Genomic DNA, 60,948 nt, shown 5'->3' with positions numbered 1-60,948 from the left:
ACAGACTAAGACAATGCGTAACTTACCTGTTTATCCTGCGATCTTTGCCCATTGAAGTCATCTACTTTTGGTAACTCAGCTCACTTTCTGTTTAAACGCTCAGCATCTTTCAGGTCAATCCCCTCGTCTTCCTGCTCCCTCCACGTTCTTCAACCAGACTAGGAATTTGCTCCCACTCAGGCAGGGCCCCATTAGACCCCCTGTCTCTCAGTTCCTATGTCTCAGAAAAACTCAGATATGGAAGCCACACCTCATATTGGCTCAAAATATGCAACACAGTCAGGGAGTGGGATCAGAGTCCTCTCCACAGGATTTTCCTCAGCTTCTCTAACTGCTGCTCTCTTGGACTTGAAACTTTCCTCGTGGCCTCCCCCTCTTTTTGCCATCCTCACAGCTGGAATGGTTGGGCTCTCTGTTGCCCACTTTCTTCCCACATGAAAGCCCTATGGTCTGGCTTACTGGGAAATGGGGAAAATTTAGCAAATCATCCCTCTCTAAAATACCTTTTCTCAAACCTATTGCCTTGAAACAAGGTCCTAGCTTGAGAATCAGAACCTGAACACTACCAGTTTCTCTCTGCTGTCATTCTTCTAATTTTTTCAGGCAAATGAGTTGTGTTGGCTGGCTGGTAAAAAGTATATTCTGACAAGCAAACAAAAAAAACACATCAACTCCTCCACCCCACCAAATATTATGTCATTATAGAAAAATGAGACCTGGCAGAGAGAACTGGTAGAGAGAACTCTTCACTGGGGTTCTTTTTCACACAACAAATTTTTCAAAGACTGATTTTCCACTTCCTACTTCTCCTTTTTATTCATTAATAAAATTCAAACTACTTTGGCCTTTTTATGTCTGGCCTACTTTTTCTCTCATAATTTCTTTCACTTCTTGAAATTGTGACTTGCCCAGGTCACACTGTCAGGTCACCCTGGACCTCTTCTTTAGAGGCTCCATGAGAGGAAAGGCTGCAGGTTCATTCTGGAGAAGGAGAGGAGACGTCGAAGAGGTCGGACAGTGAAGGAGCCCAGCCCATCTTCTAGTCCCTGCAGGCTCACGCCTGAATCAAGTGTGGCCATGTCCTCACAAAAGAACCTGATTGAAGATGAGAGAAGGCTTAGAGTAAAATTAATGGGAGTCTTCTCAAGCCCCTCCCCCAAAAATCAAGGAAAACCTTGACATAGGAAAGAGACCACCATTTACCACTCAATTCCTTCCCAAATGGGAAACAGAGACCAGTATAGCAATAACATCTCTCTCTGATTTCCTCTTGGGCAGGAAGAAATCAACCAGAGTGGAAAGGACTTCACTGTTCACCTGCCTCAAACTCTCAGACCCCACAAAGACTGCCTTGTTCCCACCTGACCCGACTGTAAGCTCCTGAGACCACGGGTGGCCCCAGGTGTTTAGGCCTGGGCACTGGCTTTGTGGCCAGAAGCTACAGATCCAAATCAGACCCCTCCTCTTATGCACTATGCATTCTAGAATAACTTCACTTCTCTAAACCTAGAGTCAACTTTTCTGGGGAAACAAAATTAGAATCAAAGAGTTTTCTGGAGATTTAATTAGGTCCTGTTTAGCCCGTGTCCAGCACAAACACACGCTCAATAAACTATGACTATGCCAAGGTTAAAATTTAGCTGAAAATCAAGGAACTGGCACAACCACAAAGGCTATTTACCACGTCACTTCTGATTGGTCCTTAGTTGTAAAGGCTTCTTACTGTCACCTCTGGCTATTGTTATTAGGAGTGTCATTATTAACTTTTGTTAATACAGTTTGTCTCCTGTGGCTGTAGCTGGAGTGGGAGAGATCTGGCCACAGGATGGCAGCAAATCACCTCCAAATTTCATCAGTCTCTTGAAATTAACTTCTTAGTAGGAATCAAGTCCATCCAAAAAGGGTTCAGTTGTAATACAGGCCAGTTGCCAGAGCCAGAAGGAGCATGGCTACCAGCAACTTCCCATCTGCTAGTGTATCTTTTAAAGAGTCTGGGGCTCTCTCTGTTCCTGAGTCTCAGGGTATTCTAAGCCCCTGGCTTCTGCTCATTCTCCTTAATCCCCCATCTCTTGCATGAAGTCCCCCTACACACTTCTCCCCGCACTCCAGCATCCTCTAAAGCATCATCTCTCGTGTTAACGCTCCCCTGCCTCCGTTCTCTGAAGCAAAGCCTCCACAGGTCAGGCCCACAATCCTGGAACACTTACTTCCTACACGGACCCAGCTATTGAGGCTCCTACTTGTCTGTAGGGAATCAGACCACAGAGTCCTGGCTCTATCAACCAAATGATCAACACATATTTACTGAGTGCTGCGAACATGTGCAGTCCTGAGTTAGCAGCTATGTGAGGACAAGAAGGGAAGTAGGCTGTGCGTGTGTGAGTAAAGCAAACCCACTCTGGCCTCAGAGGAGTAAGTTTCAGTCCTGACTCACCTCTTCAGTAATGTGTGGCTTTGGAGAAGTGTTATACCCTCTTCAAGCCTCAGTCCCCTCATCTGTAAAATGGGTATAACTACTATATATACCTTACCATAATGACGGTGAGGGTTGATGACCATGTATACATAGAGCAGGGAATCACATAAGACAGTTTCAGAGAATTTACACTCTAGTGAGGAATATTATGTATAAATACATCATGAGAAAGCAATGACAACAACAGTATAGATTATCATGCTAGAGGGTCAGAGAAGCTAGAGTGCAAGAAAACGGCTCTCTTTCTCAAGGAACTATGAGGGCTCTTCACAGACTGTGAGACGAAAAGCTTACATAACCCCACTGTAAAATGAATCCCAGTTCTCCAGTATTTGTTACTTTGGAAATTAGGCAGCCAGTCCTCCCAGCACCTCCCAGGCCTCCTTGGACATAATCCTCCAGCTAGGATGTCTAGTCCACCAGTGCCAGGCTTATTCATAATTGTGCTTTAATTCACCAATATTCAGGGCACTTACTGTTTACCAGCCAAGCACAGATCCTATAAAAAAAATTAAACAAGTAATAATATTCATGTGATGAGTTTGAGGAGAAGGCCAGAGGGGGCATCTCAGTGAAGCAACACTGGGTCTACCTACCTCTTCCCAAACTTCCTCAAGGCAGTAAATCCAAGTGAGTACCATCATGCCTGAACTACAAGCAGGATGCCTCCATGTTTAGGGGTTTCAGGACTCTGGTTTTAGGACTTAATCTCACTTCCACACTAGAAATGCCTTCATTTAGTTAAACTATAAAGTTCTCTTGGCACATATAACACAGAAAAAAATTTTTAAGTACAGAAGGGAAAAACACATACCGAAAGCCTGTGATGCCCCAGGTACCTCACAACAGCCCTGCAATTGGGCAATAATAATCATATCCCTTCACGGCAAGAAAGTTGAGGCTCAGAGAACAAGAAATGTACTCAAGGTCATGGCTACATCCGAAACAGGTGGTTCCCCTTTAGTCTGCTCTAATCCTGAAAATTAACTCTGGTCAAACATTTCACACCCAGGACCTTACATACAATATACTGTGTAATAATCACCACGATCAGTGTTTTCCAAGCAGTAGATTAGCAGGTTAGTAGGTCCCAACCAGCACTTTTTAACAAAAGAATAGAATACTTTCTTAGAAAGTAATGCTGTGGAATTTTAAAGAGTCAAGTGGTCTTCCACCACGCATTTTCCAAATTCAGTCTGGGTTCTGCTAACATGATCCTGACCCAGTGACCTACAATTGCTCTGTACTCTGGTGAATTTGAAGTCTGGCACTATGCCCAGGGTAAACTTCTGGTAGATAGCCACTTCTGCCCACACAGTTTGCCAAATAGATATAAGTGGCCCTGGCACTAGCTCCAGGACAGAACCCAGCAGAGAAATTCCTCGTCAGCACTGACATCTGGTGGTCATTGCAAGCCCAGCACCCCAGCAACTTGAACTCATGGAAATCAGGCATCAGCCCAACTCCAGCCCAGTGGATTCCCCACTTTCTTTCTCCATGCAGCTGGACTGTTAGACTTGGAGGGAAACAAACCAAAACTTAAAAGTCACACAGTGCCAGGGTCCACCACTTGCCATGTGAAGCTGGGCAAGCTACTTACACTGTCAGACTCACCTTCTAAACTGGAAAAAAGAAAACTACAGTGGGAATTGGAGTACCTCATTTTATTTACCCTCAGAACAACTCCATTTTTTTTTAATTTTTATTTTTTTATTATTTATATGTGCATACAATGTTTGGGTCATTTCTCCCCCCTGCCTCCACCCCCTCCCTTACCACCCACTTCGCCCCCTCCCTCTCCCCCCCACCCCCTTGCTACCCGGCAGAAACTATTTTGCCCTTATCTCTAATTTTGTTGTAGAGAGAGTATAAGCAATAATAGGAAGGAACAAGGGTTTTTGCTGGTTGAGATAAGGATAGCTATACAGGGCATTGACTCACATTGATTTCCTGTGCGTGGGTGTTACCTTCTAGGTTAATTCTTTTTGATCTAACTTTTTCTCTAGTTCCTGGTCCCCTTTTCCTATTGGCCTCAGTTGCTTTTAAGGTATCTGCTTTAGTTTCTCTGCGTCCCCTCAGAACAACTCCTTCATTAAAGATGTTTATGAAGCATTCAAAGGATATTGATTTCCTTCTCCCTTCTGTCATTTTGTTTAAAGCACTCATGCTTCAAAGTCTAGAGTCCTCCTTACTGCTTACCGGGCTTCCTTCACTGAAATTAAAAGCTAATATTTATGGTGCACTCACTATGACCCAGCTGTTGTTCTGAGATTTTCATGGTTAAAGTCAAGTCATGTGAGCCCTCTGAAGTAGACTATTGTCTTCCCCAAATTGTATTGATGAGGAAAATGAGAGTAAGCTGGATGCTGAAGGCCACAAGTCTTGATACTAACTTTCTAAACCCATGGGGTTCCACAGAGCGCCATGTCAGCCTTTGCACTATATCTGACTCTGACTCCAGTTAAAATAGCAGCTGATATTTATTGAGCGTTTAGTAAGTTCTTGGATCTTCATATGTATTTTCTCATCTAATTTTATAAAAGCTATGAGAAGGTTATCATCATCCTCACTCTACAGGTGAGAAAATGGAGCTTAAATAACTTGATGGGGTGATAGAACAAGTGGTAGATCTGGAATTCCAACCAAGAAAGTCTGATTTTAATCTTTGGTCTTAACAGTCTTCTCCTTCAGTCCATGTGATTCCATCTCTAGGTGTCCATGTGCTCTAGAAAGCAGAGCAGTCTCTGCCCAAGGAAGGCACTTGATGACAGTGGCAATAATCAGGCCACACTGGCAAGGGAGGCCTGCCCAGACTTTGTGACTGTACCATAGTGCAATGACAAGGAGAGATAAAGAAGGGTCCCAGTCAAGTCAAGGGAGTGACAAGCACCCATGACAATTCATCACATAGGACTACTCTTGAGAACTGCAGGCTTTGTCAGCCCCAGCCCCTGGACACCAAATGCTAGTAGGTCCCTAACCCTCCTTATTTCTCACCTTCTCATCCCTAACCATCTCTTATGATGGCTAATCTTCATTGTTAAATTGATTAGATTGAGAAACACCCAGGAGATTTGTAAAGCACACCTCTTGGTGTGACTGAGGGATTTTCCAGACAGGTTCAGATCATAAGGCCTCTGACTTAATCTATGGATTACCCACTGATGCACTCAAAATTTGAATAGATAACTGGGAGGTGGTGGAACTGTGGATGATGGGGCCTGGTTGGAGGGATTCAGTCACTGGAGGCAGATCTTTGGGGGCTATGTCTTGCCCTGGCTCGCTCTGCTTCCTGTCTGTCATGAGGTAAAGAACCTCTTCCACCACACACTGCCACCACATGAAGTTCTGCCTCATTTCAGGCCCAGAAATGTGGAGCCAAGCGATCATTCACAGAACCCTTTGAAACCTTCTTCCTTTAAGTTGTTTGTGTCAAGTATTTGGTCACAGCAAAGCAAAATCTAACACACTGTGACAACCAAGAATATCTTTTAAGATGTCCTCAGGTCAAGAACCACTGTAGCTAAAATGTGGTTCTGATTCTGATAGAATATGCTTTCCTTGAATTCAGTATTCACAATGTTTATGGAGTTTTATATTCCATCTTTGAAACCATTGCCTTCTCAGTTAACCGGTGATGTGTAAGCACCAAGAGACCTTGAACTTGACCTTGAACTTGAACTGCCCAGCAATAGCATTATTAGGATGAGTCTGTTCATGAGAGGGATGGAGTAAGAAGAGTCTAGAGCAAGGGACATGACCTATTCGCCCTTTTCCTCATGACTAACTTTGAGAAGACAATTAAAAATATTTTTCTGGTTCTCATTTTTCATTGTTAACATCAAATACATAAGACATAGACATCAGGTCTGTGTCAGGAACAAATGGCTAGCTAGAATCTGAAGAGATTCTTATGTGCTGAAATTTGAAAGTCTTACAAGTTGTGTTGAATATTCAACATTGCTATACACAGTCATTTTGGGAAAGTAAAAAATCCTTAAATGATTTGGTGGTCTCCATTTTCTCCTCTGCAAATGGAGATCTTTTTTAATACCTATTTTTTCCGAGGAGATCAAGAAATTTCTTTAAGGAATATGTCATTCATCTTTCTATTTTGAAAAATAGTCTTTGCTTATATCAGGTCTCATATTTCATTAACATGTCAGCCCAGGAAAGAGTGACATCTGGGACTCTGTCGGGAAACAAAGACTTGTGAAATTCTGCCACCTTTCCTTTTATACTCATAGGCACTGGTCACGTTAATATAAAATAAAGCACCTAGCTCAAAACAATTAGCTTTGACAATATATGTATAAGCAGAACACTAAATTGTAAATGTGCTCATTTTCTTCTTCCTACTACACATATTAGATAACAGAGACAAGAATAGTAGGCAGGAAGATGACTCCCAGTAATTTCGAGGTATTATTACAAAGTGATGCTGGTGAAGCTTTTGTCTTTTTGACAAATTGAAGGAAGCCAGCAGAACAAATCTTGTTTCAGAAGTGCATTTTCACTTAGCTGCCCTCTAAGTGTAAAGAGGCATTACTCCTAGAAAGAAAATCAAAGTTCTTCAACTGCCGAAGATAAAATGACAAATTTGGCTTCCAGCAATACATTCTTGACAGCTACTAGAATTTCAGGAAAAGAAAATAAGAAAATTAAATTTGACAGAAATGAAGGGAAAGAAAAGAGAAGAAATTTTTTCCCAGTGAGTATCTCAATGTCTTTGAAGGGATTTTAGGGCAATTCAATAGCAGAGCACTTAAGTGTCTCCCTGTTCCCTTGTAGACACAAATGTTATTTTAATGGAGCTGCCACCCTGTAGACAATAGGTGACCCCCACAGTTAGTCCACAGATTGATTGCATGATGTCCTGCTCAAGACAACTTGAGAACAAACCTGAGTCACAACCTGCCTGGAAATGAATTGTACAGCTTTCCATTAGACTTCCCATCTGTAAACTCAACAATACACAGCACACTTCTGTGGATTTTCTTTTTTCTTAAGCAAAAGTCTATCTCCAGTTTGGGCTTCAGATTGAGGAACTTGTTTGTTCCATATTGGATAGCCGTACTATCCAATGTGGTGGTAGCCATTTAAATTTAGGTTTGTGACTAAGTACACTATTTACATTATTAGTTGATGTGACTTAAAATGAAATGAAATTTAAAAGTTGATTCTTCAGTCACACTAGCAAAATTCAAAGTGCTCAATAGCAACACGTGGCCAGTAGCTGCCATGTTGGTCAGCACAGACGCTGTAGCGTGCATTCCGGCATGACAGAAAGTCTTACTCACTGGTTCTCGTAGCTCAGGACATGGTACATTGAGAGAGAAGGGTTGGAACTGGGGTAAGGTGGCCCAAAAGGAATACAGCTGGGGCGGAGAGGTTACCGTGGACTTCTATGAGCAACTAAAGGGTAATTCAAGTGAAGAGGTAATTTCTGATCACCTACATTGAATGGATATATGAAACATGGCTCTTGTCCTCAGGAAATTCAGAGTAGGATGAAAGAAATAAAAACTCATTACAAAATCACTTTAATACAAGTCACCAAGGCAAAAGGGACATATCAGGAGAGAGCTATGGAGGCCTCATGGAGTTATTAATGAGATTGCTAAACTGAAGGTTGAAAGGAAAAGGAGACCGAGGGGTAGAAGGGAACCCCAGGAAAGAAGTGTCAGGGACTAAAGGGAAATGAGGTAGTGGCACAAGCCCGACGTGGCCCCAGGCAGGCAGAGATGGTACAGTTCCAATCACCAAGCACCATTTTTTTCCATTTTCTATTAGCATATACTAGTTGTATGTGGAGGTTTTACTGTGATGTTTCCATATACGTATACAATATATCCCAATCAAATCTATCCCCTCTGTCTCTCCCTGTCGTCCCTCCTCCGCACCTCTTGGAACAATTTTAACAGGTTTCATTGTTCTGTTTTCATACATGTGTATAGAATACTTCAAACATATTCACCCACCCTACCCCAAACTTTCTCCTTTTGCCCTTCCACCTCCTGCTGTTACTTACCCCCAAACAGAACCTGTTTTACATTCCTGTCAGTTTTTAAGGCTAGATTCCACATATAACAGAGAACATGCGATATTTGACTTTCTCAGTGTGGCTTATTTCACTTAGCATGATGATTCCATCCATTTTCATGCAAATAACATAATCTCATTCTTCTTAGTGGCTTAATAATCCTCCATTGTGCGTGTGTGCATGCATGTGTGCATGTGTTTGTGTGTGTGTGTGATTTTTTTTTTAATTAATGGATAAGATGGGACCTAGGCTGATTGATTCCATATCTGGGCTATTGGTTATTGCAAAGAGTGCTGTTATAATCATGGGGATGATCCTGGTATCTTGATTGTATGTTTACTCACATTCCCTCAGATGTACATCCAGGAGTGGTATAGCAGGATCATACAGCAGCTCTAATTTAGTTTTAAAGAAACTCTATATTGTATTTCTATGTACATATAAATCTGTATTTATATTCCATAAAGGCTACACTAATTTACATTCCCACCAGCAGTGTATAAGGGTTTCTTCCCTGCCCCCGCATCCCAACCAGCATTTGTTGTTTTCTTAATGATAGTCATTCTCACTGTGGTGACATGGAATCTCAGTGTCGTTTTGATTTGCATTTCTTTATGGTCAAGGATTCAAGGATGTTGAACATTTCTTCATGTATATCTTAGTCATTTGTACTTCTTCTTTTGAAAACTGTCTGTTTAAGCCATTTGCCCACTTGTCAATTGGATTATTTATTCTGTTGATGTTTATTTTTGGGGCTTTTTCTATGTTCTGGATATTAATTCTTTATTTGATGAATAAATGGCAAACATTTTCTCCTATTCTGCAGGTTTTCTTTTGATTCTGGAAATTGTTTCCTTACCAAGCACTATTTTTTATTCATTTCTTACCACTATGTTTTAAAAGACATCTGACCTCATTACCTGAAGGAATGAACCTCAGTACCTTCCTCATTATGAAGCAGATAAAAACTTTGGACTCAGAAAAACTTTGGAGTCCTAGCTCTACTGCTACGTACCAATTATGTGATCTTAAGCAACTTACCCTCCATTCTCTTCCTACCTACACGACTTGGGATTGTGATAGCCGTTTCTAAGTATTGTCTTGAGGAGTAAATGAAGTATTCTGAGTGAAAGTGCTGCCTGGAAGACCAGCAGAGTGACTCAAGTGGCAGAGCACCTGCCTAACAAACATGAGGCCCTGAGTTCAAACCCCAATACTGCAAAAAAAAAAAAAAAACAGTGCTTCCCAGGGTATAGAGGCAGATAGTAGATACTCAACAGGTGCTAGCTCTCCCCTCTTTCCCAAAGGCAGTGGCTAAACCTGCAGGGCTTCAGCTCCTCACTGCCTCTCACTGACCACATGATGTCGGGCACATTGCATTCCCAAGTGGCAGGTGAGTGTGACATGTTACAACCCAAGCTGAGTACATCGGTGTTTGTAGCAGAAATGGGAATAAAAACTTTGCACTGGCAAAATCATTTGGTAGAATTCCATTCACACTTCTGATGTTGATGATAAATGCTTCCAAGTTAATCTCACAGTAGCAATTGGAAAACAGTGGTAGTAAGCAGCATGGGAGCAACCACTCAGAACACTGGGGCAGGGGTTGGTAAGTAGGATTGTTTCACTTACACTTGCATGGTCAGTTCTGTTATAAGCTGCATGAGGAGAGGCACTTCATGACACTTCCTGTGCTTGACACAATAGAACTGAATCATAGCCATGCTGGGCTTTTGGCGTTATCTCATTCATCTTACCTCCCAAGCCAACATGTGGAAAGCAAGACTTGAGCAAATGTAAATAAAAATGTTCCTTATATTCCACATGGTATGTAGCACAGGTTTGTGCTAATTATAGGAGAAAGGGAGGAAATGAGAGAAGTGTGTGTGTGTGTGTGTGTGTGTGTGTGTGTGTGTGTGTTAGAAATCTGAAATGAATAGGTATTTGCCAGTAAAATAACCATACCAGGTAATACTCACATTGTCCATTATGGTCTAACATTTGGTATCTGAGGATGGCATTTTGGCATTTAGCACCATGTTGTGGAAGAGTCTGGTCCTTCTTCATATCAATCTCAAATAATCTACATTGCATCCTGGAAACATACTAGAAAAATCTCTTAAGTTTCTGCAGCCATTGCTTATTCTAAATTATTTTAAAGAGACATGTTAAATTATTTTTCTCATATTTTAAATAGTATATGAGTTCCTCTGTGGTAAAAAAATAAAAAATTTTGAATGATAGGGAAACATGAAGAGTAAGCCATAGAAGTTTCTTTCACCCTTATCTTACTTCCCAACCCACTGAAAAGGCCTATTAACTATTTGCTGCTTCCTCATTAGGTTCAAGTGATTCATTTCCTGTAGCTGCTATAACAAACTACCACACACTTAGTGCTCAAAACAACAGAAGCCAGAGTCTGAAATCAGTATCCCCAGGTCAAAATCAAGGTGCCAGCAGAGCTATGCCCTCTACAGACACACAGGCTCCAGGAGAGAATGTGTCCTTGCCAATTCCAGCTTCTGGTGGCTGCTGGCATTCCTTGGCTTTTGGCCACATTACTCAGATCTCTGCATCTGAGGTCTCATTGCCTTCTCTTCTACATGTGTCACAACTGTGATTACATTTCGGGTCCACTGGCTAATGCAGGATAACTGCTCCATCTCCCATCGGCAAAGATACTCTTTTAATATATATTAACACTTACACATTCTTAGAACCTTGCTTCTTTGGGGGCTATTAATTCAGTCCACTACAATAAGCTATTTTTTTAAACATTGAAGCTTTCATTTATAAATTAATGACAATAACACCACAAAGCTTCTGTCCAGACCTTACTCAAGTTAATAACACCAAGAAAGACTAACACACTGATGAATCTCTGTCATCTAATATTCCCCATTACATTTCCTGTAATTGACTTAATTATGTTCCCTTTAAGGTCACCTTTAAAGATGTGGGATAGTCTCAGATAACATGCAGCTGGTAATTTAAATTCAGTGCCTCAAGATACTGCATTTAACCTTCCCTTCTATTCTCCCTTGAGCAAGGTAACCTACCACCCAGGGCCGCCAGCCCCTTCTGTCCTGTTGCATCAGTTTCTGACAGCAGTTCCAGCCTCCTTTTCAGAGCAGCGTGATGAAAGATCTTCAGCATCTGATGCAAGTCTCCGCTCCCTCAGGGCCCTGGTGCCTGAGCAAGTTGGCTCTGTGCCCCTGTGTGACAAATGAGCTGCCTGACTGTGGAACATTCGCCAGTCCCTGGAGCTCCTGAGATTCTGATTTTGAAAGCAACCTCAGGGCTTTACCTGGGAAGCGGAAGGGCTCTCGTGGGCTCTGCACACAGGTGGACTCACTAGGCCTTTGAGCAAGGAGGAGGTAATATGCAGTCCAGGGGAAGAAAATAACAACAACAACAACAAAATCCCAGCTTCTGCTGGCCTGCCATCCTCTGTGGATTCATTTGTCCCAATTCAAGAGACAGGATCTTCTAGAGACAGCCAGAAAGGTCTCACCTGGAGAATACACAGCAGAGAAACTTGGTGCTTTGGTTTTCTCATGTGACTAAGCACTGAAAATGATGACTAATATAGAGCTACCAGGAGACATTGAGTTCAAAACTTAGCACCTTCCTACATCCCACGCTCTTACTCAATCTCTCACACCATCCTACCAGTATCTGTTTCACTCCAAGGAAGGAAGCAGTTTAATTTCACTATGAAACGACTTCCAGATCTTTCATTGACCACCAGTAATGGCTGGGAGGAATGAGTGAGGTAACGGAGCCAGGGTTCTCCGCCCAGTGCCTGGCAAATGGTAAAGACTTGATAAATAGCAGTGATTACTATTATTAGCACAGCAGTGGGGCCCACAAGGAAACACCATCCAGTGTTAGGAAAGGGAGAAGAAAGGAGGAGGAATGTACAGTAAGAGGTGGGGAAAGAGAAAAGAGGAGAGAGAAAGAGAGACCAACAATCAGATGAGCTTACAAGCACCCTCAGGATAAACTTATGCCCTAGACACATCCAAAATGACCATTTTTATCTGATTGTTAATTGCTGCCAATTAAGCTAAAATTGTCATCATTTTCATTTATGACAGAAAACATATTCCATGGTTGGAAACACAGTTAGCTCTATTTTCTTTTCTTTATAAAAATGCAAGACCCAGGGGCTGATTTTTTGGTGTTTTTGAACCTCACTTCTCAGCTCAATCCTGATGTTATGGGTGCATGAGCCATTTACATGTCTAGAATATTTGGAAAGTGTGCCTGATTAGGTAAGACTTTCCTTGATTGTCATATGAAATGGGTGAGAGTTGTGCCACCCTCCTGCTCTTTGATGTGTTAAACTAAAATAAATAGCTAGCGTTTATCACCAATCTTTGCCTGGGGAGAAAAGTTTCAACCATTAACACTCTATTACTTATTTGTGTCCTGTATTGATCCATGGAGGATTTGAAGAGCTTTTCAACAACAACACATACGATATTATGATATAATATAAGTTGGAATAAAGAAGCAATAGTGACAGGCACCATATAAATAAAAATAGAAAGGAAAGACTGAGGAAAGCCCACAACTGCTATGGGTGCTATAAATGTCCCTGAAATTTAGCTAAAGAGAGAAATTTCTAGGCAGCCAGAGCAGCAACCTAGGAGCCAGGCCCAGGAGGCCAACCTCAGACTGGAGAGAAAGAAATGGCAGGAGCCGCTGGCATCAACAAAGAGGTGAGACAGGAAGGCCTGAGAGTCTAGACAGGGACAGCCAGTGAGCCAGAGATACCAGTTTTGTTCCTGTCATTGCAGCCTAACCCCACCCCTTTCCTCCTTCAGTGTGGCCCCAGGGACACGCAGAGAAGTAGTTTGCAGCCAAGGACTCAGTATACAGATAAGTCAGAGGTGCTGTTTATGGATGGGTCCTGATGCTCTTGAAATCAGGTGAGCAAATGGGAAAATGAACATATGCAGGCCACCTGTGGACAAAGCCAGGGATTTCCTAGAGAAACTGTACGCTTCTAGCATGCCAAAAATTAAGTGTTAAGCTTGTAACCTTCCACACCATAGGTCATGACTCTTAGTTTCCTGACATGGAAAATGCCTTAACCAGGTATTACTGGTCATTCAGCAAGGTTAAAAAACAACAAAAAAAAACAGATACAAAAAAAAAAAAATCTCAGAAATATCCTCATAAGCCACAGCTTCCCAATGAATCTGTCTGGATGAATTAGCTGCACGATGTGCTCCCAGAGGAACTAAACAGTTAGCTTGCAGCAGGTGATTGCTAGATAGAAAGCAACACATTTGGAGGACATGTGCCCAGAAAATAATACTCATTTATAAATGGTTAATATTGAATAGCTCTTTTTAAAAAGAAAAACAATTAGTCTGCCAGATTACCTATTTATGGTAGGGCCCTCCTGGTTCCTAACGAGATGCCAACAAAAGGTTTGCATATTTCCATGCTCCCTCATGTGTAGCCAGGTATCCAGTTGGCTGCAAAGAAGCTTCAAATCATTGAGAAACACTAGAAGATGGAAAGACCTCCCATGTTCATGGATCAGCAGGATCAATATTTTGCAAATAACTATACTACTGAAAGCTATCTGTGGTTTCAATGCAATCTCCATCAAAATCCCAATGTTGTCCTTCACATAAATACATAAATCAATCCTAAAATTTGTATGGAAGCATAAAGAAGCCTGAATAATCAAAGCAATCCTGAGCAAAAAGAGCAATTCTGTAGGTATCACAATATCTGACTTCAAACTGTCCTACAGAGCCAAAGTAACAAAAACAGCATAAAAACTGACATGTAGAGTAATGGCATAGAATATCCAAGAATAAACCCACACAGCTACAGCCATCTGATTTTTGACAAAGGTGCCAAAAACATATATTGGAAAAAAGACAGCATCTTCAACAAATGTTGCTGGGAAAACTAGATATCTACATGCAGATATCTACATGCAGAAGACTGAAATTAGATCCCTCTCACCCTGTACAAAAATTCAATTCAAAATGAACTAAAGATTTTAATGTAAGACCCAAAACTCTGAAACTAATAGAGGAACCACTTGAAGGTAATGATTTATCTGAACAGGACTCCAATTACTCAGGAAATAAAACTAAGAATTGACAATGGAATTGCATCAAATTAAAAAGTTTCTGCACCTCAAAGAAACAATTAACAGAATTAAGAGACAACCTGCAGAATGGGAGAAGATCTTTGCAAGCTATTCATTGGGCAAAGAATTAACATCCAGAGTTTATAAAAAGCTACAAAAATTAAACAAAAGAACAAATAATCCAATTCATAAATGGATAAATGAATGGACAGTTCTCAGAAGTACAAACAGCCAAAAAAAACACGAAGAAATGTTCAACGCCCTTAGCCATAAAGGAAATGCAAATCAAAATGACACTGAGACAAAGGACTGATAATTAAACTCTCCCAAAATCAATGAACCAATAAAGAAATGGACAACTAAACTAAACAGAACTTTCTCAAAAGAAGAAATTCAAATGGCCAAAAAACACATGAAAAAATGCTCACCATCTCTAGCCATAAAGGAAATGGAAATTAAAACCACACTAAGATTCCACCTCACCCCTGTTAGAACAGCCATTATCAAAAACACCACCAACAACAGGTGTTGGCGAGGATGTGGGGAAAAAGGAACCCTCATACACTGCTGGTGGGAATACAAACTAGTTCAACCACTCTGGAAAAAAATATGGAGGCTTCTTAAAAATCTAAACATAGATCTGCCATATGATCCAGCAATCCCACTCCTGGGGATATACTCCAAGGAATGTGACTCAGGTTACTGCAGAGGAACCTGCATGTTTCTCACAGTGCTATTCACAATAGCCAAGTTATGGAAACAGCCAAGATGCCCCACTACTGACAAATGGATTTAAAACGTGGTATTTATACACAATGGAGTTTTACTCAGCCATGAAGAAGATGAAATCTTATCATTCTCAGGTAAATGGATAGAACTGGAGAACATCATTCTAAGCAAGGTTAGCCAGGCTCAGAAGACCAAAAATCATATGTTCTCCCTCATATGAGGTCTTTAGATCTAGGGCAAATACAGCAATGTTGGACTTGGGTCACACGCTAAGGGGAGAGCACATACGGGAGGCATGGGGATAGGTAGGAAACCCAAAACGTGAAAGTGTTTGATGTCCCCACTGCAGAGGAGCTAATACAGTAACCTTAAAGTGACAGAGGTCAATATGGGAAGATGATCAGGAACTAGTAAAAAGGTCAGGTAGAGAAGAATCAATTTGGGTTGTAACACACTTGTGCATGGAAGCAATGCTAGGAATCTCTGTATAGCTTTCCTTATCTCAACTAGCAAAAACGCTTTGTCCTTCTTAGTATTGCTTATGTCTTCTCTTCAAAAAATTGGAGAAAAGGGCAGAACAGGTTCTGCCTGGAAGCGAGGGGGGGTGGGGGGAAAGGGAGGGGGCGGGAGGCAGGGGGGAGAAATGGCCCAAACAATGTATGCACATATGAATAAATGAATAAAAAATAACTTTTAAAAAATGACACTGAGATTCCATTTTATCAGAATGACAATCATCAAGAAAACAACAACAAATGCTGGTGAGGATGTGGGGAAGAAAAGGAACATTTATACACTGTTGGCGGGAATGTAAATTAGCATAGCCACTATGGAAATCAGTATGGCACTTCCTTAAAAAACTAAAAATAGAACTGCCATATGATCCTGCTGAAACATTCTTGGGCATATAGCCAAAGGAATATAAGTGTGCATACCATAAAGATACCTGCACACCCTTGTACTTCTCCTTCTGGGGTGTGTTGAGGATTGACTGTAGTTACAGGTCTAGAATGCTGAGTAGTGGGAAATGGGTGAGGGATCCCTTTACAAGGAGACTGCCTGCCTCCACAAGATCCTCACAGTCTCGAAGCAACTGATGGACCAGCCTCATCGGACAGGAGAGAAACTCCCAGCAAAAGAGGTTCCATGGAGCTTGGGGAATTTATGCACTCAAGTTCAACTGAAGCCACTCAAATGATCCCTTTTCAGTTCTCAAGATTCCACTCTTTCCCAGTCAATTCCCAAACTTTCACATGAGACCTAATGATACTGTGAGTTCAGATTATTTTTTAATTATCAACCCACGGTATCAAACTGCAGTTGATATCAGAAGGCATCAGTCCTGCGGCTACATGAATGAATGAACCCTCTAGGAAATTAGAGATGCCTTCTGCTCTTCTTATTATACCTCATAACAATAAATGTGGGCTGGAGGTATGGCTCAAGCAGTAGAGCACCTGCATATCAAGCATAAAACCCTGAGTTCAAATCCCAGTACTGAAAATAAATAAATATAAATTTACAATCCTTAGCACAATGTTTTGTTTCTTAAGTTTTCCAGTGTAAGTAGAAACAGACTTCCAATGCAACAGTTCTTATATTCCTTGTTCTCACCATCGTGGTCAGCAGGCACTCAGGCCACCAAAGCCTTACCTTCACTGGGCATTTTACTCCTAGTGACCAATGTCACATACTGCCACTATTCCACACTCTTAATACTAATGTTCCCTTCAACCCAATCAAATCAGAAAAAACAAATCCAGATTACCAGGTTGGTAACCCTCCTGGTATCAACAAGTCATAGTCAGGGTTCAACTGAAGAGAAAATAAGCCATTCTAGCAAATTTGAGCATTAAGTAGTTTATTGTAAAGCTCACTGAACCACTGGGAAAGCCAAGGAAACAGACTAAGTTTCAGATTTCAGAAATGGCTTCCAAACTCAAATAGTAGAACTGGGTCACCAAAGGAGCGCTTGGCCCACTCAAGATTAGGAAACTGCCACCTCCTAAATCACAATATGGCTGCAAAGTCAGGAATCCACCACAGTGTGGAAGCTCAAGTAGACAGGGAGCTGGCTGCACACCAGACCAGACATGCTTATTTCTCATCTGCAGAACAAGATCCCTAAGGCCTACCTCTTGACAACCACACTTTGCCAACACTGCAGCAGGAACACAAATGCTCTATGATTGATTTAAAAAAAAGAATGGGTTCTACCACATTTCTTCCTTCCCAAACTTGCACCCATGCAACATCATGGTCGTATTTAAATCACATACAGAACCATAAGGGTAAAGGGGTCTGGCAGATGTGTTTAACTCTCCAGCTTCTGCAGTGCACATATTAGAAAGCAAATGGGGTGGACGCTGCAGGCAGAGCTACTAAACTCATCATAAGCCTCAAGTACTGAGTTCTAGTCTTCAGCTCTGACAAAGGACCTATGTAGATGTAACTCTGCTTGCAACCAAGCAGTCCACAACTTACACTTCTCACAGACTTCCTACTTTTTTCTTTTTTGACAGTTACAGGTAAACTATAGGTCTCCACTGGTTGAATGGTTGGTTTAGAATATTAGAATATGTTATTACAGAGAAAGACATTTTTTCTGACTCTTTGCTAGAAGTCACAAAGAAATGGCTCCTCCACCCTGTTGCAGCACAAAATATTTGCTGTTTCTTTTGATGGAATCCTAAAGGCACTTCTGACTCATCCAAATAACAGTCAGTGATACTCAGGAGCATTATAGTTTGAAGCATGTTGTACGATATAGTCATTTCTAGAAAGCGATATAGAGAACCAAAACACTTCTTTTTTCACTCACTTCCAAAAACAGAGATTACTGTCTTAGGAAAAAGCATTTTCATGGCTTCTTGCCTTGAAGACAATACAGGAGTCTCAGTAGGAATGACCAGTCTATCGATATCCCCTTTCTTATCTTCATTCAGTTGTCTTGAAACTCCTAAGGTCTCTGGAGTAATCATTTTGCCTGAAACAGAAAACATCTTTGTGTCACTCAGAGGAATGGGTAGCCCAGACCACTACAGCCCCTCCTTCAAAATCTGCTCTCAGCACCAAGACCTATCAATAAAAATTCAATTGATACCAAGTGTGAAGTATTAGGCAGAACCCATCCATTGCACAACCCACGTGTCAGCTCAGAATTTAGGAAATTGAAGGTCGTCTCATCCGTCCCCCTGCCTTCAGTCAAGATGCAAAATCACTCCAAATCTACAAGAAACTGATTGTGACTTGCAAATGATGTGAGACACTAAATAGCCATTTTCTTTTCAAATCAAGTCTCCCCTGTTACTTCCCAAGACATTGATTGAAAGAGAAATGTAGCTAATGAGGGTGAAAAGGTTCAGTTTCAGGAGTAGAGAGATCTTGCCAAGGCCCATATGGGCCCAGAAAAATGAAACTTACTCAAAAAGTTAAGAATTTAAGAGGCAGCCTCAGCCCAGCAACGTAACACACATTGATGACATGAGCACATCAGATCTCTCTCTCTCTCTCTCTCTCTCTCTCTCTCTCTCCCCTCCCTCAACAAAAAAGCAAAGAAAAGGAATGGAGATGATTATTCTAGTAATTCAATAGCTCCCTCTCCTCCTGAATGGAGACCAGATTACAGGCTTAGTAGCTGACTCGAACTTGGATCCTGAGAGTAGTCGTCAGGGAACAGTAGTCTTCTCTCCATTCTCCTGAAAACTTCTTGTCCACAACAATGTGTGCTTTCCTTAAACACACTCAGATCCCAGCTTTCCTGTTTAATCCTAAATCCTCCAGCCTTGTCTATCAAGTAGAGCCAGGCTCCGGAAGATATTAGTTGTCATGGAGGTTTATGGCTCTGAAAAGTGTTTAATATGGCATTATTTTAAAAAGCAACCACGGTCAATCATACACCATTTCTACTGCTTTATAAGACGTCAAGGAAGGAATGAGAGAAACCCCCTCCCCCACAGGACTTCGTGTTAGAATCCTGCCTGCCTTGCTGATTTGTGACATCTGTCATTGCCTTCCAACTCCTTCCTCCAACACACACCAGTGGGGCTTTCTGCACATTCCTGCCTTTCTGACCTAATTTGAGTCATCTATTCTCCCTCTTATCATTGTCCTACACCAACACAGAGAAAGACAGAGAGAGAGAGAGAGAGAGAGAGATCTTCTGTCATGACTCTAGCAGTCATAAACAACAACAGTTTAGCTTTGGAGCTAAACTATGTAGCTATCTGAGTTCCAATTGTGGAGGCATTTAAGAACTGCTGTGCAAATTCTATGTCTCAATTTTTGTAATCTGTAAAATGACAATAGTAAAACATCTGTCACAAATAGTTGTTTGGGGGGATTAAATATACAAATGCTAATGAAGTACTTAGAAAAAATGTCGGGCACAAGGTACTATCTAATACGTATTAACTCTTACTACAATGGGACATGCTTCTGGATGGTGTATTACAGCCTTTCCCTTCCTAACATAGAATAAAGCACTAAGTACTGGCTACAGCTCTTGCATAAGTCATTTTTCATCACTGTAACAAAATACCTAAGAAAAACAACTTAAAAGAAGGACAGATTGATTTTGGCTCATGGTTTCAGAAGTTTCAGTTCATGGTCAGCTGGCTCCATTGCTCTCAGACCTGTAGCAAGGCAGAAACATCGTCACAGAAGGGCATAGAGGACAAAAACTGCTCACCTCATGGTTGCCAGGAAACAGAGAGAGAGGAAGAAACTAAAGAAGGGTCCAGGGACCTACCTTCTCCAACCAGCCTTTACCTCCAAATAGTTCATTCAGCTATGAATTCAGCAATGGATTAATCTATTGATGAAATTAGGGCCTTCATGATCCAATCACATGTCAAAAACCCATCAGGTTAGCAACCAAGCCTTACCATACAGCTCCCTTTAGAGGAAAATGGACCTCTTCTTCCTTTTGATACCAGAGCCAACATCATTGAACCAAAAATGAGTACCTGGACAAAAGGCCATTTATAAATAAACAGAATAGGAGTCTTGCCAAGGAGATAACTTGCTGGAGATGCTCCCCAATTGGGGAACTTTGTATTGGGTGGAGATACCCAGCCTGATCAGAACTTCTGTCTTGGAAAATATGAATGTAAATGCACACAGAAAAGAAGGCCAGAGAGAGCTGTTTAGAAGGAGACAAAAACATGAGCAACTCACTAATGGAGCCAAATGTTCTGTCTGACAGTGATTCACTGAGTTATCCATGAAGCCTGGGAAGCAGAGGACCCAGGCATGGCATAGATGTTGAGATATTTCTCACATTTCTTCTCTTAAAACCTATCTCCGAAGCAGCGATTTCCAAGCTATTAATAGGAACCTGTGAAACTTCTTAAAATGGAGATTCTTGAACTCTGCCCAGAGAATCTGACTCTGCAGAACTGGGGTAAGCTCTCATATGGGGACACTATTTATGGCCACACCCATTATTCACTGCATCCTTCAGGGGGCATGTTCATATTGACGCTGACATGAATCCTTGCTCCGAGTTGTGCATTGTGCAAGCTGTCCCACTGAATGAGGCAGCCATGAGTAATTCTCATATAAGTGGCTTCAGGTTCACACTAAGAAATACAATGTTACTTGGGTATGCTGTCATCTAAAAAGGAATCCCAGCAAATGCTAGTCCCCTAGTGACCTACTTTGTGTCCTCGTCAGTGCTCATATCTTACAGTACCTACAGCTGGCAAAGGCTGCAAAAGAGGGAAAAGGTGAGACAGAGAAAGGACGAACACATTTGTGTTTCATTATACATGGGAAGCTTCAATAAAAGGCTTGGAGTTTAGTCTAAATATATGAGCCTTCTGAGTTTTGCTGGCTGTGAAGCAATCAGAATGAAACCAAAACAAAGAATGCAGAATGAATTGCTGAGGGAAACCTTACAACACCCTGAAGTACTGACATTGTGCTCTCAGCTCCTTTCCCTCATTAAAAATGCTGCTTTCCAAGCTCCATTAATTGGTGAGGGTCTCAATATAGTTAGGGAGTCACAGAAGACTCCTCAAGCCCCTGAAAACATAATTATGCTTATCAAGAAAGGATTTATCATCTACCAATTGAGCTCAAGTTTTTGCTAAGCACAGTTAGGTTCTGATAGGATAAAAAGGAATTAGAAGACTCAATCCAAGATACTCCAAGAGATTGGTCCCTCATGAGAAAGAAGACACAATCAAGACACATAAAGAAAAGACATTAAAAGACAAGGAAGAGAGTGTGGCATCAAGTGCTAAGTTGGTGAAACTGTACCTGCAGTCAGAGTTCAGAAATCCAAGAAAATAGTGAGGCAGCTCAATGCCACTAAAAGGCAACTGAAGAATGTTTCAGGACTACTTTTGTAAAAAGTTTGATGGGAGAAGCAGAACTTGAATATTTTATGCTCAATTTGCAGTGAACTCTGACACAGGGCTTCTTCCCAAGCAACTTGCCATCCCAGGAAAGTACAAACCAAAATGTACTATCTGCTTGATTTGAGGGTTGCCAAAAATGATATTATATACCACAAAGGCCCAGAACATGAAAACAAGAAGCATAAGCAAGCATTTTATATTTCCCAAGCCTCTACGATAGGCCAGTACAGGTCTATATGTGTTTGAATGTTATTAATTATTACATTAACCTAATGAGGTAGGTAAAATTGTCCCTCTTTTACAGGTGAGAAACTTCGACTTAGAGAAAGCAAGAAGGGACAGAAACAGGATTTGAAATCAGAATTAAGGACCCCACAGCCCATATCTTGCCAATTGTGATGGTTTAATCTTGATTGTCAACTTGATTGGCTTCAGAGACACCTATGAAACTAGTAAAGCACACCTCTGGGTATGTCTACAGGGCATTTCTAAAGAGGATTAAATCATGAGGGCTCTAACCTAAGAAATGGTTGAATCCATTGATGGATATGAAATTTGAATAAACTGTTAGGAGGTAGTAGAACTGTGGAAGGTGGGGCCCGGCTGGAGGAATGGGGGGCCACATTTCCTTGATGGTTGTATCTTGCCCTGGATCTTCCTATTACAACTCCACTCTGCTTCCTGTACACACTGCTCTTGCCATGCTCTCCTGCCATAATGAACTAAAACCTCTGACCCTGTGAGCTGAAATAAATTTTCCTCCCTTACCTTGTTTCTGTTAGGTGTTTGGTCACAGCAATGATAAAACTAACCAACACTCATGGACTTGACACCATCTTCCATACACTCTTTAACTCATGGGGTTAGGTGCCTCTATCAAGTAAGCCAATGGTCTTTATTAATTATTTTTTCAGGTTTTGAACTACAAATCAATGATCAACAGCAATTTGTTGGCATTTTAATCTCTCCAGGTTGAGAGATCTAGTTGGCCCCTTAAAGAAGAGTTAGAGAGGCTTGGGGGCATGGCTCAAATGGTAGAGTGCCTGCCTAGCAAGTGTGAAGCCCTAAATTCAAGCTCCAGTACCAAAAAAAAAGTTAGGACACTAGAAAGCTGCTTTTCTTTGTCTGCTACACCCGGAAGTTGAAAGCCAGCTTCAGTTTCACCCTGAGAAATGCAAGGCAGCTATCTGGCTGGTAATCAACACAGAACATGAGTCAGACCCATTGTGATGGGTCTGCTGAGCACTCAGTAGATACATAAGAAACAGTCGCCAAATTATCTAGAAGCTCTGGAAGCTAAGCTCCATTTTCCTTGAAGTGCTCACATAACACATGTCTAAGCCGTCTATGCTGTGCACACTTAAACCTATTGCGTATGAACCTCCCCAAAATAAGAATCTTAATACAATTATTAAAGCCATACAATTGCATTTTGAGACAGATAATCCCTGTGCTCATACAGCTCTTGAAGCATAACTCACAGCTCTTTGAGTTGTCACTCTTTATCTTGCTCCTAGATCCCTGCCGCTTTATGTCCTCATCCTCTGTACTTTTTCTGATTTTATGTTTATCTACTAATTGGCTGGCTCTAGCTGCTTCTCATTGATTTACAAGTCAATGCAGAAAGTGTGACTCAAGTGCAAGCTATTGAAGGCTTGGGTCTACATTGCACTGCTTTCTTTGGTCACTGTGACCATGACACATCTCAGAATATCTACACTCACCTGGCAATACCCACCTTGATGAAGAAGGAATCAGAAGTATTAAATTCTCAGAGAGAAGACATGCCACCTTCATTCATTCATTTGTACTTAGTGAGACAGAACACTATTTCTTCTTACAGGGAAAGTAGTTATTTTAATAACTTGGTCACTACGATGCCACGGAGTTAGGAATCTCTAAGGCAGATTTCTCAAACTGTGGTCCTTCAATGGGATACATGAGAATTCTCTGGAATAACTGTTAAGAATATACATTCCTGAGCCCCAATCCTAGATTGCTAGATCAGAATCTCTGTGTGCGTGTGTGTATGTTTGCACTTGTCCTTGTTTGCAGGTTTGTTTGTTTGCACAAGGTGATTGCTAACTAGGATTTTCTCATCACACTAAAGTTTACGTGTCATAGGCCTGTGGAGACCTGCATGGTTCTAAATGACCACACAGTGATTTCATTGGTGCATGCCACCCCTACCGTGTTCAGTTTAGGGCTCTTAGTCTAGTTCTGGCACTGTATCACCTAATCTTCCTTCACTCTATATATTTGAGTTAATGTATTGGTAGAGGTGAAAAGAAATCAAGAAATTACAGCCCAAGAAGTTCAGTGATGTACTACGAGAAAATTGACCCATGTACACACCGAAAACAGTATGCCTTTCAGCTATTTCCTACATCCAGGTATAGCCTCAGAAACTTCCCTATATATACTCCCATTTTGGTTCCAAAACCATACTTATCAAATTTAACTCTGAAAGCAAGGAAGGATTAGCCTCGTTGGCTAATTTCCATTACGAACATAGAATTTAGCTGTACATTGTAATAGTAACGACACTCACTTGCATTTGCAAAGTGATTTATGGTTTCAAACATTCTTTAGGGGCAACTTCCCATTTAAATTTGCATTGTTAGAGATGCAAACATTACAGTCTTTAAACTAATAAGGTAAACAGCAAGCCAAGATTGAGTTATCTCCCCAAAATAATTGCTTTCAAATACACCGAAGTTTCAAAAAATAGATCAGACAACATTCTTCAGCTAGGATATGAGAAACATGCAAACTCTGACTCACAGACTGAGTTTTCCAAGACAATCCTAATCTTCACAGATATACGCAATGGCCAAAAAAAGAAAAAACTCAGGATTTGCCAGAATGAAAATGAGTTGCTCTGAGTCACTGTGTTTGAGGGTATAAATTTTGTTAATAAAAGTACCTGCCATAGACTAGGTTCTAGGAGGCATGTCATGTCTTAAATCACTTCCTGAATTTATTCAAATGTGCCTGCCAAAAAAAGGTTCACTCTCAGACATAATGCCTTTGACCACAAATAAAGTTTCTACCATCTGTTTTCACACTAGGAAAACGCTATTTGGATTCAGTGATGAAATAAAAAATCCTATTCACATAAATCCAGGTCTTGTTCTCTTACCCTGAGATACCTCCTGCTGAAATTACAAGAAAAAGAACTTTGTTAATTAAAGTGATGAAGTGTGAACATATGTTATTCAAGAATATTGATACCTCTGCCGATATCTCCAAACTATTTATTTATTGGCAATGAGAGCTTTCTATAATCAGGGTTTCAGATGTCATCATTTTATCAGGTACTGAAGTACTTGGGAGGGTGGGAAACGGTGCCTTTATTCCTATATCTCCTTTTAGCTCTTTGTACCAAATACTTCAAGAGTACTTACCACTAAGTATCTTATTGAAATGAGAAAACATAGGCATATAGAACAGTAACAAACTGGAGAGAGGAATTACAATCTGGGTAGATTAAAAAAAAAAATCATGGTCATGGCTGATAGGGTTGATTCCAAATTCTTAAATCCTACTCCACTGACAATTTCTGCTCTGGGTACAGAGGAGGACACTGCTCCAGGGAAAATAGATAGTCTTCAATATTGACTGGAGTTTCAGTACCACAATCCTAGCCCACCCTGGGGAGCTGAGCTCTGAAGTCCCCTTTTGCACCTTAGCACCAAACCTGGAGTAAAAGCAGATGGAATGTCCTGTTACTTGCCTCACTTCTCCTTAGGTCCCTCTGTGTTTTTCACACCCATTTTACCATTTTCCCTCCAGAGGAGGAAGTATGTGGATGTGGGAAAATATAAGCACATCCTTCCCCTAAACTGCCCTTCCCTGCTTCTTTTGCTGGATTTTCAAGAGAGCTGGGGGATTCATGTCCAAGGGACCCTGGGCCAGACTTTCCATCAAGAGCACACAGAGTGCAGACCCGGAGAGAAGCGCACCTAGGAAGACAAGGGATGCAAAGTGGTTCTCTCTGCAACCTCTTCACCTCTCTCAGCAAGAGCCCACCTCTAGCATGCCAGTCCACTCAGTGCAACATCTCCTTCTGGATTCAGCATTTCATAGATGCACCCATGCATCTATGAAATCTAATCAGCCTAGTATCTCAGGGCCACACACAAGTCAGAGGGGCTTTCTGCCACTCCTACTTCTGACAATGGCCCCACCATTCTCTCAGGCCAAACAGGTCAGGATCTCAAATTATTTCAAACATGTGCTTCCCACCATCTCTCACATCCATAGGTCTCCAAATCTCCATTTCCACTCTAACTCACACTTCAATACTCACACACCAGGATTATTACATGATATGCTATTATTGGATTCCTTGACTTATCCATCAACCTTTGTTTCCAAATGCATCCTCCTAAGCATCACTGTCTTCCTGTCCTGTTCTTTACCAGACTTCTGAGCTCACCATGACTGCAGCCTAAGGTACTGGGAAGCAGTAAGAGCACAGATACTAGAACCAGTCTTCCCACACTCCAACCTGATCCTACCACATAATAACTCTACTAGTTTAGGCACTTGCCTCCATGTCCTCTCCAATCAGATAGTACAGAACATACCCCATAGGATTGATCTGAGAGTTAAATGAATTAATATGGAGAAACCGGACACCAGTAAGTGGTAGCTATTATTATTATTGTTACTGACTATGTCCAAATGTCTCAGCCCAGCATCCATTGGCTATACAGCCTATTCCCTGGAACTGTACCCTTGAGATGTAGATGATGTCCTGGGGCTCCATTGTAACTTCCAAAACAAATTAGACCCCCACCTAAAGCGACAGGCATGGTGCCCAATGGGTCATTCCCTGCTCGAACAGAATATAGATTTAATTTGAGCCAAGAGCCTAGAAGAAACGGAGAACATTGGGAGGAGAGGTGGTTTTCTCCCCTCTGTGGTTCCCAGGGACACATGTTATGCTCTGAAAAGCCAGAAAGAAAGATCTGAGCTGATGATAATCTAATGAGGCTGCCAAATCGGTTTGACTTTCCAATATAACATAATGACTGGTGAGTCTTGGGGGCCTGAAGTCAGGATTACTGTAACTGTTAACATTATCTGGGTCAGACTGGTCAGCCTCTGCGGGAAAAACTCTGGGAGCTGTCATCTTCCAAGCCAGAGTGGAAGCTGCCTTTGCTACTGAATAGATGGTGAAACACACGATATTTGGAAGGCAAATTCAAATCACGTGCCATAGAAGGTGACTGCAGAATAGGAAAAAATGAAAGGGAGAAGAGAAGAAGGAAGGGCAAAAGGAGCAGGATAATATAGGAAAAATGGAACAATACAGGTAGAATAGGAATTAAGGGGAAACTAAGATTTAAAAAAAGAACAAAGAGTAGAAATAAAAGGAACTGGGGGCTGAGGACAGAGGCACGTCTAGGAGAAATAACTAGAATCGCCAAGGGGCCTGAGTGCTAGATAGACTTAAATACACAAGACAAACAAGGAAAAATTACACAAGCCTGGAGCCAATGGCTCACACCTGTAATCCTAGCTACTCAGGAGGCAGAGATCAGCCCCTTGAAAATACCTAACACAAAAAGGGCTGGTGGAGTGGCTCAAGGTGTAGGCCCTGAGTTCAAGCCCTGGTACCGCAAAAAAAGAAGGAAGGAAGGAAGAAAGAAAGAAAAAAATTACACAAGACCACAAGCACAACCCTTCATGTTCTAATAAATGTCAATGTCGTTTATAAATATTTGGTAATAGGGTTAGTGAAGAATAGGCTAAAGGGAAGAATGCTCTGACAGATTAGGGCAATATACACAAGCCAGTTGGATTCTTGATGTGCAAGAGACCTCTTCTTCACTCACACCAGGTGGCTGGGGGCTAGAGTTACCTGGGACTTCCCCTAATGCTCTAGTTCCTTCTGCTACTTGGAAACAAGGCTGGTTCAATATGCTTGGCAGCCCTGGACAAACCCATCAGGTTGTCTAGAGCAAGTGCAGATCAGTGCTGGCTGGTCCCAAGGCTAGCAGCAAGGGGTGGAAGGGGCCCCCAGCCAACTCCTACACCTTCTGCTTGTTTGAATGGAGGCCTTGCAGCATTGGTACTCTTTGGAGTAATGATACAGTCACCTCAAATTACTGTGCCTCCACAAAATAATCACTTGGGGTCATACTACATTGTGGACAGACAGTGAAAGAGCTATTTTGGGGGGCGATCTTTCCCTTAATATGTGAAAAAATTCATGAAAAAGCTGCATGAAAACATCTTCGCTTTCTCATCTACAGAGTCAGGAACAGGTATGAGGGTCACAGGTCAAATTATTCTTTACTTCCCACCTCCCCCATAAAAAGGAATAAACATAACAGAAATAGGGAAAACACCAGAGTGAACATTTATTTTAGACAATATTAAAAGCTGACCAAGAAACTCAAGAAAGTTTGGAACTTTTAAATAGACATTGATTTAAAATGGATAGATGGATTTTAAAACAGAGATGGGCTTAAAATGGATGGATGGTGATGGATGGGAGCATTTGCTGAAAATCAGGAAGAGGGAAGGAGAGGTTAGTGAATTCAGGACAGATCTTTAGACCAAAGGGCACCACTCAAAGTTACCCCATGTGGAATGCAATTGCAAGGGTGCTTTGTTTTCTGGGTTTGTTAAGCCCGGGACAGTGACAGGAACGTGGCACTGATAGCTCCACATGCAGCAGGAACAAGTTCGGTCCTTTGAGGGCTCTGGACTTTTTTGCTTCTCTCCAACTCCAAAGCCACCACGCCAATCAAGCCACTCATCTCTGCCCAGCTCCCCTGCTGTGGTTCTCCCTCTCCCTCTCTTTACCACCTGCTATCCATACAACAGCCCAACAAGCATGGCACTTCCTCTTCCAGGCCCCCTCCCACTTGTTGCATCCGGTGCCTTTCCTTTATACCACTTTCCGGCTTGTAAACATCTGTGTGGAATTATTTGACTAACGGCTCTCCTCTCACCCAGGAGGGCAGGAACAGTGCTCACCATAGCACCCTTAATGCCTAGTACTATGCTTGTCTCATAAGGCAGGAGCTGCCTGGCTGCCTCATTACAAGTTCAAGGGTGAATGGGAGGGAGTAAAATATGAAGCAATAGCTGCCAATCAAAGGCCAGTTGGGCATGTGACCCCCTTCTGGGCTGTTGAGGTCCAGTTATTGCAACAGGAGGGCTGGTAGGATAGCCCCAAAGTCCCTTCTCCTATTAGCTTATTTCACCTGAGTCCAAAGGGTATCAACAAAAACGTGCAGTAGTCAGTCACCTGCTTGGACTTCAGTTCTGGCCCACTTTCCATTTGCCTTCTCAGACTTTCTGCCTTGGCTTCCCTCAGCTGAACCCACAGAATTTGCATTTTGCTCTTTTCCATCTGCATTGGGTAACCTGGCTCCAGATGTAGGGACAGAAATTCCAGTACATACAAACCGCAGAAACTCCCTGCTTGACTCCATCTCAGGCAAAAGTGCCTCCTGGGTATCACACACACTCCATGGAGGAAGATCCAAGGCTCAAAGACATTGCCCAGACCTCAAATCTACAATCCTGTGCTTGTTTGGGCTTTTTGTTTAATAACTCAACTCATTGGAAGAAAAATAAGGAAGTTACCTCCTGATTTTTTTTTTTGTAACTAACTCAAAATTGTGGAGCTTTTTCTCCCTCAATATGTTCATCCCACACAGCCTAAATGACTACCAGGGAAAAGGTGGCTTTTTAGAAATTTATCACTGCATTTCTTTCCTCCACCTCCATCAGTGATCACGTGAGCCACCACTTATTAATGGCTAATATGGGTCAGGCTTGAGGCATTCCCACCTCAATTTCATCTGAGGCTTGGGGAAGATCATTTCCCCAAAGCCAAACAGCTGTAAGTGGAAAGGTGAAGATCTGCACCTGGCTCTCCAGACCCATGTCTTACCTGTCTCACTCAACTTTTGCCAGCAATTATACCTCGTACACTGAATGTCAAGACCTAAATCCACAGGGATTTGGGGGTCTTTGGAGGGGAAATAGATGCAGTCTTCTGAAATGTTTCACAATGGTTTCTACATGTTTGGGGGACAATTCCATGACCAAAGGATCCCAAGTCCTTTACCACTTGTTCATTCATTCATTTATTTATTCATTCATCAACAAACACAGAGCACACCTTGTATTAAGCCCTATGCTAGGCACTATGTGTCCATGAACAAAACAGAAAACAACAACAACCCCCTATTCTCATAGAGTCCACATTCTGGGATGCAGGAAGGAGGGTGAAACAGGAAGTAGGCAATAAATATACAATTTTTATAGTATCTTAAAAGGTAATGATCACTATGGAGAAAAAAAGTAAAGGAAGTCAGGAGTATAATTTAAATTAGGATGGTCATGCTGCCTTCCTGGAGAAGGTAACCTGAGCAGACTTGAGGGAGGTAAGAGGGCAAGGCATGAAGCCATCTGGAGAAAGTGGTCCAAACAGAGAAGAGTCGGTACAAAGGTCCTGAGGCACATCCAAGGAAGTGATAAATTCAGCGTTATGAGAAGTGACAGGACACGATAACATGGGGTAAGAAAGGCCAGAAGTTCAGGACACTATTTCACAGAGTTGTCTCGTGAAGGATCAGTAATATGGTGGCTTTTCCAATACCTACTAGGCACTCAAGGTCTTTCATACCACCGTTTTCAAAATTTCAACTGAAAAAAAAAATGTAGCCTGATGGTAAAAATGGGCTGTTAACCAAGCTATTCCTGTACCATCCACCCACGTTCAACTCAGTTTTCACGAAACTGGGGTGACTGAAACCAGAAGAGGCAAAAGTCCCCACCACCCAGGCCATCTGCAGCTGCCATTTCAGCATGGCTTCTTCCCCCACAAAGCCTAAGCTCCTGGTGTCTTCCCTGCTGACTCAGGGCCAGCACCCATTCCAAGCCTTTGGGGTGTCACCTTCTGTAGGCCTCTGTAGGAAGGCCTTCAGGCAGTGCCTGCTTTGTTCTGGAGATTTATCCCTTCCTCAACCTCATCTGAGTAACTTTGGTTACTGATCTGATACCCTAGACTCTAGGACTCAGATCATAGCTTAGTGTTGTGAGCTCTGGCCTGGCCAGTGCTCAGTGTGTCCCCGATGCCCCTTGCCAGTCTTCTAGAAACCACAGTGATCTGCCCACCGATGGGAACCAGTCTTTCCCTAGGGACTGGGCCTCCCACTTGAGGCCTGGAGAACCTTCCAGATGCTATTTCTGGCTTTCTTCCATTATGCTTCCTAATTTACTACTGGGTATAACTGAGTCATATCATCTTTCTTCTGCATTGCGAATTCCTGTTTGTGATGAAATCCCCCAAGACACACAGGGAAGTACGCCAGGGAGAGAGGTTACTGGTCCACACTGACGGTGTCCAGCTCTCCCACACTTTGGCATTTAGGTCCTTCCAAAGCAAGCTAAAGGACCATTAGCCCACGTGGGTCTGACACATGTGACTGGAAGTATTTGTCCAGGAGTAGCTGATAAAATGGACCTGAAATGCTACGTCATTATATTATTGACAGATTCTGCTTCAAATATCTTTACTAAAGTTAATATGTAGCAAGCCTTATTTTTTCTTTTGTAATTCTAAAATTCACGTGTGCTTGCTATTTTTAAAAATTCAAATAACACTGAATTTTGTAAGCAGAAAACAGAAGCTCCTTCCACCCTGTCCTGCTCCTGTCTGACTCCTTCCCCCAACCCACTCCCCACTCCCCAGGGGTTACTCACTCTTTCTAGTTTGGAGTCTATCATTCCAGATATTTTCCCTGTGAGTAAACAAACTCATACAAGTTTGTGCTATAGGTAATGCTCTGCAATTTGTTTTTGTTCTTCAATTGAACAGTTTACTGTAACTCATAGTGTACGAACATCAACATATCTCACTGTTTCTCAACAGTGCTTGATCCTACAGTATCACGTATAACGTGACAAAGTAACCTTAATTTCTTTAATCACTATCCTATTAATAGGTATTAGGAAGTTTTTTTCCATTTTTGTGCTATTAACAAACAATGCAGCAATGAACATTTATATGCATGTATCCAATTCCAGGAAGTGAAATTGCAGGATAGCCACCATGAAATTGCCCTCCAAAGAGCCCAATTACCTTCTAATCCATAGTGTATCACTGACTGAAAAGGAATGGTTTTAGAAATATTTTTTTATCATGTTTACATTTAGATTTAGAAATATTTTAAGAAAATACTTTTACCAAGAAAGGGAGGCAGAATCACCATTGAGAGTTAAGGTCACTAATCAAGAAAGCGCCAAAGTGTGTCATGTCTTAGACTGCTTATTGGATGATGAGCAAATGAGTAATAAAGTCAGGACCCAAGAGTGACACAGATGAGTTGCAAGTTTGGGTTGCATCTAGTGGCTTAAAGGTAGCCCCTCTGTGGGAATTCCAGCTTGTGCCACAGTGAGGGCTACTGTCACTTAAAGGAGATGTACCACTCTGGACAGGTGTGGCTCTAAGTAAATCTCACTGCCATGAGTACAGTCCACCAGTATTTTCAATCTTAACTTACTGGAGGAGAACAAAGCAGAGCTTTTCTGCTTCCTGAGGTTCTGCAAAGGTGACATGGCCACATGCCCATGGAGCCTCTTTATTGACAGACAAAATAGCCCACTGCTGCTGTCACCTGAGAGCCACACTCAGTTTCTGCTTAAGCTGAACATGAACACAACCCGGCACTGGGGTCGTCCGCAGGAAGAAGTCCATGAACTGCAAAGTCAGAGACTTTGGTTTAATTCCACTTTGGCCACTTAACAGCTGGGTGGCAGGTGGAGTTCTTGTACAAAGTGTGGCTAACATTGAACCTCAAAGACTTGTGGTGATGGTTAAGCCTAACCCTAACCCTAACCAACACGAGGGTCGGCCCACAGCACCTGCTCATATAAACCCTTTAGGAGAAACATCACTCAGAATATCCCAGGAGCTGCAGAATTAGACACCACATTTAGGAAACTGAAGAAAAATACGAACTTTCAATGATTCTCCCCTCAGAAACAACTTACTTTCAACACCACACTGACATGCTTGAGCGTCTACGGTAAGTGGAATATTCGCCCTTCAACCAGGGGCTTTGAGGAATGACTCCAGACATCTACAACCTGGATGTACGTCCCCTTTTCTTTTTCTTTCTTTCTTTTCTTCTTCTCCTTCTTCTTTTGGTGTATTTTATGGCGAAAAAGATATAAATGAATGCAAAGTTTATTCCCATGCTCCATTCTCTAAAGTGACTCTGTGGAAAGGCAGCAAGGAAAAATCTTTAGACAAAATTTCTCTTACTTAACGTTAACTCATGTACCATAAAATAGTTGATTTCAAAATACTTTCCACCCCAAACCAGTAAAGGCAAATATAATCATTTGTGTAAAAGTCACCTCTTTCTCCCAGTTTTGGACATTTATAAAGACATTTTATGTGGAAAAAAAGGAGGCCAGAGTTTACTAGTTGAAATTTTTGCAAGAATGTCAAAAAAGGGCTTTTTTTTTTTTTTTCGTGATGGGTTGTTTGGAGATACGGTTTGGGAACTATTTGTCCGGGCTGGCTTGGAATCGCGATCCTCCTGAGTTGCTAGGCTAACCCGCGCCCGAGAGGGCTTTTTCTTTCATTCTCCTTACCACTCTGTAAGAAGTGAATGATTGGGCTGACAGAGTAGCTCAAACGGTGAAAGTGTCTACCTAGCAAGTGTGACGCCCTGAGTTCAAACCCCAGAGCCGCCAAAAAAATTAAAAAATAAAAAAAGTGAATGATCATTCCAATATCTGCCACCAGAGGGCACTAATGCAAAACTGAGTCACAAAGTCACATACAATGGTATTTACAATTATGGAAATACTCCTTAAATGAAATGTCTTTTGTTGGAACAAAACGTTGAATACAACAACCTCACATTAGCATTGATGGAAAATAAAGTGTCTTCCAACATGCAATCACAGGTATAAAAGCCTGTTATTCTGGATTACTATATGTTATTTTCTTATTAAAAGTAGTAGTACATAGGCTGGGATGCAGCTCAGTGGTACAGCACTTGCCTGTACCACTAATCAGCTCCAGTGTGGCTACACTGCAAGGAACAGAAGATCTGGATTTAAATTCCAGCCTTTTTACATAATTTTGTGATCTCCAGAAAGTCTCCCAGCCTCAGTTTCCTCACCTATAAAATGGAGCATGCAGAGCTGTGGCAAGAATAGGAGATTATGCTGATTAAGTCCCTAGCACATTCTAGGTTCATAATTGAGCTGCCATTTATGAGGATTAATGTGGGATTCATATACCTAATGATGCTAAGAAAGAGGTATTATTATTCCTACATTACAGACAGGAAACTAAGGTTAAAAACATGTCAGAGATCACAGAACTGGTAAATAGCAGGGAGAGGCACCAAGTTCATATTACTCTTACTTTCCACACCACTTCCCCTTGGAGGGCAGACAGACATTGTATATTAAGCTTCTTGGCACCTCCAGGGCTGACAAACCATAGGTTTTCAAGAAATGCATGGTAGAAATGGAAATGCCTATGTGGCAGGGGTTTTTTTGTTTTTGGTGAGGGGGAGATAAATACAATTTGCTCTGAAAGATCAAAAGAACTTTACCTAAGCAAGGTATTGTTGTCATTATTATCATCACTATGATTAAATGCATCACTGGTATGACAGATTGCAGGGTAATGATACACAGAGGCTGTAATTCAGTCTACAAGGTGATAGACTTCTAGGAAACAGAAAGAATGAAAAGTCAAGCTGGGGCTCAAGCAGCTCAGAGTTTTGCAGCAGCAAGAGAGGCTGGACCTTTCAGAGAAAAGATCAGAAAGGGCATGGAGACACATTCCCAGGAAAGCTGGTTGAGGACCCAGCAGGTGGCCACATCTGGATGAAGAAAGGCAGGCCATGGTAATATGGCACTGGAAGCAGATTCTGCTAATAATGTAGCATTTCTGAAGGGGAATGCCTTCCTCCAGCAAGCACCACTGAAAAGTCTGAACTTGAAGAGCCTTCACCCCTGAAGCCAATGGCAAAGACCTAATGGTTGTTTGCTTCCTGGCCTCTGTGTGCGATCCCCACTTCTGCCCCCATTGTAGCTCCTTGCTCTCCAGTGGCAGACTATGTCACCTGCTCAGTAATTCTCCGCAGCCTGAAAAATAGTGTTTTTCAGCAGCAGCACGGAGAGTCCTTGCCAGCATCTGTCCTGAAGCATCAACGTCAAGTACTCCAGGCAGCAGCACCCTCGGAGCCCTGGGACTGGCGTTTTCTTTAAGACACACAGGCCTGCTGCTGCTCCAGCAGGCCAGACAGAAGCTAATTACAACAACCTGAACCTGCCATGACTAACATGCTTATTTAATTTAAAATGTTTGTTTGTTGACCTACAGAAATCAAATATGGCAGCCTCAAGTGCCAGGCCTGCTCTGGGGCCCTGGGGGCGAGGTCTGTATGGTAGAGTAATGACACAGGCCCGAATCTGTGTCCTTTGTACCCATTTTTATGTCTGTTCCACTCATCTGTGTGAGACAGATGCCATTGTTCCAATTTCAAGCCCCCCAAAAACAAAGCCTTTAAGGGGTTAAATGACTTGCCCATGGCCCTGCTGTAATAGTAATACAGGTTGAACATTCCTTATCCACAAATCCAAACTCAGAAATGCACCAAAAATCGAAACATTTTGAGCCCTGACAAGACACCCAAAGTAGAAAATTCCACCCTTGATCTCACATGACAGCTCACTGTGAAAACACAGGCACAAGAAAGTCACTGTGGTTTATGCCTGTAATCCTAGCTACTCAGGAGAAAGACCATGGTTCAAGGCCAGCCCCAGCAAAAAGTTGGAGAAGCCCCAACTCAACCAATAAAAATGGGGCATTGTGGTGCATACCTGTCATTCCAGCTACATTGGAAGCATAAGTAGGATCATGGTCCCAGGTACACATACGAGACCCTATTCAAGAAATAACTAAAACAAAATGAACTGGAGGCATGACTCAAATGGTAGAGTTCCAAGTTCAAACCTCAGTACCACCAAACAAGGAAAAAAAAAAAAAACAAAACACAGGCACACTAAAAATATTGCATAAAATTACCTTCGGGTAACCAGGCATCAGTGACTCATGCCTGTAATCCTAACGACTGAGGAGGCAGAGATCAGGCAGATCAAGGTTCAAAGCCAGTCTGGACAAATTGTTGGTGAGACCCTATCTTGAAAATATCCAACACAAGAAAGGGCTGGCAGAGTGGCTCAAGCGGTAGGTTGCTTCACCTGCCTAGCAAGCTTGAAGCCCTGAGTTCAAACCTCAGTACTGCCACACACACAAAAATTACCTCAGGTAATGTGGACAAGGTCTAAAGGAAACATAAATGAATTTTGCATTTAGATTTGGGTCCCATCCCCAAGATATCTCGATATGGATGTGCAAAGATTCCAAATTTTTTTAAAAATCTGAAATCCGGTTAGGTATGAGACACTGTTCTAGACCCCAGCATGCGTGCACTAATCTGTCATATTCCCATTTCCTACAGAGGCACCTGAGGCTCAGAGCGCTAGAGCCCTGCCCAAGGTGGCTCAGGCAAGAGGGGGTGAAGTAGCTCCTAGGTCTAGATCTCGCCTTGGAGCCTCTATACTGCTCACCTTCTGTCACTTAGGTCCCTGGGGCACAGGATGTCACTGATGCCTCAGTTAATTAGGGTTCTTCATCCACAAAACATTTTCATGAGTTCCTTTCTTCTACAACAGGGATGGAAAGTATTAAGGCAGTCCTTAAAAAATGCCTGTCAAAGGCTTTAAAGCTGCCACTAAATAACTAATATTCTTATCACAGGAAGGAGGCAAAAGTTTTAAAGGAGACAGCCATATATCAAAAAGATACATCTCTGTTGATTATTGTAATCAATTAAACCCAGGAAACATGAAATGGAAATGAAACACATCTCATGAAAATACGCCAGTTACACACACTGTCTCACAAGCTCACACACACTCACACACACACACACACCTTCACTGCCTATCATTAATGGAGACTCATCTCTGCAAGGAAGTGGACAGGTCTCCATGGACTGGATAGCAGAAAGTTACACTCCAAGGTCCATGTGTTACATTGTAACTTCTCTGCCTTCCATAAACCATTTTAATCCCAAAGTATGGTAGAGCTTCTGGGAGAAATCTCTAAAAGATCCTCCAGGACTAGGAACAGATCTCACTGGTTTGTTGAATGGTTCCAATACAGTCATTAGTCATGAATTACAAAGCATAATTTAGAAGTCGTCCTAGAAGAACCCATTACCAGAGAAAGGACTCTCCCTCCTCAGCAACCCCTCTCCCAAAAGGAGGAAGGACCCCCAAGGGTTCATGTCCATTTCACAGCTTCCCATAAATTCAGGAAACACAAGTAAATCCTGCCTAGGTCAGAGTCACAGTATCAAGGAAAAAGTGCTAGAAGTATTTCTTCACAAATAATCAGTGCTGATGTGGTTGGACTGGGACCACATGACAAGGGGAGAGCACATACGGGTGATATAGGAATAGGTAGAAAACCCAAAACATGAAATCGTTTGATGTCCCCACTCCAGAGGAGCTAATATAGAAATCTTAAAGCAACAGAGGTTATCATGAGAAGGGGATCAGTAAGCAGGGTAAAGATCAGTTAGAGATGAATCAACATGGGTCCTAACACATGTGTACACGAAAGCAATGCTAGGAATATTTCTGTGTAGCTATCCTCAACTCAACTAGCAAAAATGCTTTGTCTTCCTTATTAGGCTTGTGTCTTTTCTTCAACAAAACTAGTGATAAAGGCAGAACACGACCTGCCTGGAACTGAGAGGGGAAGGGGGAAGAGAGTAGGGGAGGGGGGGCAGGAGGGAGAAATGACCCAAACATTGTATGCACATGTGAATAAATGAATAATAAGAAAATACCTCTCCATCTAAAAAAATAAAAATAAAAATAATCAGTGCTGAGTGTTTTCATATACCATGAGAATTTTGTTATGATTAGAACAAACGTGGACTAAAGCCTACATATTTAGCTGTTCTGTGTGATGGGTTTATTACTCCACACGCTGCTAAATCCCTGGAGATTGCCATTTAATTAAATGCAGAGAAGTATTCATGGATAGATTTCTAATTTACTGTTTGTATGCCAAGAGTCTCAGAGGGCTCATTTCCGTTCAGAAAGTTCTACTACCACAAAAAGAGGGATTAATGAAATTAAATGGTTACTATCTTTCCTAAGACCGAGACCTTCTCGTATGTGAACTGTGGATTTGGGGCATAGGTCAAAAGTGCGCCCTGCTGCAGGGAAACCCCTTCCTCCAGCACCCGGAGCACACAGCCACCAGCAGCATTTTTTAATTTTAAAATTCCATATAGAGATAATGCAGGGCTATTGAAACTGCAGTATTTAAAACTCTTATGAACACCATTCTCCTCCCCATCCACTGCCTTATTAGAGATCCTTGTAAAAGTGATGAGAAAAGTCAATGTCAAGATCTTAGGGAAACGTCACTGCTTGTCATGGATGAATATGTGCAGCATTTTCAAGTCTGGGGACAGTTCCAACTTCTGGTCCTCCTGTCAGCTTTCCTCGTCTTTCTAATAAATTGAAAAGAGTGTCTAACTGCCAGGTGCCAGTGGCTCATGCCTATAATCCTAGCTACTCAGGAGGCAAAGATAAGAAGGATCGTGGTTCAAAGCCAGCCCAGGCAAATAGTTCACAAGAAGCTATTCAAAACACCCTTCACAAAAATGGGCTGGTGAAGTGACTCGGGATGGACAGCTTAAAACAGAACAGGAGCCCTGATTTCCATCTTGCTACACCCATCCTGTTCCATCTGAGGGACTGAAAGACTTGGGTTTTGAAAAGGCACCTTAAATAGAGCAAAGGTTTGTTTTTCTGTCGACTAGACTGCTTTGTGATAACTGGCCTGCCTCCAATGATCATTTGAAGCACTCAGCATCCTGTAGCCTCTGCTTTTGTGGTAACTCTGCTATTGCGCCCCTCGGCTTTTCACTGCCCTTCCTCAGATGAGATATTCATCATCTCTTACCTGATCTTCCACAGTCCTCCTAACTGACGTTCTCACCAACACATCCTGCACATCACACAGCCTTATTGCTCTCCCTGAAGAACAGATCCAGTTTTGGCCATTCCTCTGTTAAAAAAGACTTCAGCAACCTCCAGCTGTCCCACACACTCCTTGATCTGCCATTGAATTTTGTGTGCCACATGGTACCCAGCACCTGCCTTTCCACACTTATCCTATGGTTTCTTGCCTCCCACCCCTCATTCTGGAGATGTCAAAGCACCTTCCTACTCCCAACTCTGGCATCAGAATTCTACTCCCATCTGTTCAAATGTTACCTCCTTCCTGCAGATTTTTCTGACCCTAAACCATCCACTCCTCCCAAAAAACATGCACCAGGTATGAACTCCACATTCACATAGCACTCGGCTCATTCCTGAAGATGCCACCTCTTGCCCAGCAGTACAGCCAACTGTGAACTTGTCCTACCTATATGAGCCTTACAGGGTCACATTGAAATTGATATTCCTATAGCATTTAGAACAATGCTCTGAGCATGTGCCAAATGCTTGGGAAATATTAAGGGGTATATCCATGCAAACAGACAATACATGTTTATTTTTTTTTAATGTTACTTTCAAGAAAATTCAGCCAGGTGCTAGTGGCTCACGCCTGTAATCCTAGCTACTTGGGAGACTGAGATGGCAAGGATCATGGTTTGAAGTCAGCCTAGGCAAATAGTTCACAAGACCCCATCTCCAAAAATAACCAGACCAAAATGGACTGGAGTTGTGGCTCAAGTGGTAGTGTACCTATTTTGCAAGTATGAAGCCCTGAGTTCTAACTCCAGTCCAACCAAAGGAAAAAAAACAAGAAAGAAAATTTTAAATTTTCATAAGGAACTTTAAGATGAATTCTTAAAATTCTAAAAGGTTTAATAGTAGATGACATGATTCAAAATAAAATACTTAATCAACTGAGTCACCTTGCCCACAGGTGAGCCCAATCCTGCAGACTGGACAATGCTAACATGTGTGAGTATGAGTGAACACTGTGGTTAACAGAGCCTACCCATCTGAAGCCAGCCTTCTACAGACTCCATCCCCAATCCTTTGTCCTTTTTCTTTATAGGCCTTTTATTTATTTTTTTTTAACTCAAGTTGGTACTGAATTTTTGGCACTTACAAACCTATCGCTTTAAAAAAAAAAAGGGAGCTCAAAAAGTAATAAGCAGGCCCATATTTGTGATGAGTGCCCAAAAAAATATGTGATTTCTCCACTTTAATCTGATCCAGCCAAATGGCCAGTCCAATGTGCACCATATGTCCAGCCAACTGGTTGGAGTCCATGCATTTAGCTTCTTCTGTAGATTAATGAGATTATGGCATTGTTAAAAAGAGGCAGAAAATGCTAATTTGACATCTACCATGATATACTTTACAGTTTGGGGGGTTTCTGCATTTTAAGACATTTTTAATTACTTTGTTATGCTGTGCCAATGAGGACCATATGTCCATTCTTGTCCCTCCACGCTGTCTCCATAGTCACCTGCACATTCCCAAGCAGTGCAGGCGGCTGAGACCATGCTTTACACAGCCTCTGTCTAGAAGAATCAAAACGCAGCCCTGTCCTTCTACCTGGTCATCAGCCTTCTGGTTAAAGCTGCTTCAGAGGAAAATAAAGCCACCTACATCCAGAGCTAAAGAGTGAACTTACTGTGACAAGAATAAGTTCTTCAAAACAATAGGTGTTCAATTGGTTTAAAAGACAGCCAGCCACAAAGCAATAGAAGCACTCACCAATACTGGAAGTTTACTTGTATAATACTCATTGGCTACATTTTAAAAATCATTGGTGCTTCTGCAGTTCATTATTGGGCCATGTGCTATTGTGCCATCCGGAAGGGTGTGGGGGATGACTGTTGTGACATGTGCTCATGTGCAGGATATTATTCTGCCCATTGCAAACATTTCTGAACACCCTCAAAACTTAGCAAAGTGGTGCCTTTCTCGTTGATCTTGGGATTGCCTCTTCCCTCATCATCACGTTGTATGGTGACAGACTTTCCATGGAGGAGGGCTCAGGGTGGAAGGTAGTGTGATTTACCTCTTCAAAGGCTGTCCAGAGCATCTATATGGAGCTGACAACTAGAATCTCAAAAATAAAAATAAAAAATGACTTGTGTTAATTCATGAAAAATGGCAGGAGCTTGTGGCTTACCAAGCACCTACCATATGCCAGCCATCATTCTACGTACATACCTCATGAACTCAATTAATAACCCTCTATGAGACAAATAATATTACTATTACCTCTTTCTTACAGGTAAAGAAAAGAGGCACAGAAATATTAAGTCATGGGCCCAATGTCACACAGCTGGACAGTGCTGGAGTCACGATTTGAGCTCAGGCAGTCTGTGGGAGACTGTACCCTTTGCCACACACTGCAGAAAAAGACATGAGGAAAGACAGCCCTCCTCCTGAAATCTAAAAATGGAGAAAACAAGCTGATTTCTCCAAATTCTCTTGAGCAGCTATTGAAGATGTTTCTTTACCACAAAGGCATTTTAACATTTGAGGGTTCCAAAATATGAAATAATAGTGTATAGAGTGGCACAGTGGCACCTCTCCAGTGAGGACATATACAAGAAAACGGTGCAAAACAAACCAAGTGTATGTGTCTCAAAGCCACCCCGCAAGAAAGTCAAGGGCAGGGAAGAGACCTCAGCTCTTCTCTTTGTCCTCCTACATTGCTCTTCTTCCAGAATAAGGCTGGCGCCTTTGCTTCCCTTGCTTCGGGAAGGCAGTGAGGTCCCCAGAGCCATGGAGCCCGAAACCTCCCCCGTCAGGAGGCCAGGCACAGATGTGAAGACAGTGTCAACCCAGCCAAGGAGCAGTGAGTGGGCAGGAGGCAGGAGAGCTGCCATAGACCTGCTCTGAGGTGTCAGCATCTCCCACGGGTGAGGAGAACAGGCTGGGACTGCTGCAAGCCCAGACAGATGGAAAATAGGAAGTCCAGTAGGAGTGGCAGAAAACAGAAATGAGCTTCCCTTTTTCTTCTTTCAGCTGGCAGCAGGGACAGCAGCCGTGGGATGAGCTTTGGAGCCGGACTGAACTCTGTTCAATCCCAACTGTGCTCATTATGCAACCTTGAACACAACACTTAACCTGCTCATGTGTTGTTCAGATCTCCACGGCCCTCATCTTCTTCCTGGTTGCCTTGAGATCAAGTGTGAGCTTTTCCATCTCTACTAATCTTTCCAGTCTCACTTCCCACTGGAAACCTGCATTCCCGCCAGAATGAACTTTTAGGGGCCATGTTAGTTCTGACCTCTGAGCCTTTGTGTATTCCGTGACTTCTTCCTTTTGTTTTAACCTAGCCAAATCCTACTCACCTGTCAGGCCTCCCAGGATGTCACTTCCTCCAGGAAGCCATCCTGAGTGTCTCCTGTATGCTCCCTGTGGCACCTATGCCTCTCTTGGGGACCATTTTCAACTCTCCATTGTAATGCAGCACTTCCACCAAGCCTGTGGTGTGGGGCCATTTTGCTCCCTGGAGTCTGGCGGTACTAGGAGCTCCTCATGGGAAGACCTGACTTTCCTGTTGTAGATTTCAACAGTGCCCTGTTACACTGGCTCTCTTACCTTTTATGTTTCTTTTACTTGCTAGGTTATAAACTTGCTGGGCGCAAGGACTATATGTGTCTGGTCACTGGCGTATCTCCAGGCCTACCTGACTAACACATAATGTGAACTTTTCTAGACACATCTCACTTTGTAACCCATGCTGCCCTCCTCTCTATCCTCGTGCCTCAGCTTCCCCAGTGCTGGGATTACAGGCATGTGCTAATCCCTGGCTAGAAGACAAACTTAATAAATACATTCTTAAATGAATAAACCTTTCTGCACCTCATTTTCTCATTTCTGTAAAATGAGGGACTAATAATAATATTCATTTCAAGAAATATATGTGTGAATTAGGGCCAGGCACAATGGCCCACATCTGTAATCCCAGCTAGTTGGGAGGCAGAGATAAGGAGAATTGTGGTTTAAAGACAGCCCAAGCACAAACTTAGTGAGATCCCCATCTCAACCAACAAGCCAGGTATGGTGGTGCGTGCCTGTCATCCCAGCTACACAGGAGTCATAGGAGGATCATGGGCCAGGTCAGTCCAGACATAAAGTGGGAGAAAATAACTAAAAAGACAAGGGCATAGCTCAAGTGGTAGAGCAAGCATGAGGCCCTGAGTTCAAACCCCAGTACCACAAAAAAGAGAAAGAAATATATGTGAGAACTCAATAAAATAGCATTGCAGAGCTCCTGACACCAAGCAGAAACCAATAAACAGCAAGTCCACAGTCCACTCAGCATACATTCATGAGTCCCATCACCCTTGCAGTCCTACAAAGAATCAGCCTTCCATGCCCACCCCATTTCAGAAACAGACCTGTCTCTTTAAGCATCTCTAGAGAGGAAGCCAGACCTACCCCTCTGGCAAATACCTGTTTTCAGCCCTCCGTTAGTCAATCAGTTGGTAATTATCTCCTAATCATCAGCATATGCCAGATATTCAGATAGACTGTTCACCCACTTCTGATAACCTCAATAACAAAATCTTGTACATAACCACTACAGTCATTTCCAAAAGTAACATTTGTTTATGGTCTTCTTCATGTTTTCTATATTTATATAAAATGCTAATGTGTTCTCTCTTGCCCTCCCCTGCCCCTCCCTCTCTCACACCCACACACACACACATGCGTGCATGTGCACACACACACATCTCTGGAAGACATCAAAGAGTCTGCAAGGGACAAAGAGTTAGTATGCCAGTCATTCATTCGCCACCCACTGAAGGCTCACCAGGTGCCAGCTAGAGGCTGAGGCAAAGAGACAAAGATAGATGAGACACAAGCTGTGCTTTTTGGGAGTTCCCAGTCTATTGGTAGGAACACGCACATAAACAATCATTCCTCAATATAGTAAGTGGATCAACAGAGAAAAATTCAGGGTAGTACCATAGCTTCCCAGAAGAGGGAGCTAGAGAACAACCTAGTCAGACTAAAGTGATCCTTTCTAGCAAGCTCTTTGGAACAAGACTTCTCCCCTATTGCTCTCATTCTGTCTTCTGGGAAGATGGAGAACAGTCCATCAGCATCTTCCTCATAATCACTGCCTCAATCCATCATAAAGCCCAGCTCTAATGAACAAAGAAGTCACTGAGGACGCGCTCCCAGTCTGAATATCTCACTGTCACAGAAGTCTCTAAGATAGGACTTGGATTTTTGAACTAATACGATTTTTCTAAGCACAAGCTATTCTATTCTACTCTTGTAGGTGGTTGTGCAAACATATCACTCTCCTTGTTCCCTCTGAAGGCTGCTTTAAGCGTTGACTGGGTCTTCAACTCTCCTGACACTTTATATCTTGAAAAACAAGGCCCAACTGAGATTCAGAATCATTATTAAATACAAAAAGAAGAAACATGAGCCATACATGCAAAAATATATATCATTTTTCTTAAGGAGGACCACATTTCTTTCTGTTCTGAGCATGCTTTCAGAGTGTGCACATGGAGGAATCCATTGCCAGAGACAGCCCAAAGAACAGGTGGCATGACTGTCCTCTGACAGCTGTGAGGCCAGCGCTCAAAAAGGCATCTTTGACCAACTCCCTGTCCCATAAGCCCAGCTCTGGACACCAGAATTCCCACCATGGGGGGCTTCCTGAGATATAAAGCACCATTATTCTTCTGTTCACAGGGAACAACGTTTCTGAAAATTACCAAATATCACCCAAAACATATCCAGACACTGAGGGCTTGGAAAAAAGACTTGGTGACATATAAGCTGTCAGTGTGGAGTGCCCTCAGCTCCCATGGGTGGCTGCCCAAGGTCACAGGTCCCTGTGGGCTTGCTAGGGCTACCACAACAAAGTACCATAGACTGCATGGTTTCAACAACAAAACCTTGTTTTCTCACAATTCTGAGGCTAGAAGTTCCAAGGTCAAGGTGTTGGCAGAGTTGGTCCCATTGCTTTGCTAGTTTTACTGTTTTCTAAGTCTTCACATGCTTGCTGCTCTATGTGCGTCTTTGTCCTAATCTCTTCTGACAAGGACATCAGTCATATTGAGTTAGGACTCACTGTAATCACCTCATTTAACCTTAATTATGTCTCTAGAGGTGCTATCTCCAAATATAGTCATGTTCACAGGATTTCAACATATACATGTGAGGAGACAATTCAGCCTATAACAGGAAAGGCTGGGGACAGCCGCCACCTCCCTGCTGATGACTTTCAAGCCTAATTATCCAGCCATGACCTTGCTCTCACATTCTGCTCCCACATCCCCAGTGGCCTACTGGACACAAGCCACCTGGACAAGCTGCCAACATTTTACACAAACAGGAAAATACACACTGAATTCACCTCTGATTTCCATTATTACCACTGCCAACCTTCCAGGGATTTTTAACCACACCCCCTATTCTAAAATATCACCGAGGCTCTTTCTCTTGATTTTGTGTGTCTCTTGCATCCATTTTCCCTCCCCAGGCCAATTACCACTGCAGCTCTTTCAGCCATTATTACATGGACTGCTGAAAATATTTCCCAAATTTCCTTCCTCTGGCTCTCTTTCCACCAACCCATCCATACCACTACTCTCTCAGATCAATCTTTCTAAACATTGCTTTCATCACGAACCCACCCCTGCTCTAAAACCCATTATCACAGGAAAAAAATTAACTATACAGACTAGCATTCTAGGCCATCCGCAGTCTGGCTCTTTAAGCCCAACAGTCCACTCTTCCCCTCTCCAGTCTAAGGTCAAGTGGAAATAAATGAATAAATGAACAAATACTCCTACACAGACCTTCTATAAGATGATGAGCAAACCTGCTCCCTTACTGTCACCTTGTCACATGTCATCTATATGCTCATGTGCCCAACTTTTCCTCCTCCTTTTCTTTTTTTTTTTCCCCATACTGGGGTTGAACTCAGGACCTTGCACTAGCTAAGCAGGCGCTGGCCACCTGAGGCAAGCCCTTAGTGCTTTCTTCTTCCTCTCTAAATCCAATGTGTCTTCTAGTTCTAGCATGGACTCTGCCTCTTCCATTCCTGACCTTCCCTGAGAGTGGGAAACACCTTATCATAATTCTCTCACCAGACCTAGATGTGGCACCTTTTTTATGTGTTTCACTAAGGATTCTTGTGTGTTGCCTTATTCCACAACCATATGTGTGAGAACGCCTTGCTCCCCAAACTCCACAAGGGCAGATATCACATAATCCCCGTGTGGTATGATGGCAATAGGAGCCAAAAACATCCAGTGAGCATTTTCCTGGCACTATCTCACTTCATTGAAATAACAACCCAATAAAGTGGGTGTTATTATTATGCTTATTTTACAAACGAGGAGATTGAGAATTAGCAAGGTTAGGTAACTTGCCTGAATTAACCTCACTAGTGAGTGGCAGAGTTGTGCGGCCAGTAAAGACTCCTCTTCCTTCTCCCCCCCACCCCACCCCCGCCCATAGTAACTTTTGCAGACTAAGTGCTAAGCATTTAGTCTATCAATGCTTAGTTTATGAATTAATTAAGGCTGTTCTTGCTACCAAAACAAGTGAGATGTGTGGCAGAGAGAATAGACCCCAAAGATGTCCATATCCTAATGCTAAGAATCTGTGAAATCATTCTATTCTATTGCAAAAAGGAATTAAGGATGCAAATCGACTTAAATTTGGTAATCAGAGGACCTTAAAATGGTAGATTACCACGGACTATGGGAATGGGCCCAATAAAATCACAAAGGTCCCTAAAAGAGGAAGAGGAAACTGCAAGAAAGAGCCGGTAGTGATGCAATGTAAGAAGAATTTGACTTGTCACCACTGGCTCTGAAGAAAGGGGAAGGGTCCACCACTGACAGCCTCTAGAGGCTGGAAAAGGCAAGGAAATGGATTTGCTCCTAAAGCCTCCAGAAAGAAGTGCAATCCTGTCGACTGAAATGTTGATACTGGACAAGTGAAACAGGCTCCTGTCAGATTTGTAACCTGTGGAAGTATGATACATTTGGCTTTCAAACCACCAAATGTGCAGCAATCTTTTACATCAGCAACAGGAAGCTAATTCAGGGTGCATGGATTCCCAGCTAGCCCTAAATTATCCTGATGAATGGGCATGGCCCTGGCGAAAAATCTGTTCTTTGAAACTCAAACACCTGCATTCCACCTACCTAACAACTCATCACAGGCAGAGATCTGCCATTTCCAAGATCACCTGTTCCCTGGGCCGACCCTTTCCCACCAGGTCCCTACACCATTTTGAAAATAGCTTTACCAAGGGCATAAAACTCTGAGAGTCACATATTAGTGACAGAATTTTCTCAGGAAAATTATTAGTAGTAGTACAATCAAAACAATTATGGTATCCTTTTAAAATATCATTACCTACTGCTTTTATTCCAAAGCACTTCCCATATATTATCTTAGACGTCTGTGCCAGCCCTTAAGAGTTGGTAAATGGCAGTTTCAAGTGCACACCATGGTTTTTGGATTGCAGTTTTGTAGTCAATTCCAAGAATTTTATTCTTAAGAGGATCAAATAGGACTGTAAAAAAGTGTATTTTTTGAGATGGTAGGAAAACGACCGGTTTGGTATTGTAGCAAGTAAATGATATCCAGCAGGTAGGTGCAGGAAACTCTAGTATAGACTCACAGCCCCATATCTCTTCCTGCTGCACCATCCTGACCCCTGTGGGCTTGCCTAAATGACTTTCGAAGATCTTTAACCATGACTAGTCTGTGGACACACCTGGCAAGGTGGTGGCATGGCCACACTGGTGGGGTTGGCGCTGGGATCCTCCACCGATGTCCCATTTCCTGGCAACTGCCTTTGACAGATTTCTGACATCACCTGGACCCTCACTGCTCTGCCACTCCCCTCTCAAATTAACTGGCAATCCATGATATCTAAGCTAGGATCAGTTTGCTGTTTGTGTCACTATAATGTAAACAATAATAGCACCACCCTGCTATTTTCCAAGTACCTTACATCTACGTACTCATTTCCAGGCAGTTTAGGGCTGTGGTTGCAGCACCGACTTCCCAGCTAGACCACCTTATTTCATCAGCAGTGTGAGCTTGGGCACCTTCATTAACATCTTTAGGACTCAGTTTTCTCATCTGTGAAATGGCCATTGTAAAAGCACCTCTTTATAAGGTTGTTATGGGGGATCATGTTTCAAAGAGTCCAGGAAATGTAGTCAATACCACATAAGTGTATTGGCTCTTGTGAGGTTGAGACCGCTAGACCTTCGCCCAAGGTCACAAATTTGCTGAGGGCTTGGAGTCAGGACACTATGTCTGTAACGCCCTGTATTCCCCCCCTGCATCCTGACTCCTTCTGAACCACTTGTGCCCATCCTCATCCTGCCCATCCAAAGATAAAACAGACTCGGTGCTCCACCGCCACTCCGGAAGTTCCCAGGAACTCAGGAGAAAACAACCAAGAAAACCGAAAAATGCGCGCTCGCTCTCGCGCCAGGCCTGCCCTGGGGACAAGAAACCACAGCCCCGCGTTTCCTGTGGCTCGGCGACACCTGGCGCGGCTGTCGCACGGGGTCCTCCCCTTGGCAGCTGCGCGGCGGAAGCGCGAGGCTAACCGCGCGGCCAGGTGTGGCGCCGCCAGGTGTGGCGCGGCGCGCGCGGGAGCCCAGCCTGGCCCCGCCACCGCCCGGCGGCGTCCCTCCCAGCTGGGAAGCAAGGCAGTTGTTTTCTTCCTGGTGGATCGTTCCACTTGAAACGGTTCCACGAGGGCTGTTCTCGCCTCCGACTCGGCGAAGAGCTGTAATTAACACAGCAACAAACGCCCACGACGCTAACTGGCAAAGGGATGTAACACGAGCCGCTGCTCCAACCCAACTGGGCCAATTGCTTTCCCCGCTCGCCTCCCGTTCGGTCTGTTTGGGTTCCAACTGTAGCGTTTCTTACCACACATGTCAGTGGCTGGTGTTTGTGTTTGGAGTTGCACAGTTTCGCACATGTCGCTGGAGACGGTGCTCCACCGGCTGCGATGCTGCCAGCTCGCTTTGCGCGGCTTGGGCAGTGTCAGGTAGGAAAATCCAGAGTGAGTGACTAGTAAAGTGAGAGGGAGGAGCCGGGAAGGGCACCTGCCGCCTCGTGTTGTCTCCTCCCCGGCCAGGACAGGTAAAACCGGTCTGCCGGGTCCCCAATGAGAGCGGGCGGGGACATCCCACCGCACCTGGCCCCTGCGCTTTGCTTCTGGCAAGGGGCCATGAAAGAGGGGACAAAGATCCTGCAAATGTACTCAGAGGCCAGCAGGCGACCTAGTTTGGGGAAGGATTGCAAATGGCCAAGGTTGAAGAGAACGTCCCAACTCCTACACGTGCGTTTGTAAAGGTCTGAACCCTGACGCTGCCATTATACAGAACCTTGCACCCGCCGAGTGTGGTCCACCGCCCAGCAACTTCGAGATCACGTGGGAGCTAGTTTCAAGGCTTGCCCCAGACCTATTGATTCACAATCTACCCTTTAAAAGACCCCGTGGCGACCTGTAGGCACATTAAGGTTTAGGAAGCACCGACTGCTGTATAACTAACTGAAGTCTTTCCCTCGGCGTCCCCTCGTGTCAAAATACTCCCTTCAAACATGTGGAACAGGCAGTTGCTTTTAGAGAACACAAGCCTGCTCTCAGCTAAAGGCCTGCAGCTGTGCGATGCTTACAAGTCGCTCTGCTAATTCTGCTAAGGGTCGTGGGGGGAGGGGAGACCGGAACCTGCTATACATTTCAACCCAGAAAAATTCAAAGGCTAGTTGGAGAGTCAAAACCCAAGCAAGAAGGGTTAAATAACTCTATGAGATAGTAATGCAAGAGGTTACCCAAGGCAGGGTGAGCAACTTAAGTGGTGTGTGCTACACATTTAGTGTAAGGAAATATGGTCCCGGGTCTTGGCACCAAATGTAAGGAAATATAGGCCCCAAAGTGACCACGTGGAGAGAAGTGATCTGGCCAAGAGATTCTTTATTGTTGGGTGGGAGAGGGAGAGAGCAGAGAGAGCCAAGAGAGAGAGGGAGAGAGGGGCAGGGGCTTAAATACCCCTCAGTGGGACTCAGCATGATCTGATTAGTTAGGATCTTATGGTTCATGCTGATTGGAGGTTGGGACAGAGGGAGGATTCAAGCTAGACTTGAGGCTGGACTGTGACCCTGGGAGACAGGAGCTTAAGGGTGCAGTAAGAACTGAAACCTATCGGCGCCATTATTGCCAACATTTAGTAAATTCACTGCACCAAATAGCTACCAGCAATTTTGTTTGTATGCCTTCAGATTCAAATATACCTATCTATGTGTGTAGACGCATATAAAGAGAGAAATAGAGAATATATAGTCTGACATAGAGCTTCACACATTGTAGGTGATCCATATTTGTTGAATAAATAGCTGGATCCTGTTACAACATAGTCTCATAGAAATTTGTGTTTTAGACTGAGCCAGCATGTAGCTGCTCCAAAATTAAATGTATACCAATAGCGACAGCCTGGTCCATATGTCCTTTAAGACATTATTATATATATATATTTGTCATAGGTACATGGTCCCCATTTGAACGTGATGAATCTTAGAGGAGCAAGACATTGCTACTTCAGGAATCCTGCTAAGTCCTCCCAGCACAGATAACCCAGCTTGTGTCCATTATGGCCTCCCAGACCACAGTGCCCTCACAGATCACAGACTGACTTTTTCAGAGCTGTTTAGTTCTTCAGTTACTGATCTTCTGGCCAAACATTTTCAAACTAAGGCTTCACTCTGTGGCCTATAATAACTCCAATTTATTCTGTCAAGTACTCAAAGTTCCTTAACAAGGCACTTGATCATATGAATTAGGCACAGCGAGTACCAAGAAAAAGCAGGGATGGAGCATCCAACTTGGTGATTAAGAGGGTCATTATAACTTTCAAAATTCATTTATTTTTCCCTCTACTCATGTCCATCTATTCATTTATGTTTCCATTTATTTTGTTGGTGAATGCCATCAAAACATTGCAGAAGGTTTGGGGAGTTTTTTAGGTTGTTTGTTGTTATTTTGATTTTGTTTTGTTTTGTTTCTGTTCTGTGACTCTTCATTGTCCCAGGGGCCTAGGACAGACCCAGCAGATTAGCAGGTACTCAATAAATGCTTTGAGTTGATCAGAACTGAATCGAGTTGGTGCTTGAGTACATGGACAGGCATATAGTATCACTCCCTATCTAATCAAGATGCTAGTACCTGCACTTGTCTATTTGCAACAATCTTTAGCAAAGAATCTCAAGTATTGCCTCATGCTTTATCCTTACCTGAATGATGAAAACAGTGTTGCTATTTATGACTGTGCGAGGGGAAGACAAAGATGCTAAGAGGGTTGGGAGTTGGGAGAAAATGCATCCAACATGAATGGGGAGAGTGACTAGAATGTGAACAAGTAGGAGGGCAGAAAAAAAGGGCTGAGAACCCAACCTAGAATATCATCCGGTATTCCTAAACTAGCTCTTCACCTAGGTCAAGTTTCTAAGCAGCAAGAAGCTCCAGTATGTCAAGACATACAGTAACAACTGTCAACAGATGATGAGGTCTGCCATATGCCAGACACTGTGCTAGCTTTTAACATGGACCTGGTCCTTACACTAACCCCGTGAGGGATATGCTATCATTATCCCTGTTATACAGGTGAGGAATTGAGGCACAAAGAGGTTCAGTCATTTCCCTAAGATAATACGCACAAAGCCAGAATTCAGAGACTTTAATTTCAGTGCTTATAACCAGTGATGGAGGGGGAAGTGTTAATGAGGGGGAAAAAACACGTAAAACCATGTGAATTTGAAAGAGCAAGCACCTACCCTGGTATGGTCGAACATGCCTGAAACCCCAGCACTTGGGAAACTGAGGCAAGAGGCTGCTGAGTTGGAGGCCACCCTGGGCCACATGGTGAGACTATTCTCAAACAACAAAACCCCCCAAAAAACAACCCAACAGAGGAAGCTACCATGTTGTGTTTTATCCTTTTGTTGAACATGCTGTCAATTCACAACCATGGCCCATCAGCCTAGCCTGGGGATGGCCCAGCAGCTTCAGGATTACTTCTATTCTCACCAGTGGTCAAATATGTCAAAACTCTGTGCTTGAGTGTCTGCACAGGAGAAGCAGGCCAGAAATGCAGGAAGCTAATGCTCCAGGCCCTAAGCCAGTAAATAGTGAGAGGGCAGTAGATAAGTTGCCCGCTTTCTTCTCTAGTGAAACCATAATAGGATGACTTTGAGGTGCATTCTATAAGCCTTCAGTGGGCTCCCAGAAGCAATGGGTGCCACTTGTCCATTGTGGTAACCCCCTCCCCAATATACCCTTTATTGTCTCTGGTTGCCTCATTTACCAGCTATGTTTCCTGGAATCACCTTTTAAATAAACTCCTTGTCTCTTAGTCCACTTTTGGGAAACCCAGATCAAAATACTGTGTAACATGATATTGAGTGGGACTTTTACTATTGCAATGGATTTAGCAACTAGGACCCCAAAGTAAAGATATTAAGTATCCCAATATGAAAGAGAGCTGAATACAACTAGAGGCAAGAAAGTTTAAGGTGTTTATTGAGGAGGCTGAAATAGTTCTGCACACACCACTATACCCTTCATTCATTTCTTTCCTTTTCCCCAAACCATATTAGCAGACAATGGGGTATTTTAAAGAAATGGTTGAAATCCTCTGCAAGGAGCTCTTTAGCTTGTCCTTCCCCTCCCCCTGAGAGCTTTCCTGACCCAAGATAAGTGGAATTAAACTGGAAGTGGACATTCCAAATCATGGAGCATACATAGGCCTCTGTAGAGTCTGCTAAAAACACACACACACACACACAACCTCCCTCCCCCACCAAAAGAACCTGCCTCTGACACTGGCCACATAGAGGCCTTCAACTTCCAACAGAGAATCATGGTCACATGCCCAGCTTCACACAGTGATGCCTGAGCTTCTCCTCATCACCAGCACCAGGAAAGCTCAAAGCAAAGGAGGGCAGAGATGATGGGCAGAGAATGAGAAAGCAAAACTTGCCAGTCTCACAACTTCATATCCTTTGGGTCAAAAGGAGGAGCAGAGATAGTTAAACTGGATGAGGAATTGAAGCTTTGAACAGGACTAGATTATTTTTATATCGGTTTGCTTTTAATTAGAGTGATAAACTCTAGGTTCTCCTTGAGATACAGGTAAGAGAAAGGAAAGTAAGATTCCCTAGCACACTTAGGGCAGAAATTGGAAAAAAATCTTTAATAATTATACCCCAGCAAAATTAGGCTTTTTGATTTTACAAGTTGTACTTCCTTATGTTGCTGTTTTGTTTTATTTTGCAGGACTGGGGATTGAACCCAGAGCCTCAGACAAGTTTACACTTTTATTTATTTATTCAGTTGGTGGTACCAGAGTTTGAATTCAGGGTGCCTTGCTTGCCTCCAGCCCAGATTACACTTGTTTTAAAAAGAAAGTTCAGCAGAACAGCAAATATCCAAAGTAGAAGAGAGAAATCCACCCTTGATGGCAGTTCATATGATCGATTTCTCTAGTACGTTCTTTTTTAAATATTGGGTATCTTCATATTGAAAGAATTCAAAATCCATTTCAGATAGAATTCAGAAAACCCAGATTTGATGGAATTCCTCAGGAAATATTGTTGGTAAACATCACAAATAGCATTATTCGTTTATGAATGTCACCAACACATTGTCATGATTTTGGTAGAGCCAGACACTGTACTCAGGAAAGAAAAGAAAAGGAAAAGCATTCATCATCAGTGATGTTGAGAATCATAAAATCAATAATTAGATTTAGAGCAAAAGTCAGTGGGAGTGAAAAACCACAGTGATGCAACTAACTAATCTGGAGCTGGTTAAAATTCTGGCATTCCCTGAGCGTTAGTTGCTATCTTTTGCTGATATAAACTGAAGGAATAAAAAGCAAACAAACAAACATGGCTGTAGATTGTAATAAAGATACCTACTGTTATTCCCTACTGGCTTTTCTGATAATTATTTTCCAAATATGCAACAAAGAGGATTTCAAATGGTATATTAAACGAAAATATCTCACAGAAAATGTGTAGGGGAAATCAGAAGACATTCATTAAAGAGCGTTGAGATTAATAATGGGTTTTTGTTGTTCAAAGCAGAAAAAGTAAAGAAGATCCTTTTTTTTTTTTTAATTGGCAGTACTGGAGATTGAATTCAAGGCCTCACACTTGCTAGACAAATACTCTACCACTTGAGCCATACCCCCAATTCTTTTGCTTTTAGTTTATTTTTCAGATAGGATTTTGCACTTTGCCCAGGCCAGCCTCAGACCATGATCTTCTTATGTCTACCTACCAAGTAGCTGGAATTATAGGCATGAACCACCAGGGCCAAGTTTTTCTTTTGTTTTGTTTTGTTTTGTTGTTTTTTGAGAGAGTCTCACTAAATTTTGCCTAGGCTAACCTTGAACCGAGATCCTCCTATCTCTACCTTCCGAGTAGCTGGAATTAAGGAAGATATACTTTTAGCATTCAAAATATCTGGATAGCCTGGAACTGGTGACTCATGCTTATAATCCCCACTGTCGAGCTGCAAATGCCATGCTTTGAATTTCTCAGCCTCACTATGGCTGGCACTTCAGAAGGCTCTATTCATAAAATGCATCTTGGAGATGTGGTGGTGGTAGTGGTGATGGCAGCAGCAACATCTGATTTTCAGAGGTGGCAGTGACCACAGTCATTGTGGTAGTGCCTAATACATCAATGTGTCATGGATATAGGCAATGAAAACTGTAGCATCTGGGGTCCATGAGGGTATTTCTGCAACATGACTTGGGCTTTGGTCTCAGCCTGGAGCTTTCTCATCAATTTGTGAACTTCCTGTTATTTTATAAATGAATTCTTCAGCTTTTGAAATTACCTAGGTCTCTTTGAATGACATAATTGTTACAGCATATTAGAAAGTACAAAATGATTTGGAGCAATTACATCCATTATAATGAAATGAAAATGAGTTTTCAATTCATCAACTCTTCTTTCAGATAAAGATGCTCCCTTTTACCACTAGGAGAATTAAGAGACTCTACCAGGAGAGGATGCCTAAATCATCTATGAATCTAAGTACAGAAAATGAAAGCAACAACTTTCATTTTTAAGGAATCCTAAGTTTTTTAAGTGAAGATTAAGTTTTTTGTCAAAAAACTTCTTAATCAAGAATATTTTTGGCCACAATTACCTTTTTAAAGTGATTTCTGGTCCAGGTACCAGTAGCTCATGCCTATAATTCTAGCTGCTTTGGGAGGGTGAGATTGGGAGGCTTGCAGTTCAAGACCAGTCAAGGCAAATAGTTCAGGAAACCCCATCTCCAGAAGAATCAGAGCAAAATAGAATGGAGGTGTGGTTTAAGCAGTTACAGTGTCAGCTTTGCAAGCAGGAAACCCTGAGTTCAAACCCCAGTCTCACCAAAAAAAAAAAAAAAAAATTGTAATTGGTGAGAAATAATGATCATGGGAATAGAGGAAGAGTTAGAGAATTCAAATCTAACTTAAAGGATGGCATTGCAAGCAGAACATAACAGGAAGCTGTGAAAAACAATGTGAAATAACAAAGGTCAATTTTGTTGGATGGCATTGCACAAAGTACTTTATAATATTTAATCTATAAGATTTCTCAAGGAAAAATTATCAAAATTCTGTGTAGAAAAAGTTAAAAGCAGCCAAATGTGACACTTACTAACCAAGAAATTTTAGCACAAAATAATAGTTAAAACAACAATAGCAGTAGGAGAAACAACTTTCGTTAGAAGATCAAGCTTCCAAGCAAACATTCCCTAACTCTTTTAGTAACATCAGAAAGTTATTATTTAGCATTTTCATAGATAGCACTCAATGTTTAAAGTATTTTACCAACAGTAATTAAATGTTCTCATCAAACCTGGGAAGTAGGTCAGTATCATTATCCCCCTTTCAAAGACAAGCAAAGCAGTTAATAAGTATGTACAGAGAGTAGAGACCACTAACAGAATTCTCATATTAATCATTCCTCATTTTTCTATCCATATCATCTTTAAAATGTAAAAGCAGCTTTTTAAAAATTGCCTCATTTTCATACCTCTCAATAACCCAGTAGGTAGAATTGACTCCATGTTTCTGATTTTTAAAATGAGTTTTGCACACATAATAGAGGCAAGTTGCCTATGTTGTCTGCTTGAAAGTCCTAACTCAACCATGGGTCCAAAAACAAGGAAGCTGCCCAGACAACACCCAAACCGTAGAACAATTCCCCTTGTGAGAGAAAGAAATTCCCAAGCACTTGTGGCCCATGGTATAATGAGTTTTTGCAAAACCCATTCTAATCATGAACATTTCTGATCTTATTTTATTAGTAGCAGAGCCATGCGTCACCAATCCCCTCAGACAACAATGGGCACCATTTTGAACAGAAAAAAGGCAAACAAACAAATAAAGCTAACAGATTCCCAGATGACTTTAGGAAAACTAGTCCCGTTAAAAATAGTATGAGCTGATTGGTCTTTGAGAAGAGTAATTCAAAACTAGGAAATCAAATTTAAGAAAGTTTTGACCAAAATAGAATCAACTTAAACTTATTTACAAACGTTTTCATTATATATGGCATTTCGTCACAGAAAATATAAAAATTAACCATACAAATATGTATTTTTTATTCTCTATACTTATACTAGACTTCATATTTTCCTTTTATGAGAAAAAATGTCAACTGTATATTTTATTTGTAATTTAGTTGAACCGTTAGCTAAATGTCAGCAATTACAGTAAAATATGAATAATGAGAAAGAAAAAGTTGTCAGATCACAGTCTGACCCCCTTTTTTTCTCCCCCACTGCATGAATTTTTGATCATATCACAGCAAAAATAAATTGGAATTAGTAACATGCTATTTTCCATTCATCTAACTGACAATTAAACTGAGTGAAGAAAATTTGGCCTTGAAGAATATAGAATTATTCAACGTTAAACAAAAAGAGCTCAAGCTAGTATTTTCAGACACTACTACTTTGCCAATGATGTTTTGTTTTCTTGGAAAGCTGCTGCAGAAACCTTGTACTTTAATACACACTCTTAAAAACTTGTCCTTTCATTACAAGCACATGATAGTAACTCTGGTTAAATGTTTGTTTTCTTTAGTTATAGATTACTGAATGCTTCATCTGAGGAAAGCACCAACTGGAGAAGCCAAATGTGAGCTTTGACAGGATTCTATGAGTATAAAATAACCTACAGGCTTCCACGGGTAATTCCAAAAGCAAGGAAGGCCATGCCGAAAGCCAACGAATCAGTGCTGTAGGAATTTCCCTTTAACACTGTCCATGAGTTCTTGTTGCTTGGCTTCACTTAAGAATTGAAGCCAAAAACATTCCATGATCCCTTTTTAAAGTGATGTTCTTTCCTAATTGAATTACTCCAATTTTGAGCAAAGAAGTATAACTGGAAATTCCTTTGAAGGAATTCCGAAAGCAATGCCACTTTGTCCTCATGAACTTGCTTTCTTGGGCAGCCCAGTGTATTGGGCACCATTTGGGGATATCAAGAAGGATCTTGTGAAGGCGAACAAGCCCCCAAAGAGTGGTGATCAGTAGAAATCAATAAGAACCAGGGGTCAGGACAAGCCAAAGGTAGCCAAGTCTGTCCTCTTTCCCCTGCAGTACACAGCGTTGCTGCACGGGCAGCCAGTTACTCATATCCTTACTGTCTACACTGCAAGCCAAGGTTTCTAGAAGCAGGTGCTAAATCATGGGCCAAAGTCCATCTGCCTAGTTCATGGGTTGGTGAACACTGAATGTGGTAACACAAGGCACTTAGAAAAGGTTAAAGTCAGGCACTACCATCTCTATCTTGACATTCAGGGTTATTTACTCTGCTGTGGTCTGGCACTAATAATGATAGTTCCCAGTTAAGTGTATAAAGTGTCTGGAAGTATACAAATCTCAGTCTCCTAACAGCACCCTGAAGTGGGCAGTATTCCACTTTTTACAGGCCATTAAACTGAGGCATGAAGAGGTAAAGTAACCTGCTAGGACTGAAGTATCATTTCTCTGACCTTAGAGTCCACTCACTTACCCATACCTTAATTACATATGCATATTGTCTAAACCTGGGTTCCTCAGAAAACAGAGCCTAAGGCAGAAGGTTACTTGATGCTATTTAGTTAGAAAGTCAGCCCCAGGGAGCAGGAGTGAAGGGAAAAGGGAACAGAGCAGGGAAGTAAGGGAACCAGCATAAGCAAGTGTTATAAAAAACCACTGCTGACTGCTGCCAATTGCTCAGTTACAGGACTTGTCCCCATCCCATCATGGGGAAAGGGGCAGAATTTACCCATTGGCTCTTACTCTCTGATTAGCAGAGAAAAGGAGCCAGGCTGCCCTTAGGTGGTCATGAACCCCAAGTTGAGTCCCTTAGTAGAATCAACAAGGGATCTCAGGACTTGAAGTGACAAGCATATGAGTGGGCAGAGGGTGAGGGACTGTCAATTTGTACCTGAAATCAGGTAGAGTCCAGAGAGACAGACAGAGAGAGAGAGAGAGAGAGAGAGAGAGAGAGAGAGAATCCGAAGTGGTCTAGAAGAGAAGCCTCATGCAAGTATCACATTTTCTGTCATATGTGGAAACTAAAAACAAACAGCCAGGCACTGGTGGCTGATACCTGAAATCCTAGCTACTTGGGAGTCTGAGATCGGGAAGATCACAGTTCAAGGCCAGCTGGACAAATAGTCTCAGAAACCCCATCTCCAAAATAACCAGAGTAAAATGGACTGGAGATGTGGCTCAAGCAGTGGAGCTCCTGCTTTGCAAGCATGAAGCTCTGAGTTCAAACCTAGTCCCACCAAACCAACAAAAAGACCTGAAAGTAGAAGAGGGCCTGTTAGAGAAGGATAAGGAAACCAGGGGGAAGAGGGAAGAGAGGGTAGAAGGGAGTGTAGACATGATCAAAGCACAATATAGAAATGTCACAGCGAAACCCATTAACTTGTACAATTAATATGTGTTAATAATTACAATTTTTAAAGAACGGGAAGAAAATGCAAATCAAAAATGCAAATTTGGAAGACAAAGCCAGGCTTAAGAATTAGATGAGAGCAGTGAATTAACCACAGGGCAAGCCAGTCAGAGATCATTAAACAAAGAGTTTGCTGCTTCTTCCAAGTGTATTGATTATGAGACTTTACAGTTGACCTCCAAGTTACTCTTTTCCAGAAACAAAAATAACTTCAGGTTGTGTGGAGTCATGGGTAAGATTAGCATGATAACTGCAGCATGATAATTGAATGCTTCTAAGACACTTGTAATTCAACTAATTTCTTAATTAGCACTTGTAGTTTAAAAAAAAAGGAGTCTCAATGCACAAATATTTTGTCATGATACTGGGTTTCCAGTGGAGCAAAAAACCATAACCCATTCACATGAAAGCCATAGAGCAAGCTGCAACTTGAAATTCATTGATTGCTCTGGAAGAATCATCCCAATTCTACTGCAGGATTTTGAGTGGTGTGGAAGCATATATACTCACACTATGCTGAAATCTTCTTGTAGAGTGGTAATACATATAATCCAATCCAATTCTATTCACCTGTGAAAGCAGCTCAGCAACCACTCTGGGAAGTATTGGGAAGTCTTTCCTGATTCTCCCTTCTACCCCACTATTGGGTTATGCATCCTCTCTCTATCTTCTAATGGTGTCTTGTGCACAGATCTGCGCCATCGCTCTTTTCATCCTGTGTATAACTGTATGCTTGTAAGTAAGCGTTCCTTCAGTAGATACTGGCCCCATGGGTCTTTGACTCCCCACCACAGCAGTCATACCCTAGCACGCACACCATATTCAGGGACTATTTTGTAAGGAAGAAGTCAGAGGTGCGAGGAGAGTGAAGACCTAAAACAGTCATTGTGGGGCATGAGAAAGGCCAGGGAATCAGGGAAGAGTATTCAGGCAGAGCTGAGGGCCACCTGAGGTTACCAGTTAAAGTTGTCATGGAAACTGTCTACCTGTGTGACTTTCTCCACTAGCACCCAATAGGAAAGGGAACTTTGAGCCACGTGTTGTGGCTATTGATGGATATGTGTCCAAGAATTTAGGCGATAGTAATGTAACAGGATGTTAAATGGTATTCCCTATTTTCTCAGTTTCAGCTAAGACCCCAGTTTATGAGTGATGGGTTATAAATGTTTGCAGATTCAAAAGAACGGTGTTGCCAGACTCATCCAGGACTTGCCAAGAGGTAGGCAAAAACTAGTCCTGTAGTTGTGAGTCCATTACCCATCTCTAGGCTGTAAAAAAAAAAAAAAAAAATGAAGCTTTTTTTTCAGGGAAAAATTCCTAAAGGAATTTGTCATTCTGGAAAAAAAAAAATCGTCATCACATTTCTCTTCACAATCACTGGACAGTCTCTACCAGTAGACTAATAAGAACTGTGATTTGGGAGAAGTCTAAAATGAGCCTCCCATGCATGTCCTTGCGTTGTTGAATCTCCTGCTTTTGAGTGGAGGTGAAGCCTGTATCTGTGAGGGGATTTCACTCCCATGATTCTATTGCATTATGTGAGAAAAGGGATTTTCACAAATGGAATTAAAGTTCCCTGGTCAGTCAAGTCCATCAAATGGAAGAGTGGGGCTGACTTAGTCAAGTAAGCTCTTAAAAGAGCTGCACCCTTGCTCTGTGAACAGCCATATTCTGAACTGTCTCTGGGAATCAGATAGCAGGCAACCATGGATGGCCTCTAAAACCTGAGAGTAGTTCCCTTTTAATAGCTAGCAAGAAAACGGGGACTTCAGCTAGGGACCTCAATCACACAGCTATAAGGAGATGAATTCTGCCAACAAGCAATGAACTTGAAAGAAGACCCTAAATCTCAGTTAATAATCCAAGCCCCAGATGACATCTTAATTCCCAGCTGATAAGACCCTTAGCAGAGGATTTGGCTAACTCCTGCTAGGACTCCTGGTCCATGAAAACTGTGAGATAATAAATTTGTGTTGTTTTAAGCTGCTTAGCTTGTGGTGATTTGTTCCACAGTGATAGGAAATGAAAACAGGACTTAAGTGCAGTGTGGTGAGGAATCTTGGGACATATTCATGCTTGTCCCTTACTTGGGAAGT

The 60,948-nt window shown here is 42.3% G+C and overlaps 1 long non-coding RNA gene across 1 annotated transcript; it reads right to left on the bottom strand.

Moving 5' to 3' along the window:
* Positions 1-16,098: 16,098 nt before the first annotated feature.
* On the bottom strand, positions 16,099-48,896 carry LOC141423935 (uncharacterized). Its single transcript, XR_012448702.1, has 3 exons — positions 48,762-48,896; positions 32,766-32,992; positions 16,099-18,358 (listed from the first exon to the last, which is right to left on the bottom strand). It is a non-coding gene; the product is annotated as an uncharacterized lncRNA (long non-coding RNA).
* Between the last annotated feature and the right edge of the window lie 12,052 nt (positions 48,897-60,948).

Source organism: Castor canadensis, chromosome 6 (assembly GCF_047511655.1).
Source record: "Castor canadensis chromosome 6, mCasCan1.hap1v2, whole genome shotgun sequence".
Lineage (NCBI taxonomy): Eukaryota > Metazoa > Chordata > Mammalia > Rodentia > Castoridae > Castor > Castor canadensis.
The sequence above is the reverse complement of the archived record's forward strand: the minus strand, read 5'-3'. Positions and strand labels throughout refer to the sequence as shown.